The sequence below is a fragment of the Cinclus cinclus genome, chromosome 7, assembly GCF_963662255.1.
Source record: "Cinclus cinclus chromosome 7, bCinCin1.1, whole genome shotgun sequence".
Classification (NCBI taxonomy): Eukaryota; Metazoa; Chordata; class Aves; order Passeriformes; family Cinclidae; genus Cinclus; species Cinclus cinclus.
The window spans coordinates 28,738,948-28,802,337 of NC_085052.1; the positions used below are offsets into that span (position 1 = coordinate 28,738,948).

The window sequence follows — 63,390 nt, forward strand, 5'->3', positions numbered from 1 at the left end:
TGACCCATCAGTTGTCTGGATGTCATTTGGGTGTATAAAAACAGAGGACATGCAACAACTACATGCAGCTATAAACAACTTAAGTGCTGCTTGGAAATTCCTTTCAACCAAGAGAGACACCTTCATATTCTCAGTCTTTTCCAAATTCATTGAAATCCAGCTTGCATGGGGCTTGAAGAAACCTAATGGAAGTTGTGCCTGTCCATGACAGGGGGTTGGAATTACATGTTTTTCAAGGTTTCTTCCAACCCAAACCATACCATGATTTCTGTAGTCATCCTGGACACAGCAAAGCACTTCACAAGTATAAAAAAAAAGGACACTAAACCTCTTGTAAGAGAAACTAAACAAAAGCTTGAAAACATTCAGGAATTCCAAGAGCTCCTAAAATAGCTTTTTACCATTTAAAACATTCCCACCATTTCCCTGCTCATTTAGAAGTAATGAGACCTACCAAAACTTATCAAGACACTGTACCCCCCACTATCTACCAGACCCAAAAAGCTGCCCTGTTACACCTGCCCTTTGAAGAAAAGGGTCAACAGAAAGAGGGGTGGAAGATACCAAAATAACTAGCCATGTGGATCTCAAATTTGTGTAAGCTTTCAATTACTACAGAAATCACCAGCATATTTGAAATCAAGGGAGGAAAAACATCAGCAGAAGTTTTCTGGTCTATATTTTGGATATAAGCCATCACTAAGTTTATCCTTTCTCTCTCCTATTTTGCCCCCATTCATGAGAGGAACGATCACCTTTACTACTAAAGAGCTGACATTACCACAAATAGCCTTGAAAATATTTCCCTTCTGTTTTAGGTATGTCCTGACCAAATCTCTCTCAAATAAACTCATTGATTCCTCCGCTAGTTTCAAAATGATAAATAGCTTGTGTTGCATTTTAGCTCACAGCATTTCACAGGGAAATAATTAAAAAAAAAATATTTACAGTGTGATCACACTCATGATGTGGGTTGTAAATGAATGATGGTACCATGACAATTTGGAAGCAGCATACTGCAGGTTGGAGGCTCCAGGGGTAAAGAGGGCAGGCTGACATTTCACAGCAGCACTAGGACTCTAGATAAGGGATGCCAAAGCTCATGCACAAAAAGCAAGCTGCCTCTCCCCCAGTGTTTCCAAGAGTTTGCAACAGCAAGATCCCGCAGCTCGAAAGCACTGGGGCTGCCTGCAGTGCTTTTGTGCAGCTCTCCCCCTGAACAGCACTGCTGCCAGACAGAGCAGGCACAACCCAGCATTTCCCAGAGAATATTCACTCTAGGAACTGTCTCCTTCTCACACAAAAATGCTCCAGAGACTGTCCAAAGGAGTCTAAAATGGACAGACAAACTCCCCAGTAGATACCGCAGACATTCCAAGAGACAGAATATAGCACATATACAAAGCATGTATAGAAAATCAAGGCAGATCACCTCTTTGGGGGTATTTTGCACTAATTTAGGCATGGCACATAAACGATGTACACCTTTGCACAGACCTTTTCCTTAACAAAGGGAGTGCACACTGAGCAAAGGCAGTGTGAGCTGCAGCTGCCAATAACCATCAATGCACAGAGATGTCAGGGCCAGCACAGACTGCTCACAACAGCAAAACCTACACCACAGAGGAGGCAGGAGGAGAGGGAAGAACTAGATAGGCCCACAAATTTGGCAGGAAAATTACAGGATGTCATTTAGCACTCCAGGAATTTGATATCAGTTTATCCCTATGACCCCAGCAGACTCTGCTGATGCACAGCACCTCTCTATCTCCTGGTGCCATTGAGATTGACTAAAATCTCCAATCTCACATGCTCTTGGAGTCCCCAATAATGTCTAATTTGCATTTTCAGGCTGGACATGTATCTATATAATATATATTATGCAAATGAACTGTTCCTATGTACATTTCAATGAAAATAATTTAATGCAACCAGTTCAGTGAAACAAATGAGATAAAATAACATCAATCCTGGTCCATGAACTTGGCAAGCATCTCAGGCTTTGGAAGCAAAGCCAGGCTACTGGGCACAAAAAACAAACATGATATTTGTAGATTACCTGAAAATAATTTCTGGACAGGAGCTTTAAATTCATTATATCCCCCACATCAATTTGTGCTGATTTCACTTGCATAAACTCAAGGGGAGAAAATAAATATTTTCCCACTACTTGTTCTGATTCACTTATCTGCAGCACACAAATATTAAAACCAGCTACAACAATAAACAGCCAAAGGCTATTTCTTGGCAGAACATGCTTTGCATTCCCATTTGCTGCCAAGGCCAGCAGAATCCCTCATTTCCACTGCTTGTAAGACAGGAGGAAGCATTCTCAGATATTGTGTGCAGGAAGTGACTCAGATCACGGGCCGCCATTCAGAAATGCGACCACACTAATAGCATAAGCAGTTTTGAGAGACACCTCCTCCTCTGTGGGCTGAGATTGTATCACAGATGGGATTGGAGATCAAAAAAGTCCTCCCAGCCCATCACCCTGGGCTGAGCTGAATGGCAAGTCAACAAGAGTTAGCCCAGAGCAGTATCAGACTTTCATGCTAACACCAACTTCAGGGAAGGCACCTAATGTTGTCTGTTAACTCTGCATGTTGACAGATACTTTTCTTCCTCTCTACAAATAAATTCTTCTTATCTCTACAGTTTTAAAATAGAACCTTCCCCTGTGATTTCCCCTAATCAATTATTCAAGACACAGGAAAAAAATTTGCATAACATGAATGACCAAGAAAGTACATTTTTAAATGCTCTACATGACTTTTAGGACTCAGAGGACACATATCCAATTGAACATCAGCACCCAGCCATGCTGCAATGCTACACCAGTCTCTCACATCCTTACATCATTCTAAGATAACACTTAGGTGCAATTACTGGAGTTTGTACTAGCGTGCTACCAATTGCATACAGATCATCATTTCTTCCCCAAGCCAATAAAAGAATTACCCAGGAGGGTGAGATTGGTCTCAAATCAGTGCATCCCAAGAACCATCTGTAAATACAAGTAGAAAATACTGTGGAAGGATCCTGACTTGTTCCAGGCTTTGAGACAGCTGTCCTTAAACTATCTCCTTACAGTGAGCTGCCCACTATGATTACTTTTTAATGAATAAACAGTTTAGTTTTTTAAACAGCAAAACCACAAAGCAGGCAGTAAAGACAAACCAGAAACAAGGCATACATGCCAGCCCTGACTCCCGCAAGCCTGTAGCTGGGTCTGTGCTTCAATCCTTAGGTTCAGCTGGGTAAGTGACCTGCAGAACAGCTTAGTGTCTTCTCCTGCAGGCTCCTCATGCCATCTCGTGGCTGTTACTGCTGTTCACCACATTCTGCTGCCTCTCAAACTTCCTCAGACACACAGGAACGGGACACAATTATGGACATAAAGAACCAAAATGGAAAAAAGAGCAAATGCTGTCAGTCACCAGGAGGGTGAATGCTCCAGAACAATTGAAAGCTCTTTAGTAACAAGTAGCAGAGCTTGTAAAACAAGCTGTGGAAATAAAGCACTCCTGCACTTACTTGCTTGGCTCCCCTGGGCACTACCTGCAGTTTCACAGTGTTAGTATACTGAAAGAGGGACACTTGGGGGCAGTCATCACTCTTTACACAAGAATAACATGCTCACAGAAATAAATGTATGTGGCCCACGCAGTATTTCACAGCTCAGAATAAAAAACAAATGTCACTTGGCCAGAGGTGTCTGCAGCCATTTCACTACCATTCACTAAAGGCCATGCAGGGTCAGACAGGGAACAGACACCCCAGCACTACAGACCCCAGCTGCTGCCACAGGCACAGGGAGCAGAGCAGGACCCACAGGCAGGCAGGGGAGCACTGGTACAGAGCAGGCGTGCAGTGACACAGGAAAAAATCTGTTAAAATCAGTAACGCAGGAGGGACAGGACTAGGTTGTCACATGCCTGGCTCATGCCTCAACCTCTCACACAGCTGGCAGCACACAGTGTGCCTCAGGGACACCATCCAAGGCTTGTCTTGGCACCATGAAGCTGGCGTGCAGCACAGGAAAACTTCTTTACATGAGCCTAACCCTTCCCAGCTCCTCACTTAGCCATCCTCACAGCCAACACAGGGAGTGGCACCACTGCAAGTTTAATTTCTCCTTATCGGTGACAGAGAGAGGGGGACATCCAAGTTTGGATCAGAAGACAATTTCATTGAGCAAACAAGGTGTTTCTTTAGGGCTTTTCCTGTATAGCACTTTTCTATTTTTGGTAAGCCTTTCCCACTGGTTACACATTCTCCATCACATCACCTGGTAACATTATCTTATCACAAGGTTTCACAACATGTTTCTTGGTAACCTCTTGCCCAGGAAACATTTATTTGTGTCTGTCTCTCCCACGGTTTCTGCTCAATTAGGCCTAAGATATCAGGCCCCTTTATTAATTCCATTGTACTCTCTGTTTTATTCCCTATATTTCCTTTTCAGTTCCTCTATCAGTTCCTCTTTCCTTTCCTCTATCAGTAGAATAGCTCTTTTTTTGGAAGTGTTTAGAGGAAACTTCACTCTGCTTCAGAGGGGTTAGCCCTGCAATCAAAATCAAAAGCATCTTTCAGTCTTTTTGCCCTCATTCCTCTCCTAAAGCCATCCCCAAAAAGCTATATCACTCTTCTTATACCTTCTACTGCTGCATCAGTTTCCCATAGCCTGCACGGTTATCTCTGTACCCCTTCTGGGGAGATAGGGCTCAGACAATATTTACTTAGCTTTCACTGAGTAAGAACTGTACATTTCATATACACATAGATATTTCATATTGACATAAACACATTTAATGTATCAGCTGTATTCCAAGATATTCTAGAGTGAAGGCCTTTGGAGACTCCTTAGCTAAAGCAGCAACTGTTTGTATTTATAAATTACATCATGTTATCTGTGTAGGAAAAGGGCAGACAGAGACTGACCTGACAGGACAAGTGCTGGGAGAGAAGAGAGGGGTGTGGGGAAACATCTCCAGTTAATTTGGTCTGGACTCATCTGTTTTTCAAATCTATGAAGATATACAGACTTGTAACTGTGTTCAATGTCTTAAAATATCAGCAAGGGTAAAACAAAGCCAAAAATGAGGCTACAGGTTTGGCAGACTGTAAAACTTTCATGAGTTTTACAGAGGTTGTTTGTTTTTTTTTCTCATAAAATATTGTCCTGTCAAGTAAAAATATTTTGAGAAAACAGCTTTGTAGATGATTTTTTCTTGATTATAAATATTAAAAATGAGAGTCTGGGTGTGTCAAAAATGAAGTCAAACACTTAGCCTAACCCCAGTTCTACTTCTTTGAAAGTCCCTGGGGAAGTTCCACTGCTCCCTATCAGTGCAGAGCATCTCTGTATATCCTGCCTTTTAACACACAACTTTATTGGGAAGAACTCTTGACCAAAACAGAAACCATGCACTGAGTTTGTCCCAGCCTTTTACTCCCTTGATTTGTTTAAAACAAGATTAATAAAAAGATTAAAAGCTATCCACTACCCTTTTCTCTCAATGACACTAGGACCAAAGAGCTTCAGGAGACAATAACCCTGGTGAGCCAAGCCCTGTTCTGGCTCCTCCAGCAGCATCACTGCTCCCCAGCACTGTTCACCTGGAGGGCAGATTTTTCCTCCTTTTTGTCAGAGAAATCCCACCAAAGATGACAAACGTGCCGAGCTGCAAGGAAGCAAAAGCTCCTGCTTGCATAATCCTTATTACTGTGACGAGTCACCTTAAAAATTTCTTTCAAGAGAGTAAATAAAAAAGAACAAAATACAGCAGAGGATTACTGTAGCATAAAACAAACTCTCCCTGGTGGCTGCTATTTGAGAGGAACAACATTTCTGAACAAAACTGTTTCTCTCCCGATGACAAAACATATTTTCAAGTATGACTGATATTCAGAGAGGAAAACTTGCTCTCAAAATCTAGTGCATTATGATCTGCAGCTCAATGTTACCTCAAGGATCAAGTTTGACATTAATCCTGAAAGATACCTCTGAGGCTCATCTCTGCTAATGTTGCTGCAGTCTGAAGGAAAGTTTCTGTGGCTAGTCCCAAAGTGCTGCTTTTTCAATTTCTATAGTGTCATTTGGACTCAGCACTGAAAAGGCAGCTTATTCTTATTCAAACAACCCATATCCAGTTGTGGCAAGAAAGACCACTTGCAGCTCCTGCTGCTCAGACTCATCTTGCTCCAAGACATGGATACGCTTTCCCAAGGAGACCAGCTCTTCCAGGATAAGCCATCACAGATGCACACTTAATACACATAATATAGAATACAAATAACCCTTGAATTACTTTGTCAGTGAAAAATGTTTTTAAGAGCAAACCATGACATTCTTAATACAGGAAGTAATACCATGGCACTTCAGACATCCTGTGAATTACTCCAGAAGAGACCATTCCTTATTCAACTTGGCCAACAGCAGCAAACAGGATCTTTGTTACCATCCCTCTTCCTTCAGTTTAAGGCAACAACATGTATTTAGTCAGCTCCAGCAAAACCAGGGCAAGACAAATGCTGGGAGCACTCGACAGCCCAGCACACATTCTGGCATTTCCCTAGGGCTGCCATGGGTGTTCCTCCCTGCATGTACCCAGAGACCTGCACTGCCACATGCTTTTATCTAGGTATTCTCAGTTTAAATACTTGTTACCATTTAATGCCACTAAAATGTGTGATAGCCAGTATTTCTAATCAAACTCTTCTGGCCCAACAAAGTTTGTGATGTTTGCTTAAACTTATACTTCAATGCAAATGTGTTGGCATCTAGAAATTTCTAGCTGCTTGCTATGCTGGAAATTGAAAATGCCCACACAAAGCTTAAATCCCATCTCTAGCCTTAATCCAGCAAAACATTGCATTCAATACAATAATTTATACGATTATTAAAATAATGCATAATATAAATTATGGAAATGTGTATGCTATGCTTTGAGTTTGGAAAAAGCTCTGTAGTTTTGTAGGGCAGCAGAAGGAGAACAAATAATGGGAAATAAATAGCTTTATAACACTCTTAAGTTTGGTTTGGTTGCAATCAGGAAAACATAAACCAGTACATTAAGGTTTGGCTTAGGAAGAATATAAATTCAGACACAATAGCTGTTTGCACTGCCGAAAAGTTAAAATTATTTTAAATGAAGTGTAACAGCAGTAATTGTGTTTCTCTGGGTGAGCTAAGAGGCAAATGGTGCATGAATCAATAAGGACGTGGCTTGTACACCATTTATCTCTTTGCATGATCCACAGGAAATCCAGTTGCATAATGACATTATTCAATCCAATTGACATTGTGTCTGTGAGGCACAGAATAACTGGTCTCATCAGCATTTGCCCTATCTTCAAAGGGAAGACACCCACCAAAGGGATCTGGTGGGCTATCAGCCTAAGCTTCCACTAATTACGGGATGGCATTCCCTGAAATAACCAGTGCCGCACAACGGGATTTAATTTTTGATATCGCAGAACCAACTGAAATATCTTCAACATTAAAGACACTTTTTGAAAGCTTCAAAGCCTTTCAGCTGCTCTAGAGCTGCTAGAGTGAGCATTTCCAGTATGTCTGCTGACTCCAGAAATCAGACATTGAATTAGGACACTCAGTCACACATACTTTAAACAATCATAAATCCACTATTTAGATGTCTGAGGAAGAAGAAAGTTTGCAAACCAAGTGCTAAAACAGCATTAACCAGTGGTCACAGGAATAACCTCCAGTGGATGAAATCCTGTGCTGGGGCTCAGTAAGCCCATGGTTTGAATGATTCCCTTTCCCTCATTGCTGAAGCACACGTGCAGTGTTGAATGATTTCTGATGCAACATTTCAGAATTTCCATTTAGGCCACTGGGAATGGGACAGCAATGCAACCCCTGGTGACAAGCCCAGTTTTACAGCGCACATATTTTATAGTGCTTTTTCAACCCACAGTTACCTCCCAGACAGATGGGAACCCAGGAAAGAAGAAAGTTAGAAGAACAAGAAACAGAGGAAAAAAGACATATAACCACCAACTCCTGGGTTCCAGCAATTTAAAACTTTAATATGAAGACAGGGCTAAAGGACAACCTGCTTGCTTCATTGTGATGTGACCCTTCTTTAATCTTTTTGGCCCACCTTGGGCCTTCCTCCCAGGAGGGACCTCAGGTCACTCAGGGACTGGGTTCGGCAAACCTGGGCTGCCTCCAGTGTCCCACGACTGACCGACCCTGCAGTCCTGTGGGCATGGGAGGCAGAGCACCACCATGCCACAGCAAGGCCTGACCCACCCCCTACCAGACATTCCAAGCCCCCAGGATGTCTCAAAACAAATTACCTTTTCTCTGACAGCTGCTTACGGGGATGAAAGATGAAGCAGGCAAGTTCTGTAGAAGAGAAATCCATGAGGGTTACAAAATGCTCTATGGAAAAACTTTACTTTGAGTAAAGGAAAAATGGTTAGAAGTCAAGGAAGAGGAGAGAGGAGGGAGAGACTTTTAAGGACTTTTCTTATAATCTTCCTAAGTTGTCCATTTTTGATCCCTGTTATAGGATCTTAGCCTGGACTTGGTCTGGTCCTGCTCAGTTGCCCCACATTGTGTTATCTATCATAGAGGAACCACATTTGGGAAAGCAAGGTTGAAAACATTTCTCATAATATTGGGCAATTATTAATTAAGACCCAGCTGCAGCCATTACTTGAGATTGAACACAGGAAACAAAAAAAGAGCCACAAACTGGGAAATTTAAGTATTATCAAAATTTCAGAGAATTGAATAGGTTTACTTTGCTTAAGTAAGGAAGTTGCTTGGTTACAGTCTTGTTACAGAGAACAATACTGCTAAGTCAGGTCCCTGGTTCAAATAGACGAACAGAAATATTTTTTTTTTTTAATTCCACTACTGACAAGGTCTCACATAGGCTGTGCTGATGAACATACCATGTATAGGTACACACTCAAACGGTTAAGTGCAAGCAGCAGTGTCACTCAGATATGAAGTACAAAGCTGGATTATTGCCCCTTGTCCCCCACAACCTTTCCAAGAGATCACTGCTACCAAATGTTAAACATTCAAATGTTACACAAAAAAGCACTTTGCCTCCCTGGTGTGATATTTGATAAAAGATTCCTGTTAATCATAAAAGTATTGGGGTTTGTATAAACCAGAATACTAAGGTCTGAAGTGAAGCATGGACATCACATAGAGGAAAATACATGATTAAATCATTCTGTTTTGAATCCCCCTGTTATGAATATTATGTTTTCTAAATAAGTTGTATCTACTACCAGTTTGCAAAATCAGACTTTCCCATAGTCCAATAGACTTTGCACAATCAGATTTCCTGCCTTTGTTTGATCATTGCTGCCTATCTACAAAGACCAGAGTTCCCAACTTTTGCTGGTTTTTATCTACCAAGACCAGATGGTTATCTATGAGACTGACTATTGCCCAGAGACTTTACAGATGTGTATTCACCACCACTGCTTACCTGGCAAAGCTAAAAATTACAACGAGAGCCCATACTATAAGAAGAGGCTGCAAACCAAGGTTTGGTGGAGCGTGGAGTGGGCAGTGACCCCTCATGTTCCCCAGCGCTGCCTGCTCTGTCTATATCAAATAAAGCAATCTCAATTCTGCTGAATATCGAGACTTTTTGTTTCTCATTTATAACACTGGGAATTGCTGGAGTAATTTGTAGGTGGTATCAGTAGCCCCCTGGAAGGCCTGTGTGAAATGTGCAAGTGTCACCAAAGAATGGCCAGGCACTGTCACAACCCACTCCATGCAAACACACTGCTACTCCAGACCATCCTCATTTAAATTACTCATGTATTTAACATTCATTTTCTATCTTTCCCACCAACTGCCTAAGAGAAAACAAGATTATATTACTATATTAGCAACAAGAGACATGTGGTTCTGAACATCCCTGAAAAGTAAATATCCCCCAAATCTCTATGCATCAGCCTTGCCACAATCCCATGAATGAAACTGAAGGCTGAACCAATCTGAACACCTTCACTATGAAGGTATTTGTGTCCCATCCTGCTGTTAGGGGAATCAGAGAGGAATATTTTTGATAGATTTCTCAGAGGAAAGTAAAGTGCAAACGTAGCAAATATTATTGGTAAAGAAAGGGTATGGTCCTGACTGGAAAGGGACAGAAAAGAGGGCATAGAGGGCAAAAAAAGAGAGACGGAGACAGAAACAGAAGGCAGGGACAGATCATTACAGCTAGAACCCCGAGACATCTGCTGGGCAGGTGGAGAGTATGTGCTGCAGGCCATGGAGTCTGCCAGGCTCCTGTGCTGGGCTAGGCACACCTTGCCAACCGTGGCCACAGCGCGCGTTCCGCACTGGGAACGCTGGCTGCGGGCTGGTGCCAGCCAACACGGGGAGAGCACGGGCAGGCTGCCATGGCAAGGGGCTGCCTCGGGATGTGTGGGCAAGAAAGAGAGCCAGGGAAGAAGCAGGACCACAGGGGGAAAAAAAGGTGAGCAGGGGGCGAGCCCTGGCCCCCATAAATCCAAAAACAGTGGGCTGGATTGTGGCACAGTTAACTGCTTTTATGCAATAAGACTCCTCCCATAGCCCGATTTCCCAGTCATTTTTCCCAGGCATCTGGGGTCTGACACCCTAGCAAGGAGGGGGTCACTTGCAGCCCAGTTGTGTAATGTGGGGAATAAATTCCCAGACACAAGTTTTTCTCTACAAGGTGTCCACCCAGTTGTTGTTTGTGTTGATGTGTGTCTACCCAGTTGACCATAATTGTTGTTTGTGTTGACTATTTGTTGTTAACGTTTTATGTCTTTGTAAATTGTGAGTGCTCCTAGCTGTTTGTCCCTTCCTCTGCCCCAGTACCTACTCTTGTATCCATGCCCACCTCCACTACCCCCTCCAAAATGGTGCATGACAGCAGGTGCTCGTGGGATACCATTCAGTGGTAAAAACCCCTAAAAACAACGAGCCGGTATCACACCTAAGACTAAAGAAAAATTATACTCCCAGGTGGGGAAAATAGTGGAGAAGATGAAATCACCAACCAGAGCTTTTTTTACCTTGTCACCATGCCTTCAGCAGCACTCGGCTGGTGTGGCATCCTAGACCAAGAGGCACCAAGGGTTTTTTAGGGACTGTCGTGAGGACGGGAGCCCCAGCTCTGTGGTCTGGCAAAGCTGAATTCCTCCTCCTGCGTGTCGTCCAGTGGGAACAGCAGTGGTGTTCATGACCCCTCGGGTTCCCCACCCAAAGCTGACTTTTAATAAAGGCCTAAAAAAGGAGCTGTCTCCTGGCCCATTCATTTCACGTAAGGCTCTCCCTGACTGGTTGTCAGCAAAATTTCTCCAGAGACAGAAGTGCCCTCTGTCTTCTAAATGGGCTGTCTCCTTCAGTGATCTTCCACAGCAGGGATTCCCTAGTCTCTCCTGGCTCTAATAAGGCCAGCCCGGGCCAGAAGAAAGTAGGGACCCCACACAGACAAAAGCAAAATCTCTGAAATGACTCAAATAACCGTGCAATATAAACCATGAATGAGCGTTACAACTTTCCACCTCATGTGCCCTAGCTGCTACCTTCTTTTGGCACATGCTAAGGCTCCTAGCACATGTGCAGTCCCCTACAGTAATTAAAATCTGGGTACTACTGAGGCAGAAATAAAAATTAAATTGGTTCCTCTCAATTTGTAATGTGAGGGACTGACAGGACAGCAGCGGGGGCCAAATGCCTCTCATATTTTGGAAGATAAACACTGTTATAAGTGCATATTTTATTACTCGCTTTTCACAAGTATTAAGATGAATGCTATATGTATAATGTTAAAATAGCTTTGCTGTATGGATATAGTTTTTATTTTCTGCCATTAGCAAAAGTTAGGTACAGCATTAAGAGTTGACAGTACGCTTGAACTGGGATAGCCTGCTTGGTTGTGATAACATCCAGTGAACAGATGATGAGGACCCTGCTGCTGACATCCCAATTATCAACACTCACCATCTGTGGAAAGAAGGAGCCAAAGCCCAAATTAAGGTTGATTAAAAAAAAAAAAATGTATTAAAACCACAACCAAGAAACACACATGCTCTAAAAAGGAGGGCCCAAGGAGAGGCCATGCTAAACAGTTCTTGGGAAATGTAAACTAGTTTGTGGGAAAGTTTGAATATGCATAAAGGTCTATGAATATGCAACAGGCTAGTGTAACGGAAAAGGTATTTAAGGGGTGTCTCCTAAGTAGCAGGTGTGCTCTTGGCTGACCACCAAGCACCCAGATGTATTAACCTTTTGCTTTATTTCTGTCTCTTATTGCCTTTTCATTAAACCTTTTAAATTTTACCAGGAGAGTCAACTTCATTTTTCACAAACCCATATTATAGTTTTGGTTTTCAAAAATACTAGAGTGGATGCTATGTGCGGTGCATTATAATATAATGTTAACTTTTTCAGAAGTAGCTAGAGTTGTGAAATAATAGCTTATTGTGAGAAACAACTGCTCACTTTAAAATTTAAAAGGGACTGAATAAGGGACAGTACTGGGTGCTTAGCTACAGCCAGAGATATCCCACAAAATGGCAGCTCTGCCTTTTATACCCCTGGTGTTGCATCAGCCAAATACATACTCAAACATTTTTCTTATATATCCCTGTACCCCCTCCCAAGTCTGCCAGCTGACTCTTCTTTGCCATCCACCTCATTGCAGTCTGACTGCAGGTGAGGTGTTATCATGCCAAGTCTTCCAAGCAACAAGCTTTGCCCATTCCCAACTGCCCCATGAAAGGGCATATGTACACACCCTCCACATGTGGAGACATGTCCCTGACAACCCTGACAAACAGGGCTGTCCAATGGCAACACACAGAGGGAGGAAAAGGGGATTATAGGGAGAACAGAGGACGTCCAAAAACAACCTATAATAACAGGTACACATCAAATGAATTTCAAATCTCAACAAAACTTTCCCTAATACAGACACAATATTCATCTCTTAATTGCAAAGGCCAGTCATCATTCTACCCACATATAACACTAATGCTTTTATTTTTGTAGCTAACTGGCAATAATTAAAATAACTCAGATATATTTGTAAAGTAGCTGATGTTGGTTTAGAGTACTTGTGGTAAACTTGCAATAACTGAACTAAGTAAACCATCTGCACAATAAGATAAAATTTGAGGAATGGGTATGATGAGGACCCCTGCTACTGACACTGTGACCATCAACAACTGTCACCTGCTGAAACCCCAGAACAGGGGCAGCTGTGGGGGCTGACACACGACTCTCAAAACCACAACCAAGATTACTGCACATTCTCTGATTTAAATTTAACCATCCCCTCCCCTAATCACCATCTCTAAAAATAGCAAAAGCACGCAAAAGCCATGACAATCCAAAAAAAAATTAAGAAAATTACCAAATTAAAAAAAAAAAAAATTACCAAAAAGAAAAAGAAAAAAAAATCCACACCCACTGTCTATATTCTGTATTTTTATTAATCCACTTTTTTCTCTATTCCAGAGGAAACTAATACCCATCACAGAAAACAGAGGTGGTCTCATACACAGATGAAAACCACTAAAGCTTGACCAGCAAAGGCACAGGTGAATATTGTGTTCAGAGACTTCAGTGACCATATTTGAAGCAAATAGGTGCAGGGCTAAGTAAAATTATTTCATTATTAATCACTCAAAAATATATCTACCTTCAAGTGTCCAACATGCCACCTCTTTAAAGTTTCATTTTAGCTGAGAGGAAAAAAAAAATAAAAAGGAGAAGCTGTGCTGAAACACTAAGTTTACAGCTCCCTCCAGAGTTTCTGCTGCTGGAGCCAGCTTGGAAACACTGCTGCAAGTGCTGACGGAGCTGTGAGTAATTCTCTCAAGTTTTCACCAGCAAGAAGAAATTTTCCCTGCAATTCCCAGCCGCTGTGACAATAAGACTCCCACTGCCCCAGATTTTCACTGCTGGCACCAAAGCTCCTACTAATATATGCCAGCCACACATTGCACTTAAACATGCCCCCTTGGGAAAGTGCTCCTATGTATCAGTAGTAATTAATAATTACTCCAAAGAGTATTTACCACAAATCCACTGATAGAAGAGCTCTATTACTTTGCCACATCTGGTGAGATAATCCCATTCACGTATAGATCGGTTTCTCTAATGGACATTTATAAAGCCAACAGATACTCAGTAGTAAACCTGGCTTGGTCAGTCTTAATGAACTGTCTCCAGCATTTATGGAGGCAGAGCAGCTCTCCTTATTGTTGGCAGTATCTCAGCTGTTGCCTGCAAAGAAAATAGTTGTAGATCTCCCATCAGGAGAGAGAAATGCAGGGAGGTTTACAGCAGCCCAGTTAGCAAACCCCCCCTTTTGTCCTCATCTGTCTGTACACAAAACACAGAGTATGGAGCATCATGGGAGCTCCACCAAATACTCTTACTATTGACAAGCCAAAATTTTAGCCTTATTTAACCAAATCTCCACTTTAATCTAAATGCTGTACAAAGGACTGAATGAGTGTTGTCCTTTCCTCCCCAGGTAATTGGAATATTGACTTTAGGATGTCTCACCTGGAACCTGAAGATATCCCACAGCTGAAACACAAATACACAACATTTTCCAAAGGCTTTGGAGGGATGCAGAGCCCAGCTCACGCATCTGAGTGGGGGAAAAAAATCATCACTAGCATGGAATAAAAATTATGTCTGATAATTTTTAATTAAAATAATTGCAGGTCATAAGCTAAAAGCTCCATGGCGAGTAGGCATCTCTGCCAGGAATTTGGCAGGTGTTCATCTAGAACCATTCCAGGGTTTCTTAACCTGTGCTAGTGAGGTATGAACACTCTCACTAAGAATGGGGCCAGGGCTGCAGAAGTGCCAGAAAGTGCAAGAGAACCTGGGAGACTCCAAGGCCTCCCCACCAATCTGGCAGGCACAAAATATGCAGAAGATACTGTCAGCCCAAAACCTCCAATTATTCTCTGTGTGTAAGAAAGCTGCATGATGTATTTGCCAAGTGTAGGGTTGCACAAGCCTGAGCAGCTGTTAAAGTATTTGGAAAGAATGTGCCAGTGGTAGAATTCAACACTGTCCGTTGGTAGTGAATTTAGCTCCTGTTGAAAGAAAGACAGGGAAAAAGAAAAAAATCCCTGAAGCAAGAAAAGAATCTCAAGAGGGTCACTGGAAATTCTGGAAGCAGACAAGCTGAGAGGCACTGAGCCAAAATAGGACCAGAATTTCTGTTACTACACTGTTATGCTGTATTGCTGTGTAGAAACTCTTATTTTTGTTAAATTTCTTTTATTTCAAAGCACTTTTCTTTAAGGTAGAATGCCCAGTTCTCTGCAAATTAACTTATTGTCTTCAGCCTGGTTCTCTCTCCCAGCCCTTTCTTTAATTGACTATTTATTCTGCAGTTCTATGGAGATATTTTCACTTAAGCAAAGCTAACGTAATTGATTAATAAAAGTGGAACCTTCCTTTCCTGGTGGAAAAGTTTTCATTACAAATACCTCCTGGTTCACTTCTTGGCCTTCCCTGCCTGTCCTGCTGACTGCTCTAACACAGCACAGCTGCTTTTGCACTGGTACCAGGTGAGGTGGAAGCCTTTAAAGTGAAAAGACTCAGTAAAGAAATGCAAATCAAGGGTGTACTCAGGACTTGTGTCTTTGCTATTTTCCTAGAGGCACACCAGCCTTTGAAAATCAAACAATTCATTATTTTATTTTTCCAGGCAGAGTTTTAATAGTGTTAATATACTGGTACTTCTGCTCATGCCCCAAGCAAGTGGATGTGAAAGCTGAGCTGTGACAAAGCCTGGCTGGTTATCAGCCTCCAGCAAGATAACACCATTCCAGGGGAGAGATTTGTAGCCTCCTAACTCCAAAGGTTGGGGTACCAATATTAAAAATTGACTCAAAAAGCTTCCAGGCAGGGTAAGAAGAAGCTGTGAGTTCCAGCTGATTAAATTCCAATGTGTGGTTCCAGTCAGTGGGCTGAATTCTGTAGGAGTCCTGGCTGAGGGGGAGTGCTGCACTGGAGACTTGCCTTCTTCTCTCACTGCACAATTAATCTGAAAAGGCCACTGAACTGTTTCCCTGAAAGGAGTGCATTTTATACTCCCTGAGAGTACCTCTCCTTCATGAGCAAGCAAATGCTGAGCTTGGGTCAAACTTAGAAACTGTCATTAGCATTAACATTAGGTATGTCAGCTCCAAGATTTGGAGATAGCTTGAGCTGAGCTGCTTGAAAACCTTCAGGTTGTTTCAGAAGACTCTCACAGAGTGTGTGCACTGTTGCTTTTTAATTAGAGTGAAAAATCTGGCTATATTAGTTTTGATTAACTTTAAGGATAACTGTAATTTAATCAAGTGTTATGTATGGGCCATGGGTTTGGTTTAATTTGTTAAACACTGCAATGGAAAGAAAAGTTTGTCTGAACTGCCCAGCTTTCCAATGATAATTACAAGCAAATTGTCTTAGGTTACAATGCAAGATGTAACCAGAAGTATGTATTCTATCACCCTCTGCATAAGGTGTTAAAAACAAGTAGGGCAGTGTTCTTTATCTCTTCCATGACACATACCTGATACCTCCCTTGGGGGAGATATCATTTGCTAAGGGGCCATCTAATCTCACTGCATGACTCAGAAAATGACATCATCCCACTGTGAAATGCTCCGCCCAGGGGAGGACCCAAATATTCCTACCTGGATATAATCTGAGGTTTGGAACACCACGGGCAGCCTTACCTACTGGATTCTCAGAGAACAAGCTCAATAACCACCACTGGACCTTCAGAGGAAGACCAGACCCTTCTACAGGGTCACCACTTCTACAGAACCACATCTATCACTTCAACAGGATTGCAGCCACCATTTAATGGGACTGCTGCCACCACCCTGACCAACAGGGTATCAGTTTGTATCCTGACTGTCAGTTTAAACCAGTGGTTTCTGCCTCTATTTTCATTTTTCTTATTAAATTGTAGTTCTGACTTGGAATGTCTCACTGGTTTGTTTTCAAACTAGTACACTCATAAAAATACAGCTCTAGATCCAAGCAAATGGTAACTATTGCCTTGATGCCTGGATTGATCTTTTCCCACTTCACTGCTGCAGTGAATCTTCTGCATACAGAACATCTGTATCTTCTGCATACAGATCATGAAACACTCTAACTGATAGAAGCAATTACGATATGTCTCTTAGATACTTTTTAAACAATGGTTTTAATACTGAAGTTCAGTAAAAGTCAGGTTTAAAAGAAATAAAAACAGCCAGCCAGAAGCCATGCTGTCTATTTACAAAAACATTATTTTCCTTTATAAAGAAGGTTGTACAATACAGTATTAATAATAATTACTTCAACCCATGGTAACATCTGTAGTCTAATGGGTTTTTCTGGACTTTTGTTACACACTAAGGAGAGCAGTGCTGCCTGCCATCAGAGATTACATGGCACTTCACAGGTGAAAAATGCTGCAATGCTGCTTTGGGGTGTTTTTTTTCCCCAGATGGGTTTTAAAGAGAATTAAAAACAAAACAAATCAAAACAAAAAGAACAGAAAAAAAAGTAAAGAACTTGGAATAAACCTTGGAAAGAGGACAGGGAGGACAGGCCTAATCTCAATGTTTCATGGTATAGGAAGAAAATGACAGAGGGAAGCACTCCACCAACCTGATCTGGAGATGAAATGTGCCCGGGTGAAACAAGCAGTGTCCTGGGACATGCTCCATCCACAACTGAGACCACAATGAAAATTATTTAAATAGGGCCAGACCTATCACAAGGTTGTATGATCTCACATGATGGCCCAGCCAGCTCTGCTTTCCTTAAGTATTGTGAAGACACACTTGAGTATTCAAGCTGGAATTCGACCATATTCAACAGAGGACCATTGCCTTTACAGATTTAAATCGTAGCATAACAGTTTTCTGCTTGGATTTAATAGAGACCCACAACAAATTCCCAAGAGTTTTTGATTGCTATGGAACATGATGTTTTTTTGGGAATAAATCCCTCCTACCTACAAACATATATGAACAGGTACTGGGGAAGCCTAAGGGCATATCTTTGATGAGACACCAGTATTTGAGTATCAGAGTATTTGAAAACAAAAGGTTCATTTTGCCCAAGATGTCAGCATTTTATTTGTAGCTATTCCAGGTTTATTTCATTCTTTTGAGAAGTAACTTTGTAAAATTAGTACTAGGGCACAGTACCTATTTGACAGCTTCCCATCTGCTGGCCCAATTTATATCCACTGAAACTGCTAAAAAATCAAGTTTTTATTGCCAGCCACATTACAGTTTATATAGCTATGGAAAAATGGACTGAACTCAGTTCCTCCGTATGCTTTATCAACCAAAAAGTGTGTGCCAATCCTTTACTGCCATCCAGGGCAACAGGTGACTGCCCTTCAGATACACTGCACAACACACAGGAGGATTTATTTGCTCTGTTCAAGGTCAAAGGAAGCGTAAAGATGGCCAGAGGAAAATGTGTATATGGCAGATATTTTACAGTTCTTATTCTAGATATTTATCCTCAAATCTTGTGCTGGCCTAAACCAAAAACTACAGTTACATTTAGAGAAAGTCTACATTTGGGGATGGCAAGAAAGATGAAAAGTATAAGCAAAAACAGCAGAGCAGCAACAGGAGATAAGGGAAATGTTTGATATTAAAGGTGAGACTTTTAAATTATTCTCTAGACATTCCACTGTTCCATTCCATAAGGAAACTTCCCTCTGAGCATCCAGGACCACTCTGACAGTCACTCTTGCACCACCTGAGCTGGACCAAGGTCCCTGTGCAGCTGCACCCCACACTCACACACCGGGTTCCCTTATGGGCTTGGACCCAGGTTTCCCATGGTAGAGTCTCAGACATTCAAATTCTTAAAATAATTTAATCTTGGTACAATGACCACATAACCAAATAACAACTCCAGCTAGCTCCTTTAAGGAGGGACCCCAAAAAAGGAACCCCTTGGCTTTTATCCCCTCACAGTCTGGCACAAAAGTCTGAGGTTCTCCACTCGTGCTGTGTCTCAGTGTCTGGTCCCCTGGCCAGGTCCCTGGGCCACTCATTAGCAGAGGGTCAGGATGTCACAGCCTCTGGCCCCAGGCTCCCCCAGAGTTCAACCTGCAGCTCCACTGCAGCTGCCCTGACCTACCTATACTGAATCCATTCTTTAACACCCATTCCTGTCCCACAGCCCACCTTTTCCTCCACAAAGAAGAGGCACTACTCTCCCTAAAAATGAGCCAAACTGAGGAAGCCAAGACAGCAGAAAATTAATAATTTAAGTGTCAGACAGGGGGTACTGTAACATCTGGCACCTGCCAGGCATCAGTCACGCTGTGCACAGAGGCAGTGGAACACACACACAAGAGCTATGCTAGCAGACTCACGAGTAGGTCTTTGCACCAAGAGGAGCAGGTTGGCTTGTCCCCAACAGCCTGAACCCCGTGTCCATCCTGGATGGAATGTCCCCATGTGGGAGCTCCGTGCAGCTCCCCAGCTCCTTTCCACACCTCCCCACATGGCATTTTCTTAGTCTGAGGCAGTTCTCAGCTGCATCAGCTCCCCGACCTGTCTCACCGTGCAGTTGTTCAAAAGGACACGTGTGAAAGGAAGAACAGAGACAGTAACCCCCAGCCAGGCAACAACCCTGACAAGTGATGTGAGAAGACAATGAAGGAGTGTGGTTCCTTCTTCTCTTTAAAACAACAAAGAAATGGGGATTTCTTTACAAGACTCTTCAGTGCATAACCACTATTCATTTTTTATATTCAAAACACAAAAAACCCCTTCATCCTCACAATACTGTGGCTTTGCCAGTTATAGCCTCACTCCATCATTTCTTCCAATTCTAGAGCATGGGAAGGAAGGCTGCATAGAGTCATGGTACTTCAGTACTTAAAACTACTGAACACATTTAGAAAGCTTGTGATACACAAGCACATTGACAACAAAAAAACCCAAAAATTCCCAGCATAATCCCCCCTCCAAACCAAACCAACTTAAAAGTGAAGCACTAAGGCTGTTCCTGCATGCTTTCAGAATTTGGGACCTGATGTTGGATGCAAAAGGACTTGTACATACACAGCCTCTTGTTAAGGGTTTTCCAGGATGAGTTTAAAGGATTGTGGCATTTCTTTTTTTATGTTAGAGATGATTCTTGTGTACCCAGCAGGTATTCCCAACAAGCAATGGATGGATGCTGTGACAAAAATATGGTGAAAGCAAACCTGGTAAATCCAAGGGAAACACATTATAGAGAGCATAGAAAAAAGGAGAAATAAAGAAGAAAAGAAAGAAGGATTCATCAGTGCAGGTAATAGTCAACTTTTTCTCAACAATCTTCTTGTATTTAAAAGAAACAAATTATACTTGCAAGTAACTTGCAGAAAATTTTAATAATTTGCCAAGTATACAGCTATTAGAATGACCCTAAATGTCACTAATAATTAAGTTACAAAAGTTGGTAGATAGCACAGTACAATGTTCTATAAAATAAACACAGGTAATATTAAATATACTCCCTGTGGTCCAAGAATGTCAGAAAATAGCAAATGAAATTACAAACACATACAGATCAGAGGAGACTGAAGGGCAGCTTTAGACATCTGGATCAAAGAAACTGAGACTAGACTAGACACAGTCATTCATCGACCATAATGAATGTAGAACTTTAAATCTCAAAAATTATTAACAACACAGCATCAGGTGCAGTGGTTTCATCTACGCTCCAGTACAGTTCCCAGAGGATTAAAGTGCCTTTGTGCACTGTAGTTTCATTTAATCAGGTGCAACACACATCATATTTGCAAGTTACTTTCTTTTTTTAAAAAGTGACCTATGAAATAACTACTTTTGAACCAATGTACATCATTCAAACTAAGGTACTTTGAAGTATGTTTGTTCTTTGCTAGTCAGCATCATGTAACAAACTCCAAATCCACAAGGCCCATCTCCACTGAACAAGACCAGAGTAAAAGATATTTATTGAAACATGTTTTCTTCAGTACAACCCTTAGTTTGCTTATTTTCCCCTTTCAAACATACTTGCCCTTTGGATGACAATCTTCTGCTACAGCTTCCATATAAAGATTGCTGTGAACATGAAAAACAGACACAATTTGGCCCATGACTATGGTGATGAATGCACTTCCCAGATAACACCCTGTTCTAACCCACTGAATAAGCACAACACTTTCTTTCTGTGGGACACCTGAAGATCAGCAGCCTTTGGATCTTACCCACAGCCATTCTTTGTGCTACACAATGGATCCAGTGTCCTGCTCAGGGCTCCTTAGGAACTCTCACTGCTCTCTGCTGTACTACCTCCTTAAACCCACACCTCCACCTGAACTGCAGTAAGGGAAGGAAAACTCCACACAGTTCAGCTGTCACACACCTTGCCCCCAAAACATCCACTTCAACTCACGAATAAAGAACTCACACAAAGCCTATGATCCAGTCTACCATCAAATCATGCTGTCCACCAGCAGCCACTCCTGCTCTTTCAGGAGACAGTGTACTCCCACAGTATTTGAAGCATCTTACGGCGTTTGTCAATAGCAGCACTTCAAGAGGAGTTATGGGGCAGAAGCTTTTTAGGAAATACAAATTTCCATCATGATGGCACCTGTGGCAAGGGCACTCGGGAGGAAAGTGCATGTAGGGAAAAAAAAACCCTAAAGAAATTAGGAGGATAATCCTAACTTTAAACACAAGTGTGGATGTGAGTCTCCACTCTTCCAGTTTCTTCATATATTTGATTGTACTTCCCATCATGAAGAGAACAAATCAGTCCAATGATTTTAAGTTCACAATGTAAACATGCCTGCACACCTGACATGGCCAGTGCAGGTGATGCCACTCCTTCACCACTGCTGCTGCTACACCTGCCAAGGCCCATTTTAAACTGCACAATCCAGACTCAGATCAGGAGCTCTCTGAAGCTGAGGAAGTTCTACTGGGGTTCTAGAGTTGTAGCATGTTAACATTACTTACAATATCACGTGCACTGAAATATTTTAAGAAAATACACACTGTTAAATTAATGGGAAACTGATACTCAGTAGTTTTAAAAGTTCTCCATGAAACTGTGCATTATGGAAAAGAACGCTCTGGTTATGCATTACAGAAGAAAAAACAGTTTCATCAGAATCACAACTACACAAAGTCTCCAGTTCAGTTCATAAAACTAATTAAATTATTTAAGTATTTCATAGTGGTATGGTAACTTCCAATGCAATTTATGCAACAAATTTCACCTATATTCAAAAATACATTTGTAAATGCTTTTCATAAAACTTTATAGAACTCAAGTTCCCCTTAGGTAAGCCTAGGCAAAATTCTCACATCACCTAGACAGAAAGGCTTCAGAAGCCAATATTCTCAGAGCCCATGAGTAACGATGCTGCATGAGTTCTTCCTTTTCGAGAGTTGGCTCTGCTAAACCCAACTCTTATTGCTTAAAATCATCAGTTTTCTCAGCAGGCCTAGCACCCAGCTAACACCACAGTAGCCTGGGGCAGCGACCCACTGTTGTATGGGCCATAAACACCTACAAGCCTGGTAAACATTCCTGTAGAGATTTCCATGTAATGGTTGCCTGTCCTGTATACTTTGTCCAGAGAACAAAAGGGGCATTGCTGAGAGGGAGGGAGATCAGTCACTGAGAGTGGGCATCAGTTCAGTGACCCACTGTCTCCCTCTTCATCTTCTGATTAATTGTGTATTCTGTTTAACGATTTCTGTGAATACATTTCCAACTGTAACTGAAAACAACTGGCTCAGACACAAGACCCTAGACACACAGAGTCTAAAATCTCCAAGAACAGTGTGAATATAAGGCCTCTGCAGGCTCAAACCCACAGCTGGTACTATGCCCAAAAGATCTCCACGGCAAGCCTTATTTACATAATTTCCAATGAAAAATACCATTATTACTCAAGCTACATTTTAAATTATCAGTAATACATTCATAATAACTACTGGTACAAAAAACATGATACATTTTTTTATTTAAAATATTCTGACAGGTTGACAATATTCCGGGCATGTTACAAATACTGCCATAGCCAACAAAATAATCAATACTTAAAGAGCATTCAAACACCAAGGACAAGTATCTTAAAGCTGAGACAGGAGAGTGCATGGTACTAAGTGCATACTAATCATTTTCCAATAACTGACTTGAGGAAAATGCCTCATTTCTCTGGTACAAAATGGATTAAAAATCCAGAAGAGATGAATTACAGAGGACAAAAATAAAGATATTTAAATGTTTTTGCCTGTATTTTCCTATAAAACCTTGTAACTTTATCATACAAGGCCACTATCAGTCTGGACTACTCTCGTGTTGACTATTTAGGGGATAGAACAACAAAATCCTAACAGAGAAACCAGTGACAAAGCAAACAAAACCACAAACTTTCTAGGATATGGCTTAAATTAATTCACAGAAAGTTGGGAATATATTAACTATAAGGTGCAAGAGAAATACTAGGTAGGAAAAAAAGTCCCTCTCTTCCTGGTACTTTCCCCATCAGACTCCACTGTATTTCACATAAAATTTTCAACATGCTGGTCTCACCATTCCTGCAAGTCCCTTTTTCCCTACTTCTAAAACACCATATTACTAAAAGACTGGTTTCAATCTTGAATATATTGGCAAATATGAGCTCTAAAGTTTAAACCATGTAATTCTACACAACAGTAATACCCTGTTTCTCCCAATTAACCCAAGTTCTCAAACACAGCTAAAAATTCAGCTTTATTTAAAACAGCATATTTGCTTGAAAAAGTATGAATCTCTGTCATGTAGAAAACAGATGTCCAATGAAGAACTTGTCAAGATGTGTACACAGCTGAGTGCATAGTGCAGAACATCATACAGAGAGAGCAGCAAGGCCACAGGGTCACTAAGTCCACATGAAAAAGATGTATGATTCCAATGACCAAACCCATTCTAAAACATTTTCACCCTGGAAATGTTTTAAACATTAAAATCTTGCTCTATCTAGGGATGGCAAGACTTGTCCATTCCCACTTTTCATATAGCTCACTGTAATATGTATGGCAGCACAGCCACCTACACAGCATAGAGGAGAGACACACCAAAACTACTTTGCATACATCATCCTGATCTCAAGTATTCCATACAAAAGTTGAAATTTTCTTGTGATAAGGAAGGAAATAGGACAGCTTTCATATTACACATCTTGCCTGTGTGTCATTAAAGAAACCTGCAGTATCTGCAGCCCAGGATGGAAGGGCCACAGCTCCACTGGCACAAACAGTGGTACAGCTAGTGGCTCCAAGGCTGAACAATCTTGCAGGAGGCTCCTCCACCTGTATTGCTTGTGGTTCCAGTCAGTGCTCCCCAGCAGCTGAAGCATCAAATGCTCACTGCAAAAATGCAAGTGGCTTACAGCCAGCAGAGACTTGCCCAAAACACTTGTTTCCCCATTCTACTAGTTTGCTTTTTAAAGCAATGTCGTTGGAGAAGGGCCATGAGAACAACAGTGAGACATTTTCCTTAATCACAGCATCAGACACCATTAACAGACTGACAATCTCCTAAACCAAATTAGTTCCTGGAACATCTTGCATTTTCCTTCTTTCCCTCATTCTTAGGAACAAACAGCTTCTTTAGAAGTTGTGCAGTTTAAGCCTGTTATGGTATTGTACTCCAGCATTTTCTTAGCACCTCAACACAAATTACGTGGTAGCTCATCTGTGGTGAGCATCAGCTACAGACATCCACAAAGGGGGAAGGGCTGAAAGAACAACAATATAGTCCCGTGACACGGAAAAGCACTTTGGGATGCACTGGCTTCGGGTGAGACTGCTGACACAGAACAGGATTTCTCTTCAAGCAGAGTTACTCCAGTTATTCAAATACAGTAAACACAAGGGCAGCACTGAGGACATCAATCCTCCACCTTACAACTTTCAATTTTTTTTCTAAACACCTCTTAATGGAGATGTGGCTCAGTGTCAAGGCTAAATGGGCAAAAATGTAATCTATGCTAAAGTCATTACAGGAACTAACATAACCCTTGCTTCTGGTAGTCCTTTGACTTAAGCCAACCACATACATTTCATTCTATTAATTTACCTATCCTGCTTTATCTCAAGTATCTTCATCCTTTCACACTTCCTAATTAACTATCAATATTTTTCCTGAGTGAAATTATAAAAAGTTAAACCCTTCTACCAAAAGTACAAAGACAAATAAAATATAGAACAATACAAACCCAGTTATAATACATCATTACAAGTGCAGAAATTCTTCATGTTGTTGCTCTTTATCATTGGCCCCCAATAAAAAACATAGCAAAGAATTTAGTTATCCAAAATATTTTGCAGTACTGTGATTAGATTCTTCAGACCATAAATATAGCCCTCATCCTTTGTGTTGCTAGGAAACACATGAGCAAAATCGATCATTCGGACTTCAACATTTGCACTTTCCTTGGTCTCTGCTGGCATGTGATAGAAAACTTTTTCCAGTTGGGGTAGAACATTTCCATTCAGGTGCTCCTGTGTAATGCATGTGCTGGTTTTCCACACATTGTCTTGCTCTGAGTTTTCAACTTTTAGCGAGAGCTGACTGTGGTGCCCCTTCGAACACGCCTTTTTGTGAAGTGCATAAAACTTAGACAAGCCTTTACTTACAGAGGCTTCAATTTTTCCATTCTCTGTAGAATTTATTACATGAATATTATTATTATACTCCAATACATCTCCACCTGATAACAGGCCTTTGGGTACTCTTCTCTTCTCTGCCAAGGTGACATCACTCAAGCGCACGGTTGTCACTTGATAAGAACCTTCATAGACAAACAGCAATGAGCTTGCGTAGAAGTTGAGTTGCGTCTGGCCCTCAAACCACTCCAGAATCTTTTCAACCTTCTGAATGCTGGCAGCTACCACATCTTTTCTCAAGCAGTACCCACTGTGGAAAAACTTTGAGATGCCTGCAAGAAATACACACATACTGGGATTATTTTCAAATCTGAATGGAAAACAAACAATTTTCTTTTTCTTTTGGGATGAGAATAGTTCTTATTTGAAGGAATAGATGCCATTCAGGCAGTTTCTGTTCAGGCAATTATAACTAAACCCAAAGTGAACCTAAGAGCTCTGAGACCTTCAGTCACATCAGCTGCTGTGTAATACTACAGCCTGGGCTGTATGTAAAAGTAAATGTATCAGGCACACAGTAAATGAACACGGTTCCAGCTCCCAGGTCAGATGAACAAGTGTCTGGACAGTTTTGGGCAGCGACCCATTAAATTCTCCAGGCACAAAGAGGCTCAAAGCAGCTTGTTATTATGAGTGTGTTTGTGTGTGTACCTTCTGTCCGTTGCAGGGGACAGATGAGCAGGTATCAACTAATAACTAGTTTACAATAATTATCACTGAACAGCCCCATGATGGCAGCATTTTTATTAATTGTTAACGTAGAGCAACATGTGGGTTGACTTAAACTGAAAGATGCTTTGGTAGTAGCTTTCTAATAGAAAACAGATAATCACAGAAGACAACTAGAGAAAAAAATGTATTTATAATAAAACCATGTCATACTTTTAGAAGATTTCTACTTCATTATAATTTCAAAGCTGCAAAGAAGCTGAATTCTAAAATTCTCTCCACCTTATTAGTAGTAAAGGAGACGTGAGGAGGAAATTCCTATAGTCTGCAGTGCTGTCACAGCCAACTGCATGCTTAATTTCAGACTGACGGGCAGCTCAAATACTACAGGGAACAGCCAAAGACCCATCTGATATGAGGACAAAAAAGGACTTTTAAAACAGGAACACCCAAACTACTTTTTCCATACGATTCCATAAATGAATATTTAAATGAAAAACTCCAAGCACACTGAGTTCTGACAGCCCAATTCCCTTACTTACCATCCTTCACTGTTTCCTTAGTCAAGCTCCTTCCATAGTGCTGGTTTTGTGTCTCATAGCTGTCTGAAGACACATGGTACACCTGAAAGAGGCAAGGAGGGAGCACTCTATGTATTTTGAACCACCAGTATTTCTGCAGAGCAAGAGACACCTCACAGACAAGCCACAAAACATTTAGCCCTCGAAGTTTAAGCTTCTTGCAGTGCCCAGCAGTGCACTGTAGTGCTCTCTAAAACTCTCCCTTCAGCCCTTGGGCTCCAAGCTACAGCTTTCCTGCGCTAGAGACATCCTGATGGTGGCAAAAAGCAATGTACTCATTACAGGGGGCTCTTTTATAAGGCCTTGCAAATCACAACTGAGACCTGAAACTATCAGACTCCTTACTGCGGCTGTTAAATCAGTAAGACAACAAAACAAAAATTTCAATGCAATTGAGTTCTTAAAACTATAAAACTATTAAGTGTAAGAGCAAAACAGTAAGAATTACTGTATGCGACCACCAAGGCACAGCTCCATAAGACATCTGCAACTGTCAGCACAAATGAGGCTGCACTAAATAAATGGCAGCAGCCAAGCAAAAGCCGATTCCAGCACCCAGCAGTACTTCAGCTCTCATCTGAAAGGAAGGCAACTCATATAAGTACAGTTTTTTCCATATCAGGAATTGTACAAGCTAAAAAACTTAATTCAAAACTGCTTCACATATAGACATATTTTCTCTCACACTAAAGTATTTCCACAGAAGAAATGGGAGAGGCAGCAAGGCCAAGTGTAATTTATGAGAGTGTAGACAGACCATTTTTATTTGCAGAAATAATAGTGTTACCAAGCAGGCAGTTGTGTCTGGCAGGAACTTGGTGCTTGGCACTTGTTCAGACCACCCATCCCTGTGGCAACCATCTCATCCACCACCCTACTCTCCCTTTAGCTGCCTGCTCTTCATCTCTCCTCTGGGGTCTTATTCTTGCTGAAGCCAAACAATAAATTCCGCAACAGTGAAAACAGCAGCAATAAAAAGAAACGGTACAGGAGCATCAAATAAAGAAAATAGAATTCCCTATTTTCATTACAGCCCACCACTCCAAAATGTCTCTTCCCCATCCAAACAACAATAAATCCAGTATGATTACACAGATCCCCACCTCCTGTTTTGCCAAGCAGCTGGGAAGAACAGTCTCAAATAGCTTTTGACAAAAAGAAGTAATTAACTCATTCTTAAATCATAGTTTGTAGAAACTGATTTTAAATCATGAACTGAAGGAGCAGTCTCACTACTCTAAAAAAAAAATAAAGAGCTGCAAGTCTAAATGTTTGAACTCACTCAGCAGCAGAGACACCTTACACTTATGATACTTGGAGAAACTGAGGCCTCCATGTCTATGAAATTAAGAAGGCCATAGCAGAGATAATTTACTCTAAAACTGCATCTGATGACTGTCATTTTGGTTTCACAAGAACAGCAATTTTTCTCCACTTACATTTTGCCGGGTTTTTTTTTCAAAGCACATGAATGAAGTACAGCATACAACACAGAAACCCAAAGAGTACTTATGCAAACACTTCAGGTACCAAAGTAACCTTCAAAAACATATCAGAAGTTTCAAAACTTTTTAAAGAGCTACAAGTCAAAGGCAGTTAAATAAATAATAATATTGCTTAGAAAGAGTACCAAGAGTCTGATGACCACATCTAAGTTTTCACTAGCTGTGCTTGCATTTTAAGGATATTAAGAACTCTCCTGTAGTTGACATGGGGCAGCTTTCTGCAGGCATCAGTACTGCAGCAGTACCTGACCAAATCATCTTGTTTACCAGAACCTTATCTCTTCCCACAAGAGCTACAGTTTTCTGTGACATGGGCACTAGCTCAAACATGCTGATTAAGATCTGCAAGCTCATTTTGTTTTCCAAAGAAACCCTGAAGCAGCACATCAGACCCTGTGCTTCTGAACTGGGCTTCCCAAGAAGCCACTCCACCTCTTCTCATAATTTGAACAAAACCATTCCCCAAATATCTTTCTATATAGCTTATAAATCAAGGCAGATGTGCATGCTGCATTCATAGCACGTTTTTAACTACACAAAACAGTGACAAAGCACCAAGTCCCAGACCCAGAGTGTAATGTATGTCTTTAACAGCCTTGTGCAGTCAGAAGGCCCTCTGTCACCAAGAGGCTTGGTTGCAGCCAGTAGCATTAAAGGACAACATTAGCACAGTAAATTTTTAATTTTTTTTGCATTATCACAAAAACTGTCTCTTGCCACCACCTTGAGACTCTACACAATTGCAGGCAGAGACTGACTGAACATTCCTGGAAAACCTCACTCAAATAGAGATATGTTACACCCCATTCTGAAAGCAAGGGAGCTGAAAGCCAAGCTCAAACAGAAACAATCTGGCACCAGCCCTTGCTCCACCCTCATCCACGCAAACACAGGGGTGACTCTGCTGGAGGAGCAAAACCAACTTCCTATTTGACAAACTTCTTGCTCTACCACGTTTTTGTTCATATGGTCACCACCAATCATCTGCCATTAATCTTTCCCAAAATGACATTTTGCCTTTGAACCAAGCTTTTTCTGTATCCCTGCTGTTGCACCTATCTGTACTAGCCCATTTCTGTCAGAGTGACAAGTCAGATCTGTAACCTTAATGGCAGCAAAGAAATTCTTAGACAGGAAAATCTCATTTCTTGCCCACCTGCCACAGCTTATATGTTTGCTCTGTACACACCAGCAGGTTTCCTGCAGACTGCAAAACAAAGAAAACTCTTTGTATGAGCTGCAAAACACTGCATTCAAGAAACCTCCTGCTTCATCAGCCATTTTTATATATTCTTACTATGCAAGATCAGAGTTGTTCTGGCTCTGCAAGCCAAAGTGCAAAGGCTTCTCCTTGTGCCTGCATGTAGTTCCTTATTACATTAGTGGGTCATGGTTGTAGACAGAGATTACAGTATTCTCAGAAATCCATATGACAAAAGCTCCTTTACTGTATTTATAAAAGCTCCCGACCTTGCTTATATAGAGGGTTTGAATCTCCTGGATGTACACATGTGGTTCATTGGGGTTTTAACACACCCCTGATACATCTGCACTTAGGGTTCAATGAATTGGCTGGGATCCTTTGTATGTGTTCAAATCCATCCCAAGTGGCACCCACTCAGTTAGCTTCCTGGACAAAGGGCTCTGGAATCCAGCAAGCTAACAGGTGCAGTCTACAATTAGCTGTAGTAGTGACTCTGTATGGGCAGCACATGAAAAAATCCAGACCATTAACTGTTGAGGGAAATTATCTTCAGATGTTATAAACCTGCACTTGGCTTTTGTCTCCCTGTGAGGTGTTCAGTCAGTGCTGTTCACACACCAAAAACAGCTTTTTGAATGCTTTTCAATTACAGTTCCTTATTTTTTGTACCCTTTTTTCAGTTACAGTTCCTTTATGTGATGTTTCTGGACTGATGGAAACCTTAAATTAAAATAAGAAGTTGGTCCAGCACAGTCTTTAAAAAATCACAACCCTTGGAAGGTCTCAGGTCTCAATACAGAGTTTGGAAAGCTTGCCTCTTCAGCTTGAGGACATTAAACTGAAGGCAAACAGGTATCAAATGTTATATATGGTAATTCAGTACCAACATCCACGGTAAGGCAGAAAAATGTACACGCTCAGTTCAAATACTCACTGTGGCAACTCCCTGACTTCCAGAAAGTACAATTTAAATACATCTTAAGAAGTATTTGGGAGAGATAGTGCTGGCACAAATTAAAATCCCTGTTCATTAACTCGCAGAGCTCTTTCACATCTGCAAAAAGTATCTGCTAATCCACATCACTGAAACTGGGAAAAACAATCCCAGCCTATTTTGAGCAGGCCTGTGGAACACTACAGAGCACCTGGAGAGCGAGGATTGACTTGGCAACATGCACAATACAGACCTGTGGGGCACTGACATCCCCATGGCACCTGGGAAGCAGCTTCCTGTGCAGCTCCCTGTGCCCATCCCTGCTCCCTTGCATGCCCCATGCAATGAAAGTTTGGGATATGCTGTCCTAAGCAAGGACACAGAGATTCAAGATACATGCTCTGATGCTGAGGCACCCAGACTTCACAGGGCCAAGGGCTGAGCTTCCCACCCCTCAGATTTTTTCTGCAAATACACCTAACAGTCACATATAGGTAGGAGTGTGCAAGTGTTTAGACGTTAGACAGAAGTTTCTTTTTACAACAAGGCACCTCTGCACTCCTGAGAGCACCTGAAGGTCAGTACCAGCTACTACCAAAGTTGGAGCCACAAGCTGAAAGTGGGGGTAAGCAAGATAAAACTGGTAAACCCCAGCTCATCTAGGCACATCCAATAATGGCATCCATCCCTCAGCTCTGCAGTGACCCCCCTGGTGCCAGGCCAAGACCCACACCCATGCCTGGACACCTTCTGCCCATACCCCATGCCTGTCCCAATATAAATACATGTTCCCTTCACGTTCAAGCAACCCAGGTTTCTCTGCAGGACTTTCATCCTGCCATGGTGCAAGACTTAAGAGTTTCAGCAAGCCTTATTTTTTTCTTTTTCAAAAAGAAAGGCAAATATTTGAAGAAAAAAATAACCAAGGGAAAAATTTTTGTTAAAAACCACTCTCTTATTTGATAATGCTGCTTTATAATAACACTCTCACATTACCCATACTGCTGAAAGCATGCCCAGTTATTCAAACCCATTTATTTAAACATCTCATTCTCTAATTTTTACGTTTAACTTAAATTCTTGTTGCTTGACTACAGGTGATGAAAGTACACACGTCTGCTTGCTGCTGCCTTGAAAATTCAGCACAGGAAGGATGCTTCCCTGCTCCCTCATTACCAAGACTGTCCATTTTGCTTCTTTTTTCCTCTGTTCTACTTGGATTGAGTCCTTCACATGACTAAGGGCACCCCCAAATGCTCTGACAGTCCATATACAGTTTTAGTCAAGTCCTTACGTAAGTAAGTTGTAGAATGAAATTATGTTGACATTTATTCAGTGAAAAAGCAGGCTATTAATCTCCTAAATAAAAGACACTACAATGCTGCAATTAAATTATGAATCATCTTAAAAACAGCTTAATACAGTAATTTTAGGATCCCAGAACTTCCACAAAGCATCTCATTAGAATAAATTTATTTTATGTAATGAAAGACCACCTGCTCCAGCTTGGAAGTGTTTTTTTTTTTTTTTTTTTTTTTGTTTTTTTTTTTTTTTTTTTTTTTTTTTGTTTTTTGTTTTTTTCCAGGGCTTCCGGTAGGTTTCTTTGGGTTAGTGTTTTGTTTATTTATTTGTCATTTCATGGATTTTTTGGTTTTCTTTTAGGTTTTGCTTTGCTTTGTCTTCCTGTTTTCTTAAACATCAAAACCTGAATTAGACTTATAAATGTAAAAACCCCAGTTTTGTTAATTTTTTAGTGTAGAAGAATCTGAACACTAGATGCAAGATTTAACACTTTTATAACTTTCCTCCTAAATCTTGTTAGATATTATCACAATACTAGAAAGAGTTCATAAAAACCTCATAGAGTCAGTTACAGTCAATTTGGAAATGCTATAGATTAAAAAATGTTCTTGTAAAACCAGCTTTGATTATTATACATTACTGCCTGCATGTTCACAGGCACAAACAATAGAAATCAATTATGGATTATACTGGTAAAATTACATAATCACCAGTTTGTGTTTTTAAAAAGTGTTTCAGAAATATTTCAGCGTAAGCGAGATTGCAATCAATGTCCTGGAAACAAAAGAAGATCTGCAGAATCTGGAAACTGTGGATTCCAAAAGGACTGTGAATCTGAAATGAGAGCACAGCCCACACATTGTGCTTGTACTCAACAGAATGCTCTGCATGCAACATTGCCCATGCTGCAAAGAGATTTCTTACCTGTTTGTATGTCTACTACTGAAACCATATTACAATTTGTATTTTTGCTATTGCAATAGTACCTGAGACTCCCAGTTTCCATATAAAGTCTAACTACTTTCATAACAAATCATGTCCATTCTGACAGAATCCCAGAACGATCTGGCTTCAAAGGGACCCAGTTCCAATCCCCTGCCATGGGCAGGGACATGTGTCACTAAAGTAGGTTGCTCCATGTCCTGTCCAACCTGGCCTTGGACATTTCCAGGGGCATCTGTTAGAGAAATTAACATCTCCACTAAGTACAGAATTATGTTTTTAAACAATGTTATTTTAATAACTGTGCTTTCTAAATGTGTTTTCATGCATTTATTCTGTCTGTTCAGTGTGTTAAGCTAAACACAGGTCAAATGCCAGAATTGTGTACATAAATTGATGCTGGGCTAGACCAGAGACACACCATCCATATTTTACATATGAACAGATGACTACTTCTTTACCAATGCATAAGAAAAAGCTGTTTCAATACCCTTTTGGGTAAAAATGCATTGTAAATAGATTTTGGGATAAAACCCCCACCTATAACACTTTTTTGCTTGTATCTCTTTATGAGAACTTATACTATAGGTGTTTTAGAAAAAGCATAGCTACATTCTCTGTATTTCCTAGCTCTCTCCTTCTTGGTCTTGTAAAAATTTACCACGCAAGCCCACTTTTCTGGTAAAAAAAATACTCAGTGGAAAGATTAAAACCTAACCCCTGTACTTCCTTGTTACATCATGTTTTGTCCAGTAAACAGGAACAAGCTTCATCCAGCATGTGAGCTGTTCTGGGCAGTACACATCCATGTAGTATGGCCAGAATGTTGCAAAAATAAAGCAAGCAGACAAGCCATAATCAAGAAGCAGAGAACATGCCTTGTGAATTCAGATTTTGCCAAGTGCTGTATGAGGGCAGGAGGAACCTATTAAATTCTCTTGGGAAAAAAACAACTTCCAACACACAATTGGGTGCCAAAGGCAAAAATCCAAATCTCATCTAGTTAAACCCTGGATGGAAAACTGCACTACTTGGGAGAACCATCATTATACATCCAGTCTGAATTAGGGGATTGAAAAAAGTTCTGCAACTGGACAAAGACACAAGTAAGTGACAATGTTAGAAACAACAGTCACAAGCATACCACAGAAGGAATCAATCATTCCTTTTGCACCATCATGAAACAAAGGACATGAAGCATTGTTTAATAAATGAGATAAGAAAGGTTACATAATAACATCAGCCAAATCCAAAACTATAATCTCCAACCTTCCTTTTCCATCCAAACTGGCTGTTTTTTGACTTAACTCCCACATTCTTGCTCATAGGCTTACATAATTACTACTCATGACCACTGTAATTTATATAGCAGCTTATCTCAAGGCAGAGTTAAGGGCTGGGAGGCTGGGCAGTTCTGCACAAAACATTAGAGCTATTAGAATTATCTTGAACAATAATGCAGTGCAGTCTGGCTGCTGTTGCTATTGAACGGCAAAGGGGAATCTTATCAAAGTCTCCAGCTGTTTATGCATGTTGATGCAGAGCTTGAGGAGCCCCGGCTTTGTGTGTGAGAAGAAATACATAAATTTCAAATCAAAAAGAAATCTATTCCTGTACCTGTCATTGCAGAAAAAAAAAAAAAAAAAACAAAACTACTTTTGAATTCCACCAGGAGCTCGGGAACACATTTCTCTTACTGAGCCACAAATGTTCCATACAGCTTTTCTTTACATTGAAGTTTTAAAGTAGTTAATATACACATATTGACTCTTAGTATTTCTAAGAGTACTAAGAGTTAATAGGGATGTCTGCATGCCCAAGTAACCTTCCCCTGACAGCCACTCCTTTAGTGTCTAAATATCAAAAGAAGTTTCCTTTCTGATGGAAAGCTTTTTAAAATACAAAACATAAGCAGCTGTTCACAGCTATATGCATCACCTCTGAGAGCTTGCTTACTCTTCCCTAAGAGTAACTAAGAAAAATTACGTAAAATTATTTTTATTTTAAAATAGAGTATCAAGATAAAAAATGAAGAGGATACAGCTCATTATTAAATTATTAGAAAGACTGGTTCAGTATGCAAATCTCTGATATAAGCCTGAAAGAAAACAAAAACACAAAAATCCCCTTAATAACTTTAAATATCTGTTGTGATGGTGAAAAATTAATTGCAACTATATTCAGTTTCTTGTATACATATACAGTGCCCAGGTTGCAAATAGCTTGCCCTAATGGACACAGCCAAGTTAAATAATTGTTTTGAACCAGAGCAGTGCTTTGGAACAGATTTCACACAACACTTGATACCAGCACTACCAAGACATTCAGGTAACACAGAATTAATGCAAAACTCAAGAGGATTGTTGTTTGCTAAGAAAACCAACTGCTGTACCTGGTGTGGGACAAGAGGCCTGATCATAAACAAAGTGAAGACAAAAGGAGTTCTTACCCTCATTCCAAGAACCAAAAAGCCAATCTCTTCCATCAGCGGGTACTTGCTGACCTGCTGCTGTATCTTCTCCGCTGAAGCATAAGGATCATAACTTTTCTGACCTATTTTTACATCCATTATGCAGGGCTTGTTAAACTTACGGGTCACATCTTCCAGTTTTAGGTATGTATCTGTCAAAAAGTCAAAACTTTTGTTAACAGTGGGTCAAAGCAAAATCATTACATAGCTACTGCTGAGCACCTGAGGAGCAATGTCAATAGTTCAAGGCTTCACATCACATGAATTCTTTAAGAGTCACATTTGTCTCTGACTGCAGACTAAATCATGGTTACTGACACCCACAAATTCTATTGCTATAAAAATCTAAACCCTTTCTTGTTTAAATTAACATGTGTTTAAATTAACAACTAACATGTGTTAACCTAGCATTCAAATTCAAACTATTGTCCAGATAAAATCCATTAATAGCTTTTATTAAGTCATTAACATATCACAAAAAACATTACTAACCACATACAAATGCAGGCTTTGCAGCTGTGTGGCTAGTTTTGCAATTCAGATGGTCTCTTGTGTCATTTTAAAAATGAAGGGAACATTTCAGTCCTAGCCTTCAGGGGATGAAGTGCAGCTCATTTTGTTTTGTTTTATCCCACTCCCACCTGCACTCATTTCTCACTGCACACTTTTTGGAGAAAAAGCCCTTGAAATCCTAGGCTGCCTTTCATCCATTTCTAACAGTTCGTTTGGGAGGGTGGCTGGACTAAGAAACCCCAGAAGTACTTGGAGTGCCTGAAGATTGAAAGGAGTATCTAAAACGTGATGAAAATGTCATTACCAGCATGACCCCCACATCACTATGAGAACACAAGGATATGGACTTCAGCATCCACAGTACAACTCTGCCTGGGAGACTGCTGCATCCAGCTCCAGAGTTTGCCAGGACAAGGCATAACCAAGGCAACACACAGCCTCAACACCAGTCTCATTCTTCAGATGTACTTTGCAAATCCACCTGTCATCAGCCACAAACTTCAAGTCGGGTTTTCTTTCCAGTACAGCCTATTCCATAGATGTATCTCTGGCTTTAATGCAGTCTGAATACAAAAAGCCACTGTATTATAGCCCATTCCTGCAGCATGAGCTAAAATGGGATTATGAGAGAAAGCAAAACTAGTTCAAGCTTAAAAAGAGGCATGAAGTGCCTTTTTTGAAATCTTTATGGACAGGTAACAAACCACTCTGAGTCAAGATAAAGTGAACTAGAGCAACATTTCATTTACACTTAAGCAGGAACACTTTTCTTAAGGAAAAGAAATGAAAGGGATTTTTACTACTTTAAATCCTACTGAGGGCTTCAGTTTTTACACTATCATGATCAAATGTCCTAATTTCCCACAAAGTATGAATGTATTAACTTAAACAGGTTTGATTTAATCCTATTTAGATGCCTGCTCTCTGTATGAATGGAACTAGGCATCTTGTTAATGTAGTCATTTTCAGGAAAACATGTTAAACCAATACACTAATCAAAAAAAACCAAACCAAAACAAAACTACTCTTCCACCAACTCACTTCCCCAGCTTTCAATGTCCTTTGGGCTACATGATCAATCTAGCTACAGAAAAAGAGTTTTGTCATAGGCTAGCTCACCCATTAACTACAACTGCAGGAATACATCCAAGCTGAAGTAACTCATAGTTAACTTTGAAAAGCCCTAGGCTGCCAACATACTTGACATTTGCTCACTGAATAGCTCCAAAGGAGAAGCAGGACAAATACTCTCCCTACCAGGCAGCATATTCTGTATCAACTGAACTGCAGGTGCTACTTTTACTCTTCAAAGCTGTTGCACAGAGGTCTAATTCAGTCAGATACTAGCACAGCTTCTGCAGGACTTCCAGAAACCACTACCAATACCCGGAGAGTCCAAAAAATCTGGTAACTATCTCTTATTGAGCCAAAAATTGCAAAAGTCAAAGTGTCATCCTTCTGACTCTTTTTGCATATTACAGAAATCACTGCAATCAAAAGATTTTGATTATCATTATTACTCTATCATTACTCTAAAACAATGCAGAAAATAACTGAATAAAGTTCAAGGTTTTCAGTACATAACTCTCAAAAGCAAAGAGCCACAGGTTTACATGGGAGGTGAGGAAAGACAGTAAATACAAAAAATCTCAGGAAAGTCCTTTACCGCCAATTCCAAAATGCTTTGGAGCATGTTGTGAGCACTCCAGAATAAAACTGTTACCAATTAAAAAGTAATACAAATTGTTTAGATGCAATGTTTTCATCAGACCTAAAATAAGTAGTATAAAACATCTATTTCCTTAGGTACCCATGGGTATTCTGCTGTCCTCTACTGCACCAGTCTAATTCCTGCTTTTTAACCATACAGCACCAACATTCAGCACCTCCCCAATACTAAAAAGTCCTAAATATCTATCACTTCGTTGTTCCCCATCCTGCTTCAGATTTCTTAAACTAGACTATCTTACCAACCTCCTAAAAATGTAGCAATAACCATTTTTTTAATTAAGCATCAAATTACCTTTGTAGATAAGACCAACCCAGGGGTTCAATATTTATTTGGCAAAGCCTGTAAATTACCCAGAAATTCCTCATCTCTCTCACACTTCTTGGAACTAAATCTTTCTTGTTAGCTAACCACTAGCTCAGAACTAGGCCTGTTATTAATACACCCCTCTGCTCTCACAAAGCTGTCTGGCCTTTTTGGGAGAGCAATGCCACCCAGATAAAGCACCATACCAAGTTACTTTTTCTCATTATTGCTCCAAACAACTGGATCAATAGTTTACACTCAATTTTTCTTGGAACTGTTTGATGCTTATTTTCACTGTGTTCAACAGTCTAGTGAAACAGCTCCTCAACCCCCAATATTGGCATATACATAATAACCTTTACTTCCAGCAGTGAAGTGATGATATGATACCTCCAAGCACTAAGACAAACAAGGTTAAGCCTCAGGTAGGTATCAACTGCTCTCCGTTTTCAAGTTTGTTACTGCAAGTCTGAAGCTCTGACCATAAGCATCCTTCTCAAGGGCATCAGTGAGTCTGCACCTCAGCCCAGGTAACTGGTGCTCTCCTTGCTTGGTTAACAGAAAACTGCAGATTTTTCAAGCAATTCAGACTTTTAAAATTATTATGCAGGGCCCTGCTAATCCAGTGTGTTTCAAGAAATTGTGCATTTTTCATCTAAAACTAGATTAAATTAACAACTCCCATGGAGAGAGGAATTCATAAAGATTTTTATATTAAAACCTGCATTGCTAGATAGCCTTGACCATACATTTCAAGGATTTAAATAAATCATTCATCAGAGACCTGCCCTGCCCTTTTCTATTTACAGGATGGCAGGAAGGTGTGGTTTGACATATTTACATATTTTTTACAGTCCCAAAGAAGATAAACTAGAAGACCACCTGAATTCAGGAAGTATCCATGGCATGAACCACTGCAGACTTCAGCACAGACATGCCAGTGCATTCAGTCCTCACTGAAGACAGAAGAGAAAATCACTTGAGGCATCTGATTCCTTTTCATAACTTAGGAGACATCTCTCAAAACACAGGAATAAGCAAGAAGAGCCTCAACTGCCCTCAGTAACAAAGGAAAAAAGGAAGGCTTGAAGCTGGGTTATATGTATCTATCCTGTTCTCAAGTCAGGCAACAAAATTAGGTAACAGTATGAAACTAGCAGCAGTAAAGTTAGTTTAAAAAAACAAAACGTATGTGCAACAACTAGGCAGCCACACTCAGAAAACTCAGCAGCAGATGGCTTCTACATCTTTTTAACAACTTTGCCACTACTTTGTGAATAAACTCCAAATACTCACAATGCCAGTGAAGCTAAATTTCAAATCCAACCCATTTTAGATGAGCTTAGGAAAACAGCATCCAACCTCTACCTCCACTTCCTTTGCAGTAGCACTGGGTACGTGATTTCAGCAGAACAGGACTTATTTTACAAACTGTACTGATACTGGGAGTCCATCTTTTCTGTCACATTTCCTATATTCTCATTTACACTTCACACATTTCACCCCTTTCAGCTAGCAATTTCATCCACTTAACCTATTTTTTCAGTATAGAATGCTGATGCTTCTCCCTAAATATTTCTCTAAGGAAATAAATTTTGTTCTTCACCTTACAAACTGCAAACTTTCTGCTTACCTGTGACATAGAAACTCAGATGGTCACAAGTCAAGTTGAGAGTGGACTAAGTTTTGTTTTTTGTAGAAGTCACCTATCACCAATTTAGTAACAATAGGAAATTACTGGATTCACTATTACTGGTTACACGGAGCTGTGATCCCAGAGCTAGCAGAGCAGGGAAAGGTCAGGCTTCCAATGTCAAGACTACAGCAAACCTACAAATAGATCTTCAATCTACATTTAAAAACAAGATACACATGTACTCTGCTAAGCCCCATCATCTCCAGCAATTTTGATTTCTATCAAGACTACACAAAGCTCATTATTACTACAAACAGCAGAGTTGGCAATGGAGTGTTTTGGTTGAACTGTCGCCACAGCTTTCTATGAAGAGGACTCATGATAGTGCAGACTTTTCAAGAAGCAAAACAAATAAAATCAAAAGTTTCTCCCCCTTTAAACAGTTATTCCTACTGCCTATGTCTGAAAGACTGATGGCAACCTTCCAAAATTAAGCCCCATGGTGCACAGTGCCTTTGAATCCCCAAAGCAAATGAGCAGTGTGTTGAATTATTGTCTTTTGGTTAGACCGCATATTTTCATATCATAAGATCATACTGCAAATAGGAAAAAACTATTTGCAATTGAAAGCGAACATTTAGTGAACTCCATGACACATTAAATTGTCAGGGAAGGAAAAAGATAACATTTTAGAGCTATTTGAGTTAGTGCCAAACAGGAAAGCACGAAGGTAAATCTGAGCTAAGAAACTGCTGGTACTACCAAAATCTTCCTTTCATTTTTTTCCTGTAGATATTACACCATGTCTTTGGATACTGTCTTACTATTTCTTTGGAAAACAAGTCTATCAAGTGACAGCATAAGTGGAAGAAGACAGTTATTTTAAAGAAGCATTGCATCTAGTTTGGTGCCCACGTATTCAAACAGACTCCACGGCATTCCTTGGTTTCTGTGTTTTACAGAAGCTCCATTTCCCCAGTGTGAATTAGGAAAGTCCCCAGAAGAAAAAAAAAGTTTCTAATATAGCAATACCTATTTTCTGTTGAAGAGACAATCTTCCAGTTGTTCTACCAAAACACCCTTTTCTTCCTGACTCTTAATGTTATACAAACACAAATTTTAAGACACTAGATCTTCATTCAAACAAGTAACAGAGGATGACAAGCAGAACTTCCCAACGTGGCACCTACTGAAATAAGTGCTTTGGGTGGTAAGGCACAGTGATGGGATCCAATCTCTGGAGAAACAGCAGCAGAATCCAGTTTGAATGCTTCCTCAGCCCCAGAGTACACATCTTTCCTTTCTTCCACACCCACAGAGTGCTTCTTGCCTTGATCACCTGGCTGGACATAACCGTGCAACCAGCCCACTCCTCCACCACAACCCCACCCAGAGCAGGAGCTCTGGGGCAAGGTGCATCAGGCCCAGTTACTCAGGAAACCTTTGCTGCACAAAGAGCCACACCCCATCTTTCCTGGGAAGAAGACTCCCAAGACCTAATCCAGCCACAAGACTGAAAACTGGAACCAATTATTAGAGGGAATGTCAGTAGGTTCCAAAGCAAGTCCAAAAAAACCCTAAGGAGCTCACAACTGCCAAAAACTAGTATCCAGAAAATGTTTCCAGGAAGTTTGGATTAAGAGATAAAATTAGAACAGTACCATTTGGTGCAGTGGGTGGTGACCAGACACCGAAGTATTTCGGCAGATATTCCCGCAGCTCCAGAAGAATGCTGTCACAACATTCAGAGTCATAGACCTGAAATAAAATAGGGAGGGTTGGAGAGATCATAATTTTAAACATTCATTTTTGCTGGTGGGGGAGTGAACAAGTAACTGCATGGTACTTAGTAGCTGGCTGGGGCTAAGCCATGACAGCTTCCAACTGCCCTGTAATTATACTTTCTTACAGACTTTGTTTTCCTAAGTCCAATATACTTACCTTACATTAAAAAAGCACACAGGACGAAGATGATCATTACCACAGTCCAACATAAATGAGCAGCATCCTTTCTTTCAAATTTTAAAGTGGCAAAGATGCATCAACCCTAAGCACAATTTATGGTTTAACCTGAATAAAAATCTAAACTGTAATTGTTAACTTTGAAGCCTAGCTATTGAAAAAGGTGATCTCACATTTGCATTCAAGACTGTAGAGGTTACTGCATATTATATATCCAAATCTTTTTAGATTTATATCAGGTGAAGTACAGAAGCTCAGACTAGATAGCATTTTCTCATCTTCTCCAAGACAATTCATGCTGTAGGTACATCACACAGACTATGCACAATTCAAATATATTTCCTTTTCACTTGCTTTAACATTTTCAACTTTCTTTTCAACTTCTGTAATAAAAACAGTAACAGTTTGGAAACAGCAGCAGGCTTATATTCTGAAGGAACAACTCTTTGCAGTTAAAATCAAGCGTTGGATACTATTTGTTATGGAATTGCATGACTGTTACCAGTTTGCAGCACTGCTAAGAGGCTTTCAAAACCATTCCCTTGCCCAGATTCCCCCATCCCACCAATGATGTAGTTCCAGACACAGGGATTGCCTATACCACGCTTCCACAGTCTTTGTAGACCAAACAATCTATACCCACACCTGTATGGGTTACAATGACTGTTAGTGCATTTAGAAACCATCAATTCTCCATAGACATCTCCCTGTTGTGCTGCCATTAGAGTGATGTCCTTCCCCTCAGCCACACCATGGCCACACAGCAATGGATGCTGTACAGTGACCGAGGCATGCTCAGGGTTCTGCTGTCACTGCAGTGCAGCCAAAGCCCACTGCAAAGCTGGCAGCAAGACAAGAAAATGTCAGGTGTTAACAGCTCTGCAGACTTGGCTCACCTCAATGTGCCAGGCCACATTTAACTACAGTGGGGGATACCTGGCAATAGCAACTACAAAGTGGGGGGTAATGCAAAATATATGCCCGTAGTGTTATTGTGTTAATACAGCTATGGAGAAAAAAAAAAAATAGACCTGAAGTGCAGATGCTATTTTAGAGCATCGAGGCAAGCCTTGGCTATCCTCACCAGTGCCAGTAACTTAAGACAGCACCTCATGCAGCAGCAGTGTTAAAATTAGTTAATGTTTGTCCTAAATGTAGGCTTCACTGCAAAAATCTCAAACTAAGTAAACTCAAATCACCAGTGCACTTCTAACAGAAGGACTCCTCCACAGCTAATGCAGGGCTTGCCCCAGCCACAGTTGTGACACCCTCACTTAGTGGGCAGATATCAAAGGATGATACACCCATGCTGACTGTATGCCAAGGTACTGTATTTGACCCATTCCTTTATAACCAACTCATGGTACAGGCCCCATTTAAAAGATCCTAAGGGAGGGGGCAGAATCCTGAAAGCTCAAACCACACAAATATTGCAGTGTATTGCAAACTGTAGGGTACACCCAACACCACACCCTCTGCCACTACTGTTGATATCTTAAGTACAGAGAAATTGCTGGGAGTGTATCTTTTAAGTCAAAGTGTCACATCACAGGGCACTGATCTCTCTTCATGTGTCATGGTTTGACAAGCTGGCCTGACTACTGAGGATGACACCTAATTGTATGTCTAAGTCCAGTCTGCCTCCATGATAGCTGCCATGCACTTAAATGGATGCTAAGTCACTTAAACTATCAAATGCAAGATTTACAGGAGCTCCCTCTTCCATTTGGTATGCATTATATCACAGACGTTAATTACCTGAGCACACACTGCATTCCCCTCTGGACTCTTACATTAGCCAGTTACACCAGGCAAGTGCAAGAGTCAAAATACTGAGGTTGAAACAGCAGTTGTGATTTTAGCAATTCATATCTGCTTGGTTCTACAATTCAGACAGCCCTGTTTTGTTTTTTTTTTTAAGTGGCACCATCACGGTTTCAGTTGTGTGTCCACAGAACCTCTTTCCACAAAAATGACTGGCATTGAGCCAGTTCTGCTTATGTTCAAAATCTCATACCACAACAACGTCAGAAGTTAAGTATTTGTGCATGTTGCTCCACTAAATGCTATTATACCAAATTGCTTAATTTACTAATATGCAGCCATATTTATGAGAGTGCAATCATTTTCACTGAAAATACATACAGAAAGAGAGTGTTAAAAACAAATGAGGATCTATTCCTACAGTCCGATCATATAAATGGATTTTCAGGTAAAGATGGTAAACACTTTTGACAAAGTCTTCCAGGAGTCAGGAAGAAAAACCACATAGCAAGGGGTTGGCCATCTTACCTTCCAAAATATTAAGGCTGTGAAAATGAGCCTCAAAAATCTCACAGACACGCACTTATTTGGTCATGTGTATCAACAAGTCAAAATCTAATAATGCCAAAAAAACAGCACGTCTTATTTCATCCACTTTCGCATTTTACATAGTCGAATTTAGGCTTGACCCTAGCAAGATTTGAAGCCTCAGGCATGGAAACATATTTAGAAGAGACAAAGCAAACACTAACCCATTTTGAGGGTGTAGTAGAGTTTCAAATCTTCAACAGCCAGGAGAACCACCCAAAAGGCCACGGTCAGGCACAGCCACCAGCAGCAATGCTAAACAAATACTATAGCACTAAACAAACACTAAACAAATACTAATACACAGGCCCCATCTGCAGCAAGTTACTCCAAAACCGTTAGAAATAAGTTGGGTAGAGACAGATCCTCCAGTCCCTCTTTCTTTCCAATAACAACCTACTGCAGAGGTAAGGCACTAAAGGATTTTGAAAAACATAAGCAGGCATTTGGGCATACCCTATCACAAGTAAAAAAGGGTTCATAAGAGAACAAACTCCCATCTAATCTTCATTCCACAAGATTCCTGGGCAACTAAAGATTAACAACTAATCAAGTTTAAGTTTCTTACTCTACTCACATTTCCCTACAATTTCTGCAAGTCGCCCTGGAGGAGGATAGTGGACATATAAGAGCCTTCTTTGTTGCAAAATCAGAGATCATGTTTCATCACCAATCTCTTTCCTTAGAACTGAGCTGTCTCTTGCCCTTTAGCCTCTCCCATGTTCACAACTCACTAGCACAGTCAGGTATTACGTTCAGCTTCAACTACATGGGAGCTGGAGTCTTCAATGAACTTGAGAGCACTCTGAAGTCAAAGACAACTCTTAAAGATACTCAGGAGAATGTAGAGGTTGTTGCCCTCACAAATACCTATTAAGCAGTCTCTTATGAGACTTAAATGAATGGTCAAAAAATACAAAGTGAATTGCAAACCAAGGTCTCTACTCTATACTTTAACCAGATTTCAGTTTAGTTACATCAACATGCATGTACAACAAACTGGAGCAGAATTCACATTAGGTAGTTTCCACTAGAGGCCAAAATAAAGAGAACATAAACTAAAAAAATGGTTAAGACAGTACTATGGGTCATCTGGTAAGGAACTTTCAATTTTAACACACTAAACATTTCTCACATTCTGATTTTTCCTTTTTTCTTTGACAACACACTCAACAGAGCTGGAGGGATGCTGACCTGAAGTTGCCCATTGCAAAACTCAAGCTACCAGCAGGGAGATCTAGTGAATTCAAGGCAGAAAGCCAATTACTACTTCCTAGCAGAAGTACAGCACAACCACTTTTCTCATCTGTCTTCACAACTACTGTGCCAAAAGGCAGCTCTGTTACTGCAATGCACTATGTGCTGCAACATGAATATTGCTTGGGATTTTGAGGCAAGACAGAGCTGGTCAGAAACCACCACGACATCCAAGCTCAAAGACCCAAAAGCAAGTTAGGCAAAGGCAGCAGCCAGAGTGTTTTAATACAAATTCTATGCTTCAAGAATATTTTTTTAAAGCAGCTCCAACAATTCAAGCTTAAATTATCGCTGAAATTACTCAAAGTGGAATGGTAGAACAATTCAACAAAAGGGAAAAGTGGCTAGTATGGCTGTCCCACTTTCTGAGAACATTTAACCTTACTCTTTTTTTTTTTCCCAGAAAGCAATCAGGTCCCAGCTGAATATTTACACAGAGGAGCGGGAGAGAACAAGAGTTGGGAGGAATCCTTGAAGCACTTACACTTAAATAAGCAAAATTTAATTTTATATCTCAAAGAGACAGAAATGGGAACCAAGTCCTGACAGACAGATGTTATCTTCTTCTTCCTAGGACTGCAAGAGGCAGCTGTTATTTGGAGCCATGACATGGCAACACCACTAGAATCAGCAATGACAATTCCAATGCACAGCAAACAGGGAGAAAAACTGTATCTACTGGAAGCTGTCCATTCTGCAGGAGCCCACAGAAGGAACATACTGCAGCAACTACCAGGCTGGGGCAGACTGATGGTAGGTTCAGTCACTCAGAGACAGCACTGTCACAGCCCTACACACATTTCCATGCCTTCCCCAGCAGCAGTGACAGCATACAGCTGGCCTACAGCTTCCTGAGCACCTTCAACTGGCTCACTGTCTATGTGGCAGGCCAAGGCATTCCATTTTAACTGGCCTTTAGAGAACTGCAGAATCAAAGGATGTTAAGAGTTGGAAAGAACTCAAAGATGATGTAGCCCCAAAACCCTGGCCACAGGTAGGGACACCTTCCACCAGATCAGGCTGCTCAAGGTATTGTGCAACCTGTCCTTGAACACTACCAGGTTTGGGAAAGCCACAACCTCCCTGGGCAACCTGGTCTTGAGGGTGTCTATCCAGTTACCTTGAGGCCTCCTGAGATACTGGAAGGTGCTGCAAGGTCTCCACACAGCCTTTCTTCTACAGGCTGAACAGCCCCAACTCTCTCAACCTGTCTTCACAGAGAAGGTGGTCCATTCCCCTCAGCAACTTCATAGCCTTCTCTGGACCGAATCCAGTGTTCCATGTCCTTCTTATGTTGGGGACACCAGGACTGTGTGCATCGCTCCAGGTGAGGAGAGCAGAGTAGAGGGGGAGAATCCCCTCCCTCAACCTGCTAGCCATGCTCCCTTGGATGCAGCCTAGGATTCCATTGGCTTTCTGTGCTAGGAGCACTCACTGCCAGCTCATGGCAAGTTCTTCAACAACCATCATCCCCAAGTCCTCCTCCCAGGGCTGCTCTCAATCCCTTCTCCATCCAAGTTGTCAGTGTCTGGGATTATCCTGACCCAGGGGAAGAACCCTGCACTTCTCTTTGTTGGGCTCCATGAGGTTTCCATTGACCTACTTCTCAGGCCTGTCAGGGTTCCCCAGGATGGCATCCCTTCCCTCAAGCACAACATCAGCAACAATATTCTCATATGAAAAGCCTGTTTGTGTTTTCTTAATCTGGAAACTAGAGTTTTTGGAGACTGAATTTATTTTGGTTTTCTTTCAAGTAGGCAACCTACACTCTCCTCAATCTCATTCTGTCAGCTCACCAACCGTATCTTACTTTTAAATGAACTTACAATGAACAAACTATTTTCTGTATAACACCAACACATATTAATAAATTGATCCATATTCTGAAACATTCATAATTGAAATCTAAACAGTATTTGATCCGGGCTGAAAAAAAACACTTGCATGACCCTCCAGCAGAACAGGAGCACTTTGCTCCTGTTCTTAATTCAACATACTGTACACTTTACAACTATGCATTTTCACTTTATTTTCAACTAGATCTACTCTTGGTAAGCAATATTCCTCAAAATCAGGCTGCTAAGAGAACTTAATTGTTTTTCCTGCTTATTTGCATAGACTACAGACCACTCAGTCTGTTCCCAACTCCACCCAGTAGTTCTACAATTGCACTAAAATGCAATAATGGCCTTTTACTGCCTCCCTTTTTAAAGGGTTTCTTAGATATATTAAAGCAAGCTGTAGTTTATTCTGTGATACAGAATCCTCAAAGAGAATAGGAAACAGACACTCACCAGACCCTTCTAGGTTAACTTTCTACTGTGTGGAGTTTCTTTCAAACTTTTTTTTTTTGCTGCAGAGTGCAAGAACCACAAAAATCTGCCATATTTTCTAAGTCCTACTGTCCAGTCATTTGATAGCGAAGTACAAAAAAAGGGATTTATAGAACAGTAGTAGGAACTCAGAAGATTCTTACAGCTACACTTCATCCTTCATCTCTTAGACAACTCCTCATGTGAAAAAAGATCTGAATACCAGCTGTGCCAATATTTCACAATTTTGTCAAAAAGGCATTTTCTTCTTAGTTAAGAATTAGTATGTGTTCCTCTTTACTTATGCCCAGGCTCATTCTTTAGAGGCAACTTCACATGCTGCTTTGCTCATTTTACCAGCAAAACAGGATCCCTTCTAAACAACTCCTCAGCAGAGGAATGATGCCGAGGGCAGGAACGAACCGCATCAGAACATGCTCACTATGTTTCCCAACAGCTAATCTGTACACTTCAGTACCAGTATCTCTGTTGTCAATGGGGCAGATCCAGATGTACCAGAATAAGGCACAGCCAAAGATCCTTTTGACCTACAGCTCCAAGTACAGTAGCAGTAAAAGGCAAGGACAAGGCATTGCATCTCCAAAACAAGATGTTAAGAAAACCAGGCATCTTGCCTGAAGCTGCTGGAATATTAATTAAAATTAGTAAGAAAAAAAGCAAGCATCGAGCAGGAATGAAAAGACATAGCCTAGGATCTGCAGCAGATCATTGAGAACAAAAAAAAAAAAATAAAATAAAAAGAGTAAGAAGAAGATTACTGGTAATGGTCCAAATGGGCACAACTAATTCCTGAACATTTCTTCTCTGTTACCCCAAAAACACAAGGAAGTGTGACCTCAGAAATGTTAACATAACTGGGTTTCACTAACACATTATCCTCTGGTAACAAACTCAAAGACTGACTGTTAAAAAAGAGACAGCAAAAGTCGCAAAAACAATATCCATTCTTCCTTGTATCAAGCTGTAAAATAAGCTGGTGAGTTCTTGAGGGAAAGCAAAACAAACACAGGTCATTGCCCTATGGAAGCTGCATTTCAATGCATCCAAGGAAACTTCAGAACAATTGTGTAGGCAACCACAAAACCATTCCTTCCTAGCTTTCAAGCGCCTCTCACCTAACCATTGTAAATCTCTTTTACATGTCAGAGCTATTTGTGTCTCTTATATCCTGGCTTTGTTTTTGGGATGCATAACAAGAATGTAAAACATTTTCTGCTATCTCCACTGGTAACAACTTCCTTGCATTCAGATACCATGTGAGCAGGACTCAAACCCTGAACTTGAACTACTGCTACAGCAGTTAACAGAGCCATCACTAACTGGGTACAGGTGGAAGATTTGTTAACCAGAAGAGCCAAGTGATTAGCTGAATTATCTTTTCACAGCGCTGTGAGTGGGTTACCAGCTCCCTTGGTCCACAAGCATTGGCTAGAGGTAGGAGGTTACAGCAGCTGAGCTGGGACTGGGAGAAACCTTTTCAATCCAACTCCCCAGAATCACCCTTGCACCTGGGACAGAACTACCTGAGGATTTGTGTATGACTTGCATTACAATAGCCTTAGAAACATTATACCATTGTAGCTATGTTATTTGGAGCCATAACATGGCAACACCACTAGAACCAGCTATGACAATTGTGAGGTACGGCGAACAAAAACAAAACGGTATCCACTGGAAGCTACCCTTGCTGCAGGAGCTTTCTCAGGGCACTTTTCAGCAGGCAGCAGGAGGAGAGAAAGTGTACTGGACATCCCCCAAATGTTACACTGTCACCACAGGAAAAGTGAAGGGCAATTCAAATAAAAGTCTGCAGGAACATTTATTGATCTGTTAGGCATAAAATCCCAGTTTATTAGCTGCTCCAGTAGCAAACTTTAAATTCCAGTAGGCCACTCTCAGGAAAGCTACATACAGTAACCAACAGGTTTACAACCACACTGAGTGAAAGCCAAGATCAGAAGTCAAACAGTAGCCATTTCAAAACAGTTCAGCAACTTCTCTTGTTCTAATGAACACTAAAAAACACTCCACCTCTTCATACTTAACACACAGCTTGCAGGAAACCTACCTCTGTGCACAGTCACAAAGATAACTACAAACTTTCTATTCCCTCAGTTTGCATAGAAGCACAGAATGGCTTGGGTTGGAAGGGACCTTACAGACCATCTTGCTCCATTGCCCTCACGGAATCATGGGCAGGGACACCTTCCACTATTCCAGGTTGCTCCAAGCCCTGTCCAATCTGGCCTTGAATACTTCCAAGGATGGGGCAGCCCCAGCTTCTTTGGACAATCTGTGCCAGGGCCTCACAACTCTCACAGGGAAGAATTTCCTCTCAGTATTGGATCTAACCCCACCTTTTGGCAGTGGGAAGTCATTCCCCCTTGTCCTGTTCATCAAGGCCCTTGTCCAAAGTCCCTCTCCAGGCTCTCTTGGAGCCCTCTCAGGAACTGGAAGGGGCTCTAAGCTCTCTCGAGAGCCTTTTCTCCTCCAGGCTGAACAACCCAAATTCTCCCAGCCTTTCTTCATAGCAGAGGTGTTCCAGCCCTCTCATCACCTCACCAGAGGAGGCTTCCTCTGGACTCACTCAAAGAGGTCCATGTCCTTCCAGTGCTGGGGACCCCAGAGCTGCAGGTAGTTCTGCAGATGGAGTCTCACCTGAGACAGGCAGTCCCCCCTCCTTGCAGCCCCGATCTCTTTTAGCACCAACAAAAGCAGCTGCCCTATATAAGGCTTGACATTCCAGAATCATCCCTCTCCTACAGCACAACAGTTTCTGCAATGTTACATTTTTGACACTACAAACTAAGGAAAGCCCTGTGCTGGAGAGCTCAGAAATGCAGAGGCAGAGTTATGCTAGCACAGAGTGCTCTGGAGGACAGCCTGGCATGGCTGAGACAGGAGCTCCACACCCAGTTCAGCAGTGGCTTACATCATACAGTGGCTGCACTAACTTTTTCAAAGGACATTATACTCACATTTTTCAACTCACCTGGTCCAACAGATCACCGTGGGAGTGCTGATAGGTTTCCTCCTCCTATCAACACCGCTTAACTAAGTCAGAGCATTTCAGCATGGATAAATGAGCCCTGGAACAAATCAGACTGAAGCCAAATCCCAAAATACACTGAGGAGCAGGCCACTTCTGTGGATTTCTAAGCATGCTTGCATAGGCAGCCTATCAAAAGCTCACACTGCCTTTTATCAAGTTAGTCTCTCTAATTGAAAAGACTGCATTTTCAAACAACACTATTTCCCTGTTCCCACATCACTGTATATTGCTCCCTCCCAAAACCCTTTTAAAAGAAGTCATTTGGAGTACTTCCACCTACACTTTCTCACAGAGCATTGTCATTACACAGAAACAACTGATCAGCAGTGTAGATCGCCCTTAAATAAACACCACCCTTACACCTCTGTTAGTTTAATTCTCTTGTTGCTCATACCTATTGAAAACAAAGTATTTTGTAGCTATTCAAGGTTTAAAAACCTCCTATTTTTTCACACAGATAAGGGTACCAGAATACCAGGTAAAACACTCCATGGTTATACAGGCAATGTTTGTAAGGAGTTCATGCCTTCAGGTACAGAAAGGAAGTTTGCAGAAACAAAATTAAAATGTTATTATTTTTATTAGATAATTACTCAGATTTACAGAACTCAATTAGCAAGTGGACATTACAGCTAGAAAGTCACACTTCAGTGAGAAGTTAAACAGTGCACAGTAAGCTACTAAACCAGTGCAAACAGTTCATTTTTCTATTGTTTTATATAGAAGGTATTCATCATAATCTTATCATGGTCTGTTTTTCTCCCTCATAACACATGGTAAGCCCCTTCCCTAGCAGTACAGAATGAGTCAACGCTAGAGTAGAGTTGGTTTATTTGGTGAAATAATCTCTTACAAAAAAAAAAAAAAAAAAAGGCCTCTTTTTTTTTTTTTTGACTGCTAAAGGGAATCAAACATAGTATGAAGAAAACAGAAAGGTAACCTGACAGCAGCCCAAGTAGGAATTACTTCACCAGTTTTCCAGATTTGACAGAGACCTGTGAAATTCTTCCAAATTTCAGCTGCCACCTGCTTCTGTGCAAGTTTTAGATCACTTATTAGTATTTTGCAGTACACGTCCTGCTCAAGTTTCCATTCCAAAATGGAAGCCCGCTTCGTTTGGGCTCCACTGTTAAGTACTTAGCATCATGCTCAACAGAAAATAAGCCATCAATAACAAGGGAAAAAACATCTGATTCACTGACACAAACTTTTACCTCTGTCATGTTCACGCATCGAGCTGCAAGCAAATCCAGCAGTTTCAGAAGAGAAGACTTTCTTGGTCCAAACAGAAGATAATATCTACCGGGTACAACATTAAATATATCAGAGTTCTAGTCAAACTTGTCTCTTAATGCCTCATTATCATCACACATTCCCTGCAGTCTTCAGCTCACAAGCACTAGACTGCACACTGAAATACCACTTCCTGGTTCTCGGAAGACACTTCTGCTTCAGCTCTGTGCTAGCTCTCAGCTGAAACTGAGACATGCTGATCTTCCTGCTAACCATAAACTACAGAGCTTCTCAGTTACTTCACCTGAAGACGTGTGCTGCTCCAGAAGGAAACATACCCCCCTTGTTTCTGACCCAGGTACTGGGGCACTAATTTTCATTCATGGTAGTATAAGGTGGGATGCAAAGGAAGCAATAACTCACCTACCTACAGGCAAAACAGTTCTAAACACATATGAAGAAACAGGAGCAGAAATTTAAAAAACATAGTCGCAATGAATCCACATATACTAATGGACAACCAGCTGCTTTGATCTTACCAATGGACCTGCTGTTTTGCCCTGACAAAGTGACAGCTTAGGACTCACCAGTCTTATTTCACTTGTTTCATTTCTGCACTGTTTCTCACCATCTCCTGTACATGGCCACCTTTCAAACAACTCCGTCTCAAGGAGCAGTAAAATTATCCTTCCCTCAATCTCTGGAGGTTCATCAGCCTTCTCCGAGGTGATAATGTCTCTTTGATTCCAGCCCACAAGATGGGCTGAACTCAGTCACCAAAGCAGGTCAGCATTACTGTTGTTCCCATTGTTTGTCAGCTTAGTCTGCCAGAAGACTACCAAGACAAGGAAGTTTTGCCATCTTTTAAATGGGTCAAATCAGTTCATAAATGTCCCCAAAAGCACCATCACTGTGCAAAGTAAATGGCAGGAATGGGAGGAAAGGCATTTCCCTTAAGGCAACAAAGAGGTACTGGATCAGCTCAAAGCTGCATGTGAAACTGTACTTTACCCTGAACCTCCCGACCCAGAGGAACTATCATCCTGTAAGAACAATAGGCAGTGCTTAGATGTCTATAGCACACATCACACAGTCCTTGCCTGAGAGTAAACATGACAGCAGTTATCAACTGAAAAGCAACAAAACCCCAAGACCTTTCTCCTGTACTTTTACCAACACAACACACATGTATGTGCTCTCCCCTTCCCTTCTCCCACTAAAAGGCCTAGTTCACACACAACTAATCACATCTACATCTTTCCCTTTCTCTCTTATTTTTCAAGAATTGCCCAACCCCTTTCCAAGACTACATACCCAAAAAAATTCAGTGTTGAAAGCAATCCAGCAAGGCCTTAGAAGACAGAATAGAAGCTTACTTCACAAGTTACTAGCATTGAGATCTGACTTCTTCACAGCACAGTAACAAGCACACTAACATAGACATCCCCTTCTCAAAGACTTTGCCCAGGGTCTTGATCATGGTTTGTCACACGAGTCTAAGCTTAAAAAGGCAAAACCACAAAGTCTCTGAAGTGAAGAGTTCATGTCCAAGCAATGCCTGAACTTACCCCTCTTACCTGCTGGCTGCCTGTAGGCAGGGACAGCACATTACTGTCTTTGCCTGAGGATTTCACAGCACAGTAAAGAGCCTGGTGCTCAAAGGAGTCTGTTCAAGCTTACTCCTTCTACTCAAGTTACCACTCGGGCTGGATGGCATATTTCTTAACCTCATCTCAATGAGAGTCACAGAGAAACTGAGAAAAATATTTACATTTAACTGGCTCCCAGTAACTCAAGAGCTGCTGCTCTGTCCCATCATGAGAATTATCAGATAATGCTAGTATGCAAACACACTGTTCTCTTAAAGCACCTTGCTTTGTTTATGTGAGACATTTTCACAAAATCTGCAAGGTCTTTGGTAATTTAAATAAATACTCTTTTAGGGAAAAATAAATCAACCAACCAAAATCCAAGCCAAATACCAGAACAAGTAGAGGGTCTCAAGACTCCTCTTACACCTAGCATGAAAATTTTGATAGATCTTTGTACCTAATAAGCCATGGAAAAGCATGGCATATCAATCTGACATACAAAAAGCACATGACAGACTATCACCAGCAGGTAGGACACTGCAGGTTCTAGAAACTGTTCACAGGAAAGCAACAGCTTTCCTGGTCTGCACTTGTTAAAGTTAACTGATAAAGCAAACTGAAGAGGAGCAACAGGAAAATACAATAATTGAAGTTAAAACAACTTGAGGGTTTTGATTTTTATTTACTTTTTATAGGAGCTGAGTTTTAATACAGTGAACAAAGCAATACTTCTAGCAGTAAACCAGGCTAGGAAGAAGCATAAAACATGCTAAATTTAAATGTAAGCAATTTTGAGAGACTTAGCTACATGAGAAAGTTGGGATCAAACATACAACCCTTTAAACATAGGCAGGAGATAACACTTCTCAATAAAATCTTAGATGCTGTGAAAGTCTGACACCCTATGAACAAATAAGCAAGCTTAAATGCTGTGAGTGAAGTAGGTCTGGCATGAGGACTGACATGCACAGAGCAGAAAGTTCTAGAGAGCACACAGATACCGTGGCAGGGTATTCAGGTTGCACTTTCCCAACTGCAATGATAAGGAGGTACCTCTACAGGAAGCACACCCCTCATTTCACCTGGAACAAGCCAGCCTCCTCCACACTGTGGGACCCTCACCTTGTTGTAGAACTCTTGCTCCCTGGGACCACGTGGTGGTGGCTGCAACTGCTTCAGGACAGTTCCATCTGGATGCTGTAGTATGCCTAGAAGAGAAGCACTTCCTTCAGGGCTTAGTTTTAAGAGGTACAACTGTCTTTTTGCCTTTTCTTTTTTTCCTTTTCCAGAAATAGTGACTTCACCATCAAGGACAGCCTATTGAAAAGCTGTACTGCTTCCACTGCACACACTGTAGTGACAAAATTGTCAGCTCCTACATATAACCCTTAGCAGAGGTTTGCCTGCATTTCTCTTATTTCTACCCACTGAATAACTTCCTGGGTGTAGTTCTGCCCAAAGCCAACACAGTACTTGGATTTGATATTAACACTTCCATCCCCAAAACCCCCATCATTAACTAAAAAGATTACACAGACACTCCCTTTTTAAATAATTCACAAATTCTTTTCCAACAATGCCTAGACATTAAAGGAGTACCGCATTTAATGCATTTCTTACTACTAAAAGAGAAATAAATGTCCTGGGGATGTACATCTGTACTAGTGGCACAGAAAGTGCCACTACAAAGTGTCTTTATTACAAGAAGTAGCACTCCAAGCTATCAGATGCTATTATTTGTATCACCCATAATTACAGTACAGAATTTCATCTCAGCCAGGCAACACCTTCATCGAGCCTGCTCAAAAACTACCTCCAAAATACTCTGATGAAACAGCCTTATGACTCCCCAGTCACCAGAATTTCTGAATACTTTCAGAAGAAATGCAACTGAGTATCCGAGGATGCTCAAGACATAGATGCAGGCAACGATGGAGAAAAGTAACTGCATTCCTCTGAAACGTAAACTGTGTTGCATCATCCAGTGCAAGGAAAAACAAAAACCCACTTCTGGGAAAGAAATTTTCTGCTAGGATTAATTCCTAGCTTTTCAGACAGCAATTTATTTTGCTTAGAAGGATAGCAAAAATGTCAACTGTATCTTAAAAAGGCTCTGTTTTCAACTACCAAGTGAGAAAACAGAAAAATGAGCCAGGAGCTTTGCATCCCAAAGAGGATTTGCAGATATAACAGCAATTGTGTTTTTCACCTCTTAAAGACCATTGTCTATGAATGGGGCTTGTTGTGCAGTCTTGGAAACTAAACAAAATCTTCAGAGACCAAGATACTTACTTTAAAACAACCACCAGATTTAGAATAGTTGTTTCAATACTTTGCTAAGCCAAAGATTTGTTTTTAAAATTTGCGTAAAACAGCTCTCAAGTCATGTTTCTTGCTTAAAATTGGATTTTATACACTTTCCAGAACTAGAAATGTATTGCCACACACATGCAGACTACCACAACATCTTCCAGACACAGCAGCTTGTGTTCCCCCTCCCTGTACCCTTTTGCATGTGATGGAAACCACTCCACAAAGTGCACCAACTACTTCAATGGCATGTGTTCCTTTATGTGAATTTTTAACAATCACATTAAAATAAAATAGGTTAAGCATTAAAATAGGTCTTATAACACATGCTCCTCAAAAACCTGCATTTTGGCTTTGATAAGCAGACAACCTACAAGGTAGAAAGACCAGGCAAAGACTCCTAGAACCAGAATCCATACACTATTGCGTTGATACACATTACTTGAAGAGTTTAATATAAACTGATGCCTAAAGTTCCCTCATTCTCTGAATTCTTGACAGACTAGAGCACTTACTGCACTACTCTGTCACTGTGACTGGGGCAGGCCTGAAAACCAGAGCCATGTTTCAACATTGAGCACAAGATGTAAACTCCATAATCTTTCCTCTGATCTACAACAAAAAGCATAGATACCACCACCTGCAGATCATACAATCACATGGATGTTGGTCATGGGTTTGTTGTAGGCTTCCTGGGATTTCTCAGCACAGATAGGGAATAGGACTGTTTTAACATATGAAAAAGCAAACTAACAGATCTGAAAAATCAACAGAACTATGCTGAAAATAAAACCCTGAAGTATCTCACAAATGTTTCTCTCTGGCTGTGGGTGCAAAGCTTGCCACCATTCTGAAATGAGCAAGCAAGTCACTCTGAAGGAGAACGGCCCCTTCAGCTACAGAATCCCACTACTGGCTTGGGGACCCCCAGCATTTTGCAGGTCCAGGCACCAAACGATAGCCAGGTGCAGGAGGCTCCATAAGGTGACATATCCCACCAGCTTCTGTCTCTCTCTACCCACCTACAGAACTGAGTCACAACCCAAAGTCATTACTTTACTTGCTACACACGATTTATCTGGGGGAAGCACCACTGCACATAGCATTCAACAAAAGGGCAGTTACAATACACAGAAGCCTAATGTCTACACAATGCATGCAGAGAGGCTGTAAGAGGCCTTTCTTTGTAAGGCAGTAACAGTCATAGGAAACAAAGAAGGGAAAAAGGAAGGTTATTCAGAAGAAATTTTACAGTGTACTTTCACTGGGAAAAAAAATAAAACCCTGTTAAAAATACTGTGGATACCTTCAAGTCCTTTGTCTGTTTGTATGTGGAACAGAAGGGAAAACCAAGTTACAAAAATGAGAGCTGTGAGTACCAGAGCAGCTTTGGTCTTCAACATAAAACACAGATTCCAAGATGAGATCATCAGCCAAAGTGGTACCTTTGTAGAAAAGTCTTGGTCTTGCCCATGAGATGTAGTGGGGCTACCTTTACCCAACTCTAAATATAGATGATGACCTGTGCTGTTTGATCTAACTGCAGTAAGACTGATGTGCCAAAGGTGAAGCTCTCCCTGAAGTGAGCCCTTTTTTGCCTGATCCCACCTCATGCTGATGTATGAGCGCAGAACACACACACCTTCCAGGATCCAGTGCACCTCCATCTACATTTTATTGCACTGTCTGCAGCTGGGGCAAGGGAAAAGAATTACTTTTCTGTGGAGATTGTCAGTAGCAAGACACACCATGGATGCAGGCTGTAGATAAGATACATTCACATCGCCCTTAGTGCTGTAATCCCAGTCACTGATGATTGAAAAGATTCTGAAGTTCAGCCCTTGGCAGGGTCAAAGAGAAGAATTATTTTTTGTTGAGATTATCTGCAGCAAGGCACACCATGGATGGAAGCTGTAGATAAAACAAACTCACAGTGCCCTTAAGTGCTGTAATTCCAGTCACTGATGATCAAGCAGGTTCTGAAGTTCAGCCCTTGGCAGGGGCAAAGAGAAGAACGAGTTTTTTGTTGAGATTATCTGCAGCAAGGCACACCATGGATGCAGGCTGTAGATAAGACAAACCCACAGTGCCATTAGTGCTGTAATTTCATTCACTGACAGCTGACAGGGTTCAGTAACTCAGCCGTCGGCTTGTCCAGCAGGGGCAGTTCCTACCACCAGGGCTCAAAGGGAACAGGACAGCTGGTACTCATTATAACTACTCTCAGAGGGTACACTGCAAGTTGAATGGATGCATACCTTCTACCTGGCTAAGAGGCAGGAGTTATCCCAAATTCGACCTTCTGGAAAGGCGAGAAATGCCATTTGGCAACATTAACTTGGCTGCTTGCTTTGGCACTGACCACTGCCTATGCTAAAAGGTCCCTTCACCAGGAGGGCTAACACCTTACTCCTTAACATGCAACTAAAACAGAAATTTAGAGCTGCTGGAGGCATACTTTAAAATGCTGTGTCCTCGTGTATTTGTATTATTAGATCACTTCCTAGCCATCGGTTCACATTTTTCATCGAATAAACAAGCAAATAACAACAGCTTAATAATAATTTGCTGAAGTTTCTGGTGGCCACGGGTTCAGATGGTACCGTTAGATAAACCACGTTTCTATTCTAAGAGAACCAGCACGTTATTACCTGAATCCCCACTTTCTAAAAAGGTGCCTGATAAAATGAAGCTGAACGGCAGAAGTCCTTCGGTTTAAGGGTAACTGATAACTATTACGCCCCGGCAGACTAACGCCATTTAGGAAAAGCACCAGAAGAATGAAACTTGGCAGCGGTTACACCGCTCCATCCACGGCCTGTGCGTGGCGGGGAGCTCGACCGGCCCCCCCCTCCGGCCTTCCCACGGAGGCTCCGGTCCCTCCGCACTGCCCCAGGCCCCAGCACCAACCCGGGGCGCTGCTGCGGCACGCCGGCGGCGGTGCAGCGTCCGGCGGACAGGTGCGGGCGGGGCCCGGCGGCGGCAGCTCGGGAACGGCGGCGGCGAACCCCGCACTCGCCTCCCGGCGCCGCTCCCGCCGGCACCGACCCTTGCCCCGCCACCCACGGAGCTGTCCCTTCGCCGCCGGGGCGTGAGGGATATCGAAGCCGAAGCCAAACCCAACCCGTCGCGGCCGGTGTGGGGGAGCCGAGACGAACGGAAGGTGGCGTGGGGTGGGAAGAACCCCATCACGAGTGACCCCGCCAGGCCCGCCGCCCCCTCCCCGCGCCCGTCGCCGCTCACCGCCTTTATCCTTGCCGTACATGTGCCCAGCCACCTGATGCGACAGCGGCACGCATCCGTTCAGCGCCCGCCGCCGGCCGCCCCCCGCCGCCGCGGGGCCGAGGGAGGCGCCGAGCACCGGCTGGGCCGCGGCCTCGGCCTCCTCCGTCTCGCCGCGCCCGCCGCCCGCGCAGCACCCGCGCCCGCCCTCGGGGCGCCCCGTCGGCCGCGGGGGCTCCGTGGCCATGTCCCGGCGATGGGGAAGCTGAAGGCAGCGGGCGGGGGCTGGCCGCGCTCCGGCGGCGACTGTGGCCGGGCTTCAGCGGGCCCTGCGAAACAGAACGCGGGCGGCGAGGGCCCGAGCCTCCTCCATCACTGCGCTCCGTGCTGCCCGCCCACCCCGCGCTGGGGCGAGCGACCGCCACCGCCCCGCCCCGCCCCAGGCGTGGCTCCGCCTCCGCGGCCCGGCCCGGCCCGGCCCGGCCCGGCCCGGCCCGGCCCGGCCGGACTGGCAGCAGAGTCGCTTCTGGGATGACGATGGCGCTGGAACTGCTGGCGCCGAGCGGGGCGCGGCCCCGGGACGGGGCCTGGACGGGCAGCGCCGAGCCGGCGGACGCTGCCGAGGGTAGCAGGGCCCGGCGCAACCGCCGAGCCGGCCCCGAGCCGCAGAACGGGGGTTGGGACCCCAACCCCGCGGGCACCCAGCCCTTGCTCCCCCGCGAGAGCCGGCAGAGCCGTGCGGTGGCGGGCAGGAGGCGTTTGCCTCCTCCGGTTCTCAGTAACCTGAAACAGCCCCGAATCCTCTTCGTTTTTAAATAAATCTACCGTTACGCCGAAGTTTGTTCAGTTTCTCTCCAGTAGATCGATCGGAGGTGACTGCAAGCGAGATCCAACCGAGGGATCCGAACAGTCTGAACCTTTGCAGTTGACAGGGACCTCTTAAAGCAGCCTGAACCAGAACCTTTCCACACTCTGTACGTGCGGGTCTAACATTAGAGATGAGTGCACCTGGCCTAACACCAGATTAAACTGGATAATGGATTAATCTCTACATTGAATTTTACCTCCCCCTGGACAGAGGAAGGTATGCATAGCCCTGCTTTCACTCTCAGGACTCCAAAGCTTGGCCAGGAGACTTCATTAACACTTCACTAGGGTTCATATCAGCTCTGTGATAGCAGCCTGTAATTACTGCCTTTTCTTTCTGCAGTTTCTTTCCCTTATTAAATGAGCAGATCTCTAGAACTCTGTGAGTATTAAATCTGCACTTTCGCTGTGATATCTGCCAGTATCAAGTTCTGTTTAGCATTAGTAGGACACACAAACAGAAAAAAAAAAAAAAAAAGCCAGAAACAGGAAAGTGAATTTTAGCAGATACAGGTTGTTTTCCCAGGTTTTATAAAATGGCCAGATGCATATTCAAGAATTGGCAATGACATCAGAGAAACCTCGATATGGTGAGCTTGGCTTTTTACCACCTTTTCCCCATCCCATAGCTGGGAGACATGGAGATGTGGCAGGTGGTTGGGAAAAGTGATGGCAATTTAAGGGATTTACTGGGGAAATTAAGAGTATCAAAAGAGCAGGAAGGTCACAGGGAAAATTAAAACTTGAAGAGTGAGAGGAAGGAGCAAAACATAAATCTGTTGAAACTGAGTTTCTTAGTTCATTGTTCATGGAACAGTTTGTTTCACACACTTAACTGGATAAGGTGGTGCAGACAGGGGTTACAACTCGGCAAGATCCTTCCTGAAGTAACAAGGCTGGCCAGAAAACATTTCTCTCTCCTGAATATTCCCTTCTCATCAGTCATTACTGTCCAGCCCTAAAGATGAGAAGCCAGATGGGTGCAAAAGGAAGCTCCTATCTTCAGATACCCAATGATGAATTTTCCCAGGGGGTTGCTGGCACAGAAGAGAAATATCACAGATTGGCCAACTCTTGCACAAGAATTAGTGAGGCATACAGTGAAAAAGGAGCACAAGTGTGTGTGTCTGGCAGAGAGAAATCTCCCAGTCTTGACAGTAGTAGCTGCTGCAAGGTTTGGATGCCAACCTGAGCCTTGCAGAAAGATATTTCCCTCTGCAAAGATGTGAGGCACTTCAGCTAATCTGGGTCTAAATACAGAGAGAAAAACAGCAGTGGCATTTCAAACTTGTCTAAATACCCATCTAACACTGCAATCTGCCTGAACTCAAAATCTTGAAGAAAGAATGTAATTAAAATACAAAAACCCTGGATTTTAAAGATTATTCAAGCACCTAGTCCTCAACAGCTGCTAGATATTCTTGCAGCTAACAGAAGTGTGCCTGGAGGGTAATTAAATAAATATGAAAGCATGAGTAATTGGAATAAGCAAACACTGACATTTGCTTTAGTCAGATTTATGCATATAGAAATAAAGTTACGTGAGACTATCCTCCACTCATTCATTCCACCCTCACACTTCAGCACATGGAGTTCACTAATCTTTCTGGGAACTTCTTCTAAAATTAAACAAGTGAAACAGAGAATAGCAGAAATGACAAGTAATTCCTTTCTCCACAGTGTGATACTGTAAGAGATTGTGCTGAAAACTGAACCTACCAGCAGATTTTTCAAGGAAGCTTCTCATCTCCAGGCTGTGCAACTCCAAGAGAAAGCAGAAGAGGCTGTGAACAGCTCCTAAAGGAGGGGCGTTTGTTTGAGAATCAACTCCAAATCCCCTGACAAAATGCATTTGGCAAATTTATACTTAACTACTCTTCCCCACTGTTGCTGAAAATCAATCTTACCTCGTTCAGTCTGATGACAAGGTACAGACTAACAATGCCTAGAAAATACCAGGACTGTGTTTGTGCTGTGAGAGGATGCATCATGGGCAGATTGCAGTGGTGCCAGACTGAGAGAGGATTACAAAAGAATAGCTTTCTGCTGAAATAAAGGCTTTTTTAAAAAATAAAAGCTAGTTAATTACTAACCACAAGATGCATGGTAGTTTAGTACAGGAAATAAGCTCCTGTTTAAGTGGAAGTGCAGGAGGACATTAGGTAAACATGGGCTGGGTCTTCACCAAAATATTGGTAATCTAGAAGAATGCCATCAGCAAACTGCTGGATTTTTCACTATACCTTCGCATGGTTCACAGCCACCTCTTCCATACCTCACCAAAAATACTGCTGTTTTGCCAGAGCAGTGCTTTCTGAACAAGGTCTGTGTGAGAGATGTGGATCCTGCTGCCCACAGAGCCACTTCCTGCATCAGCCACATGTGCATAGCTCCTGCCAGTGCGACAGATTGCAACAGAGCCAGCCAGGACCATAATGTGGGCCTGAGAACAAATGTCCATCACCCAAAACAATTATTTGCTGGACAGGAGGAAACATCTGCAGTGGGGCTTCTACAGGCAGGGAGGCAGGGAAGGGCAGACACCATGGCAGCAGCAAGGAAGTTCTAGCTGCATTGCAGCTTTGTGTTCTTGCCATTTCAGAGCAGAAGTCTTGCTGTATTGGAATGTCTTGAAATCACACAGGGCATTTAACTGTTAAGTTCACAGAAGTTCTGTCCTGTTTAGTTCTTGTTAAGTGAAGGAAAATCTAAACTTACCTGTATCTGCTGCAATTGTAAAATTCAAGGGTGCCATCCTGCTTTCTTTCCCACCTATGGTCTTGTCACTTAGGCATCATGTCCCACAATGATTAATATTTTACCTGGGAAATAAATGCAAACTCTTTGACACTACTCTTGTCCCTGGCAACTGGTCCATTTGGATTTTCTAGAATGAAAACAAATGGATGCTGTCAAAAGCCAACCTACACTCTCTGTCATAATGTGGTACATGTAAAAAATTACTGCAAGGCTAACTCATGGCAGTAGTGTGTCTTCTGGATCACCTCTTCTACAGTCAGAAATGCCAGTGTAAATGTGGGGAGGTCTGTTCTGTATCAGAAAGATACAAGGACTATAAAAGTGAGAAGCTCATTTCAACAGTTCTTTTTCTGAATCCTTGCATTTTATTTTCTTCTTGGTGATCAATAAAGAAACTAAGCCAAGTATTTGAAGGAAAAGTTCATTTTTTAACTGAGAGTAGGTTAAGGGTTAGGAGGCAAATGAAAGGGCTTTGATGGTGGAGAGGAGGCAGCAGTGGGTGTTTGCTGAGACAGGTTTTATTCAACATATTCTTTCACAACCTGCAGAAGGGACAGTGCACAAATTCACCTGGTCTATGGATATTCCTGACCTCCTTAGGGCAGTCAAATGCCATGCCAATGACAACATCCTGCAGGATCCCACAAAATTGAACAAAATGCACACTGTTGGCATAGGAGTTTCAGTAGATAAACATAGGGTAATGCACGTAGAGGAAAATAATCCAAACCAAAGCCTTTTGATGCTGATGATGGAACTGGACATCATGGCCCAAAAAAGAGGCCTGAAGTCACTAAAGTCAGTGTTAAGGGTTGCCTGAGATCATCAGCCCAGTGTGCATCTACAGCCAAAAAAACCCAACAAAACTTGTGGGAAGCAGCAGGAAGAGTGTTGAGGGAAAAACAAGAGTTGTCATTTTGTTGCTCTGTGTACCTTC

At 41.8% G+C, this 63,390-nt stretch overlaps 1 protein-coding gene across 1 annotated transcript; it reads right to left on the minus strand.

Moving 5' to 3' along the window:
- Window positions 1-23,007: 23,007 nt before the first annotated feature.
- IPMK (inositol polyphosphate multikinase) lies at window positions 23,008-59,140 on the minus strand. Its single transcript, XM_062496147.1, has 6 exons — window positions 58,848-59,140; window positions 54,417-54,502; window positions 41,175-41,271; window positions 35,309-35,481; window positions 26,934-27,015; window positions 23,008-25,994 (listed from the first exon to the last, which is right to left on the minus strand). Exons 1-6 carry the CDS (start codon window positions 59,071-59,073, stop codon window positions 25,360-25,362), a joined length of 1,299 nt encoding a protein of 432 aa, XP_062352131.1. The 5' UTR covers window positions 59,074-59,140; the 3' UTR covers window positions 23,008-25,359.
- Between the last annotated feature and the right edge of the window lie 4,250 nt (window positions 59,141-63,390).

Excerpts from the sequence above, each read along its gene's own strand:
- IPMK (XM_062496147.1), bottom strand. The coding sequence starts at position 59,073 with ATGGCCACGGAGCCCCCGCGGCCGACGGGGCGCCCCGAGGGCGGGCGC. Across the intron at positions 54,503-58,847 it reads GTACGGCAAGGATAAAGGCG|GCATACTACAGCATCCAGAT; the intron begins GTGAGCGGCGAC and ends CTTCTCTTCTAG. Across the intron at positions 41,272-54,416 it reads AGCAAGAGTTCTACAACAAG|GTCTATGACTCTGAATGTTG; the intron begins GTGAGGGTCCCA and ends ATTTTATTTCAG.